This window comes from Quercus robur, chromosome 1 (genome assembly GCF_932294415.1).
Source record: "Quercus robur chromosome 1, dhQueRobu3.1, whole genome shotgun sequence".
Lineage (NCBI taxonomy): Eukaryota > Viridiplantae > Streptophyta > Magnoliopsida > Fagales > Fagaceae > Quercus > Quercus robur.
Window position 1 is genome coordinate 1336 of NC_065534.1, and position 63665 is coordinate 65000.

Consider the following 63665-nt stretch of genomic DNA (forward strand, 5'->3'; position numbering starts at 1 on the left):
TTAACACAAATTTTTAATTTTTTCGATGGAAATCAAGAGAGCTATTGTCGTTTGAATCAGTCCCACCGTGTTACCCGAAATACAGATTCCAATTATCTGCCGATTTTGCTTGGAAATATTTTTCGTATATCGCAAGATCAATAATCTTGCAATCAAATTTTGGGTAAAAAAAACGTTTGGGGCAAGTTACTCACGAGCAGTAATAGCTTAGAAAATGTGATGAAAAGTGACCTTCGGTCACCATTTTGACAATAACTTTTGAACAGTATGGAATTGTTAGACGCGGCCAGAACATTTTTGGAAGTACACATTTGGTGCTTGAATTTGGACACAAATTTTGAATTTTTTTTTATGGAAATCAAGAGAGTTATTGTCGTTTGAATATGTCCCAACGAGTTACCTGAAATACTGATTCCAATTATGTGCCGACAGAGGGGCGTAAAAATGGAAGTCTAACTATTCGCTCACGAATTTGGCTTGGAAATATTTTTCCTCTATCATGAGATCAATCGTCTTGAAATCAAATTTTAGGTAAAAAATACCTTTGTGGCTAGTTATTAACGAGCCTTAATCGCTTTGAAAATGTGTTGAAAAGTGACCTTCGGAAACCGTTTCGACAATAACTTTTGAAAGGTAATGAATTTTTAGACGAGGCCTAAACGTTTTAGGATTTACACATTCGGAGCTTGAATTTGATGAAAAATTTTGTATTTCATTGATGTAAATCATGAGAGTTATCGTTGTTTGAATGTATCCCAATGAGTTACCCCGAATACGGATTCCACTTATGTGCCGATTGGGGGGGCGTAAAAATGGAAGTTTAACGATTCGCACACGAATTTGGCTTAGAGATATTTTTCCTATAACGCGAGATCAATAGTCTTGAAATCAAATTTTGGGTAAAAAATACGTTAGTGGCTAGTTATTCACAAGCCTTAATAACTTTAAAACACGTTTAAAAAAGATCATCGGTCACCATTTCGGCAATAACTTTTAAACGGTTTGGAATTTTCAGACACGGCCTAAACGTTTTAGAAAGTAAACATTCCAAGCTTGAATTGGAACACAAATTTTGTATTTTTACGCTACAAATCAAGAGAGTTATTGTCGTTCAAATAAGTCCCACCAAGTTTTCAGAAATACAAATTCCAATTATGTAACGATTTGCTCACGAATTTGGCTTGGAAATATTTTTCCTATATCCCAAGATCGATAATCTTGAAAGCAAATTTTGGGTTAAAAATATGTTGGTGGCTAGTTATTCACAAGCCTTAATCGCTTAGAAAATGTGTGAAAAAGTGACCTACGGTCACCATTTTCACAATAACTTTTGAACGGTAAGAAATTTTTAGACGTGGCCTAAATGTTTTAGGAAGTACACATTTAGTGCTTGAATTTGAACACAAATTTTGAATTTTTTTTTATGGAAATCAAGGGATTTATTGTCGTTTGAATCATTCCCACCATGTTACCCGAAATACAGATTCCAATTATGTGCCGATGGAGGGGCATAAAAATGGAAGTCTAACGATTCACACACGAATTTGGCTTGGTAATATTTTTCCTATATCACAAGATCAATAATCTTGAAATCATATATTGGGTTAAAAAAAACGTTAATGGCTAGTTATTCATGAGACATAATTACTTAGAAAATGTGTGGAAAAGTGACTTTCGGTCACTGTTTCGACAATAACTATTGAATGGAAAGGAATTTTTAGACGTTGCCTGAATATTTTAGAAAGTACAAATTCAGAGCTTGAATTTGAAGACAAATTTTGTATTTTTTTCGATGGAATTCAAGAGAGTCATTATCATTTAAATCAGTCCCACCAAGTTAGCCGAAATATGGATTCCAATTACGTTCCGATGGAGGGGCATAAAAATGGAAGTCTAACGATTCGCAAACAAATTTGGCTTGAAAACGTTTTTCCTATATCGCGGGATCAATAATCATGAAATCAAATTTTGGGCAAAAAAAACATTAATGGCTAGTTATTCACAAGACGTAATTGCTTAGAAAATGTGTTGAAAAGTTACCTTCGATCACCGTTTCGACAATAAATTTTGAACGGTAAGGAAATTTTGAACGGGGCCTGTATGTTTTAGAAAGCACACATTCGAAGCTTGAATTTGAAAACAAATTTTATATTTTTTCGATGGAAATCAATAGAGTTATTATCATTTGAATCAATCCCACCGAGTTACCCAAAATACGAATTCCAGTTATGTGCCGATGGAGGGGCATAAAAATGGATGTCTAACAATTCGCACATGAATTTGGCTTCGAAATATTTTTCCTATATCGCGAGATCAACAATCTTCAAATCAAACTTTTGGTAAAAAAATACGTTAATGGCTAGTTATTAACGAGCCGTAATCGCTTAGAAAATGTGTAGAAATGTGACCTTCGATCACCGTTTCGAAAGTAACTTTTGAACAGTAAGGAATTTTTTGACGCGGCCTGAACGTTTTTGGAAGTACACATTCCAGGCTTAAATTTGAACACAAATTTTGTATTTTTTCAATGGAAATTAAGAGGGTTATTATCATTTGAATCAGTCCCACCAAGTTACCCGAAATACGGAATCCAATTATGTGCCGATGGAGGGGCATAAAAATGGAAATCTAATGATTCGCACATGAATTTGGCTTGGAAATCTTTTTCCTATATCGCGAGATCAATAATGTTGAAATCAAATTTTGGGTAAAATATAAAGTTAGTGACTAGTTATTCACGATACGTAATCGCTTAGAAAATTTGTGGAAAAGTGACCTTCGGTCACCGTTTCTACAATAACTATGAACGATAAGGAATTTTTAGATGCAGCAAATGTTTTAGAAAGTACACATTCGAAGCTTGAATCTGAACTCAAATTTTAAATTTTTTCAATGGAAATCTAAAGTGTTATTGTCATTTGAATCAGTCCACCGAGTTACTTGAAATACGAATTCCAATTATGTGCCGATGGAGGGTGTAAAAATGGAAGTCTAATGATTCGCACACGAATTTGGCTTGGAAATATTTTTCCTATATCGCGAGATCAATAATCTTGAAATCAAAATTTGGGTAAAAAAAACGTTAGTGGCTAGTTATTCACGAGACGAAATCGCTTAGAAAATGTGTGCAAATGTGACCATCGGTCACCGCTTCGACAATAACAATTGAACGGTTAGAAATATTTAGACGAGGCCTGAATGTTTTAGAAGTACAAATTTGAAGCTTGAATTTGAAGACAAATTTTATATATTTTCGATGGACATCAAGAGAGTTATTATCATTTGAATTAGATCCCCTGAGTTACCCGAAATACGGATTCCAATTATGAGCCGATCGAGGGGCGTAAAAATGGAAGTCTAACGATTTGCACACGAATTTGGCTTGGAAATATTTTTCCTATATCACGAGATTAATAATCTCGAAGTCAAATATTGGGTTAAAAAAACGTTAGTGGCAAGTTATTCATGAGACATAATCGCTTATAAAATGTGTTGAAAAGTGACCTTCAGTCACCGTTTCGACAATAACTTTTGAGCGGTAAGAAATTTTTAAACGCGGCCTGAATGTTTTATAAAATACATATTCAGAGCTTGAATTTGTAGTCTAACGAATCGCACACGAATTTGGCTTCAAAAAATTTTTCCTATATCGCAAGATCAATAATTTTGAAATTAAATTTTGGGTAAAAAAAACATTAGTGGCTAGTTATTCACAAGATGTAATCGCATAGAAAATGTGTTGAAAAGTGACTTTCGGTCACTGTTTCGACAATAACGTTTGAACGATAAGGAATTTTTAAACGCGACCTGACTTACATTTAGATTAGTCGGGGTGAGTTCACTCAGCTCTGGCACTTTCAAGTGGGCTAAAAAAGAGCCCCAAAGGAAGCGAAATAGGAAGAAAGGTTACGTGAAACTTAAGCCTTTCCCTATGGTCAAGCAGTTTCACACCTTTGGAGGGAGCGTATGGAAAAACATCTCGTAATGTATTTAACCAGAAAATCGATTATGCTCCTGCGGAAGTATCTACTCGTTTCGGAATCTTAGGTGTCAAAGTGTGGATTTCATATAGTAAAAAAAAAAAAGGGACGTGCTATATCCGAAACGTATGAAATTTAGTAAATATCGTAAAGGCAGATGTCGTAGGGGTTGCAAACCGAACGGTACACAACTTGGTTTTGGAAGATATGGCACTAAAAGTTGTAGAGCTGGTTGTCTTTCATATTGAGCCATTGAAGCTACGCGTCAAAAGCAGATCAGGAAGCCCCCGCCCGCTATGCTCTTTATCAACAACGCATTCATTCATTGAATAATCAAGCGGAGGTGGCGTTTAGAAAGTACAAATTCAAAGATTGAATTTGAAGAAAAATTTGTATTTTTTCGATGGAAATCTAGAGAGTTATTGTCGTTTGAATATGTCCCTCCGAGTTTCAAGAAATACGGAATCCAATTATGTGCCGATCGAGGGGGCATAAAAATGAAAGTCTAACGATTCGCACATTAATTTGGCATGGTAATATTTTTCCAATATCTACAGATCAATAATCTTGAAATCAAATTTTGGGTTAAAAAAAAACGTTAGTGGCTAGTTATTCACGAGACGTAATCACTTAGAAAATGTGTGGAAAAGTGACTTTCGGTCACCGTTTCGACAATAACTATTGAATGGTAAGGAATTTTTAGACGCTGCCTGAATATTTTAGAAAGTACAAATTCAAAGCTTGAATTTGAAGACAAATTTTGTATTTTTTTGGTGGAAATAAAGAGAGTCATTATCATTTAAATAAATCCCACATAGTTACCCAAAATACGAATTCCAATTATGTGCCAATGGAGGGGCGAAAAAAATGGAAGTCTAACGATTTGCACACAAATTTGGCTTGGAAACATTTTTCCTATATCATGAGATCAATAATCTAGAAATAAATTTTTGGGTAAAAAAAATGTTAGTGGCTAGTTATTCACAAGACGTAATCGCTTAGAAAATGTGTTGAAAAGTGACCTTTGGTCTCCGTTTCGACAATAACTTTTGAACGGTAAGGAATTTTTAAACGAGGCCTGAATGTTTTGGAAAGCACACATTCGGAGCTTGAATTTGAACACAAATTTTATATTTTTTCGACGGAAATCAAAAGAGTTATTATCATTTGAATCAGTTCCACCGAGTTACCCGAAATACGGATTTCAATTATGTGCCGATGGAGGGCGTAAAAATGGAAGTCTAACGATTCGCACACGAATTTGGCTTGGAAATATTTTTCCTATATCGCGAGATCAATAATCTTGAAATCAAAATTTGGGTAAAAAAAACGTTAGTGGCTACTTATTCGCGAGACGTAATCGCTTGGAAAATGTGTGCAAATGTGACCATCGGTCACCGTTTCGACAATAACTATTGAATGGTTAGAAATATTTAGACGGGGCCTGAATGTTTTAGAAGTACAAATTTGAAACTTGAATTTGAAGACAAATTTTATATATTTTCGATGGACATCAAGAGAGTTATTATCATTTGAATCAGATCCCCTGAGTTACCCGAAATACGGATTCCAATCATGTGCCGATCAAGGGGCGTAAAAATGGAAGTCTAACGATTCGCACACGAATTTGGCTTGAAAATATTTTTCCTATATCACGAGATTAATAATCTCAAAGTCAAATATTGGGTTAAAAAAACGTTAGTGGCAAGTTATTCATGAGACGTAATCGCTTATAAATTGTGTTGAAAAGTGACCTTCGGTCACTGTTTCGACAATAAATTTTGAATGGTAAGAAATTTTTAAACATGGCCTGAATGTTTTATAAAGTACTTATTCAGAGCTTGAATTTGAACATAGATTTTGTATTTTTTCGTTGGAAATCAAGAGAGTTATTATCATTTGATTCGGTCCCACTGAGTTACCGAAATACGAATTCCAATTATGTGCCGATGGAGGGGCATAAAAATTGTAGTCTAATGAATCGCACATGAATTTGGTTTCAAAAAATTTTTCCTATATCGCAAGATCAATAATTTTGAAATTAAATTTTGGGTAAAAAAAACGTTAGTGGCTAGTTATTCACGAGATGTAATCACATAGAAAATGTGTTGAAAAGTGACTTTCGGTTACCGTTTCGACAATAAATTTTGAACGATAAGGAATTTTTAAACGTAACCAGATGTTTTAGAAAGTACAAATTCGGAGCTTGAATTTGAAGAGAAATTTGTATTTTTTCGATGGAAATCTGGAGAGTTATTGTCGTTTGAATATGTCCCTCCGAGTTTCAAGAAATACAGAATCCAATTATGTGTCGATCAAGGAGGCATAAAAATGAAAGTCTAACGATTCGCACATGAATTTGGCATGGTAATATTTTTCCAATATCTACAGATCAATAATCTTGAAATCAAATTTTGGGTAAAAAAAAACGTTAGTGGCTAGTTATTCATGAGACGTAATCGCTTAGAAAATGTGTGGAAAAGTGACCTTCGGTCACTGTTTTGACAATAACTATTGAACGTTAAGTAATTTTCAGACGCAACCTGAATGTTTTAGAAAGTACAAATTTAGAGCTTGAATTTGAATACAAAATTTGTATTTTTTAATGGAAATCAACAGAGTTATTATCATTTGAATCCGTCCCACCGAGTTACCCGTAATACGGATTCCAATTGTGTGTCAATGGAAGGGCATTAAAATGGAAATCTAACGATTCGCACATGAATTTGGCTTGAAAATATTTTTCCAATCCTCCAAAAAACCATAGGAGCAGTTTCCCAAGAACCATCACTTTATGCTGGCACTATCTTGGATAACTTGAAAGTAGGAACTATAAATGCGGATGACCAACAAATCCAGAAAGCACCAGTGATGGCAAATGCACACTCTTTTATATCGCAACTTCCAAATCAGTACCTTACAAGGGTCAGCTGACAAATCCTATCCACTCACCTCAACATTTTTTCAGGCATGGTAACGACTAACAAAACCACAAGTAGCATCACAATTATTATCCAATCTAACACAGAAATGGTCATTACAACGGATGCAAGTATTGAAATGGGGAAAAATCTATTGCACACAGTGTATTTGGGCGGTGTGTATTTGCACACAATAAACATTGCCCATTGAAATTAACCCCTGTCAAACCAAGAATTTAATTACTACAACAACAACAATTGAAAGAAAAATATTGACAAGGGCAAAAATTAAAATGACAACCAAAACAATGTCAGAACACTTGAAAAATCATATGATGCATAAGATTTTTAGTTCATGTCTCCTAACAAATGGGTTGGGAAAATTACATTTTACCATCCTAATTTAGGATGATAAAGTATAATTTGCCCAATGAGTCACTTCAAAGATTTTTCTCAATACTAGTATGGGCTGCACATGCATGGCACGTGTTAACGTGCTAGCCAATACAATGATTGCAATTAAAAAATTGCAATTAAGGTTAGAATTAGAATTTATTTATAATTATTTGATTATTGAATTGTTAGAAACGGTACTATTAAATGTTTCAAAATATTATGATCCATTACCAAATCTACGGTTACCTTCAACATAGCCACCAATAATTCAGCCCTGTCTCCGTCACTATCACACACTAAAAAGAATTGAACCTTGGTGTGCTTGGCGTTGAGCTCCTTAGTAAAATTCGTATTCAATATTTTAAATCAACTCAATTTTTCAAGAACAAACTACAAAATTATAATAATAATAATTTATTCTCACGGTACACTATTTAAACCCCAAATAAGTTACAAAATTTCAAACTTTTCTTTGTTCTGTAAGAATATAAATTTCTCAGCTATCAATCAAATCTCATAAACTAAAAATCAATGATCCAATGTAATCGCAAATAAAGCTAACTGCAAAGAAAGCTCATGTATTTTTTTGACAGAAATAAGGAGAGGGAAAAAAAAAAACAAAAACATCTGGTTTACTTGTTACAAACATATATTATGAACGGTGAAAGTCGTGAAAGTGGTATTACATGTATTCATACAGGGTAGGTTATCTCGAACCCCGTGAGCTTAGATGTTTAGATCCTCATTCACAATTACATCGTTTGGGCCATTGGCAGCATCAGCTAGTGGGATATCGTTCTAGCCATAGCTAATATAGCAAGTGGGATTTTGTTCTTGTGGCCATTGCCAACAACAGCAAGTTGTCTTGCAGTCCAAATGGACCAAATCCTTCTGCATATGCGTATCAACCATCAGAGTAGAACACGAAAGCTAACAAGGGACCGTACTACTTCATCAATGAGGTCTAGTACCGACCCAACTTGCTAAAATATTCTGAAACAAAAAGGATTGTTAAAATAACAATAAAATTTACGGAGCGGCAATCAGGGGCTGTGGGGAGGAAGAAGTTGAATACTCTCACCCATTATGTGCCATTGAGATTATCTCTAGCCTCTTGACCAACATTTGCACTTTACTCAGGATTTGTGATACACTTTTCCTGCGTACACACTTTTCTTGCCTACATAGACATTTGGTCAGGATTAGTCTAAAATACTCGCACTTTGAAAGTTGCAAATTGGAATTTAATATTATTAACAACCCTATATAACCTGGACAATGTATTGATGATGCTGAAAAAATCATCAATAAGCTACACAGTCCCCGTACGCCCAAAACGGAACCTGCACAGTAAAAAAAAAAAAAAAGACCTAACAGAGAGCACCGGTGTGGTGCCAACCAAATACCCTCCGAAGGTCAAGTCAGAATTATTCTCACAACTCTAGAGTGCTAGAGAGGATAAATTATGCGTACTTTGGTTCATAAGGGTGCTTGGGTTTTTATAGTAGTAGGAGTTGACCCCTTTTCCTTAGAGTAGAAGTCTTTTCCTTATAGGAGTCTTCTTGGGCGTATTTTGCAAGATCCTTTCCATATAAGAATCCCTCTTAGGTTTCTCAAAACGTGGAGGACAAGTCATTTCCTTACACATGCAAACGTGATTAGCAAGCATTCTTTGACTAACGCCGTCAGCTTACACTATGCCTTCAGCCTTAATCCCGTCAGCTTCGAGATTCCTTCAGCTTTATGACCTTGTCAGCTTCTTGACCCCATCAGCCTTAGGGTGTGCCTTTCCGGTGCTTCTCCCTACAACTCTATTCCGTCGACAGCCCTCATTATATGAGGGCTGACGGCTCAATCGTTTCCCGTCACCTATTAACCGTCGGCTTGTCTTTTATGATTAATCTCTTTTATCCTTATCAGTTGCCCCCTACTCCATATCTCCGTCACTTTACATACTGACGGGTTATGGAGTTAACATTCTTGTTGATTGTTATATTCTTTAAGGAGGCGGGAAAGTTATTTACGTGGAACTCCTCGAGCCACCGTGCATTTAATGTTTTGAACAAATGGCACGTTCTCATTGGCTTAGCTTCTAACGAGGGCGTCGCTTCGTCTTCTGTGCACTTCCACTCTATATATAAGTGGCTCCTCCTCCCCATTCCCCCTATTTCACCCTTGTTGATCTTTGAAAGAGAGAGACCGTCGCCCTGAATTTCGTCATCTCATTCCTTACTTCTGCCAGCTCGTCCATTGCTGCCCTTGAAGCCATTTTTCTGAGGAAGTCAACCTACCAGTAAGTTCTATTTATTCTTCTCTTTCATTTTTGCTTATGCCTGAATAATTCTTTAGTGACGACGTCAGCTTAGGTACTTAGATTGGATCCGTCACTTGTAGGTAGTCAGATGTCAAGTGACGCGTCGTGTGGGGAGTCGTCAATCCGCAAAGGAGTGGGCTACGACGAGGCCTTTGGTTTTGGTGATGAGTCAGAGGACTTCTCGCCTTCGTCAAAGAGAGAAACGTCGGCCCGAAGGGACCTCAGAGGGTCCAGGAGATAACTGTCCTTTCATTCTTCCTGAGGATTGGGCCATCAACAAGTTTTTACCTAGGATGAGTGATAAGGATTTGAGAAAGTTGCGCGCTCGTTACCAAATTCCAGACCATATCCCAATCCGTCTCCCTAGAGAGAATGAGAGATGTTACTCAGGGAGAATCGCTGACATTGGCATGTATGATGCCATGTTCGCTACGGGTCTGAGATTGTTGTTGACGGCCCTGCACCATCAGCTGGCTGACTTCCTAGGCCTGTCCGTCACTCAAATCGCCCCGAATGCCTGGAGGACTTTCATTGGTGCTGAAATCCTGTGGGGGTGCCTTAGTGGAGGAAACCGTCAGCTTACCATGGAAGAATTCTTTTACTGCTACAGGCCCCATCACATCGCCTCGTCTAAGGGGAAATACCATTTTAATGCTCGGGAGAAAAGTTTGAGGCTGGTATCAGATATGCCAGATTCCAATAGGAACTGGAAAAGTAGATATTTTTTTGTTGAGGGGACGGATTGGGTTTACCGTCAGGAGGAATGGGCGACGATGCCCCATGGTTATTTTGACAACACTTGGGCTTTTGTCAGGGATTCAGGTTACTCTCGTCAGCCATCTTACTTTTGTTTTGAAGTGACGCTACTAACCTTCTTTCTCTTTTTTTTTCTTCAGCTAATACCCGTCCCCACATAACCGACGAGCAGGAGGAGTTCATCTGTCGGGTTCTCGAGATTCCTTTGGAGGAACGAAAGTGTAGGGATTTAATCACCCTCAATACTATTCACTTATACTACGGGGGTCCAAAACCGTCAGCTGAAGCTCAGAAATTGGACAACTTTTCCCGCCGACGTGAGTACTCCTTATTACCTCCATCAGTCTACTCCTCCGTCTCTTGTTCTAATTGTTAGTTTTTTCTTCCTTTTTTTTTTTTTTTTTTTTTTTTTTTTTTTTTTTTTTTGTAGAGATGGAATCTGCTAAACAGAGGGTGAGGGCTGCCGCAACCAGTCAAAAGGAGAAGAAGAGGGCAAAGGAGGTAGGGGGGAGACCTCGTCAACCCCTAAGTCCATCACTAAGCTGGCAAAGAGGAAGCCCGACAGGAGTGATGGCCGTCCATCTAAAAAGGCCGCCGTCACTCCTGGGGATGGTGCCATAAAGGAAAAATCACCTCTCAAGCCAAGCCATGGTGCGGGCAAGGGGGTAATGACGTCTATGTTTTTTTCTCAGGCCTTGGTGCGTGTCAAAGCCCTTCAGGATCGTTGCGACGCCAAAGAGGGAGTCGTCACCCAGGTCCGAAAGCATAAGTCAAATCTGATGAATGAACAGGGGTAGTACAAGGATGTCGTCTACACGCTAAACTAAGAGCTAAAGGGCGTTAGGGAGAAGCTGATGGAGGCTAACTGTCAGAATGAAAGGTTCCAGGTTGAGGTGACGGATCTAGGCCAAAGGGTGCAGACGGCTGGGACTGACGCGGTTCGAGATTTTAAAGCGTCGCAATCGTTCATTGACTCTTGTGCCGAGTATTATGGCACTAGGTTTGACGATTGCCTTAAGCAAGTCGCGTCGGCATTCCCAGAGCTGGACTTGTCTGGAATTACAATGGATGATGGAAATGACGGCTCCCCTGTGCCTAGTCTTGCTCCGGAGGATGACGGTGTCGTTGTACTAGCCTAGCTTGCTGCCAACCCTCCTCCTAGTTCCAACACTCCAGCTGTGGTTGTAGACATTGAAAATGAAAATGCTAACGGGAATCCTGCTAACGCTCCTACTCCTTAGTTCTTTTTATTTGTATTTAACCTTGTATTTCAATTACTTTGCAAACAATCGTTTAATGTGTATTTCAATTACTTTCCAAACAATCGTTTAAGTGCCCATTTGGTTTTTGGGCCTTTGTTTGTATACAGTTGCATTTGATACGTGGCATGTTATTCTCGTCATTTTCGTATATATTTTTTTTTGTTAACCAATAATCGTGCCAGGCGAAGTTCTAGTAAGCATTCCCGTCTATTTTGGGAACTCCGTTAGTTTTATGAACTGGTTTGGAAACCCCGTCGGTATGGTCTTTGTGTGACTTACGAGCCTGTCCATCTTATCCTTTTGGGTTGGATAGTCTCGTTAGTTTTACGGGCTTCCCCCTTTGGTTTACGACCTTGTTCGTCATTTTTTAAGGTCCATCGGCTTGGTAGCTTTATTTACGTAATGGTTCCGTCGGTTTTTGGTAGCCCATCGGTTTTACAGCCTCGCCCATCAATTGCCATCACTTACAATTTCTACTTCAATGTGACTGGAAGTTAGAAATTTCTACTTCAATGTGACCGTCAGTTTTTTAACTTCTAGTCATTTTATGGACTTAATATAAGCCCGTTGGTTCTACCATGGCCTCATCCGTTTGGTGAGACCGTCAGTTTTTTTTAGCTTCCGTCCGTACTTGTGGACTTGATGAGCTTGATATTTTTGTAGGCCCGTTGGTTTTAGAACCATGTTCATATGATGATAGTCTCATCTATTTGGTAAGACCGTCAACTTTTTGAGCTTTAGTCTGCCATGGACTTGATGAGCTTGTCATCTTTTGTAAGCCCGTTGGTTTTAGAGCCTTGTCCACGTTATGATAGTCTTATCTTATTTAATGAGACCGTCAGCTTTTTAGCTTCAGTCCACGTGTTATGAACTTTGTTGTTTACTTTTGTTCACTTTTGTGAACTTAGTCGTCTACTTTTGTGAACTTTCAACTGTAAATAGATACTTCAACAATCTTTTGAATAAACTCCTCTTGTTGCCATGCATTTGTAAATAAAAGTAGTTCTAAAACCAAATCCTGCCCTTTGGGCTTAAAATGAAAAAAAAAAAAGTATTGTTGCAAAAACTAAAGTAAATGATAAAACTGAGGAGTAAGACTAAAATTTGCTGAAATGTAAATAAAAAGGTTGGTCTTCATGTTGCTGCTTCTACTGGTAATATTTTCGTAAGTGCTCAGTGTTCCATGGATGTGGCAGCTTCTGTCCGTCTAAGGTCTCCAGGTGATAAGTGCCTTTCTTCTGCCATGACGTAACTCGGTAAGGTCCTTCCCAATTGGGGCCGAGCTTCCCTTAGGTAGGGTCTCTAGCGGCGCCTATGACCTTTTTGAGAACGAGATCTCCGACTTGGAAGTCTCTATGTCGGACTCGAGAGTTGTAGTAGTTGGCCATACGGTCCTGGTACCTAGCGAGCCTTTGTTCTGCTGCTGCCCTGATCTCGTCCACTAGGTCAAGCTGTAGTCGCATTGCCTCATCGTTCTTGTTCTTGTCATGGTTGTGCACCCTGTAGCTCGTGAGCCCAACTTCGGCCAGGATGACTACTTCGCTCCCATACGTTAGTCAGAATGGTGTCTCTCCTGTGGGTGTCCTTGCCGTAGTCCTATATGCCCATAATATGCTCGGCAATTCTTCGGGCCATATACCTTTTGCCCCCTCGAGCCGAGTCTTGATAATCTTGAGCAAGGATCGGTTTGTGACTTCAACCTAGCCATTAGCCTGAGGGTGGGCAGGGGAGGAGTAGTGGTTCTTTATTCCTAACTGCGAGCAAAAATCCCAGAAGGAGTCGTTGTCGAATTGCCTCCCACTGTCCGATACAAAGACTCTAGGAATGCTAAACCTGCATATGATGCATCTCCAGACAAAACTTCATACGTTCTTCTTCGTAATGGTGGCCAGAGCTTCAACTTCCACCCACTTTGTAAAGTAGTCAATACCTACTACCAAGAATTTCAACTGCCGTACCGCTGTAGGGAATGGTCTCATAATATCTAATCCCCACTTAGCGAACAACCATGGGGCCGTAATCGGGGTCAGCTCTTCGATTGGTTGTCTGATAATGTTGCTGAATCTTTGGCATTTGTCACAGGTCTTAACGTAAGCCTCGGCATCCTTCTACATGGTAGGCCAATAGTACCCTGCGCGCACAAGCTTGTGCACCAATGACCATGACCCTAAATGGTTTCTGCAGATTCCTTCGTGTACCTCCCTCATGACGTAGTCTGCCTCTTCCGTATCCAAGCATCTCAGATATGGACGGGAGAAGCCTCTTTTGTACAAGACGTCTTTTATCAAGACGAACCTTGCCGCCTGGACCTTCAGCGTTCTTGCAGCCTCTTTTCCGTCTAGCAAGACCCCGTTCTTTAAGTATGAAGTTATCGGTGCGGTCCAGCTACTGTCAGAGCCTATTTCCTGTACGTTGCTGGAATCTATCAATGGAGAAAGCTGAACAAAAGAGAGTACATTACCAGGGATGATCATATGTTCCACTGAAGCGGCCTTTGCAAGGCGATCGGCTCGCTCGTTTTCTCCTCTGGGGATTTGGATGATTTTGCCCTTTAGGTCATCTACTCTTGCCCTTACTTGATCAAGATACCTCGTCATCCTTTCGCCCTTGCACTCGTAGTCCCCATTTACTTGGTTAGTAATGACCTGAGAGTCGCAGTAAACGACTACCCTCGCGGCTCCTGCTGCTTTGGCAAGGTCGAGACCTGCTACTAACGCTTCATACTCTGATTCATTGTTGGTAGCGACGAAGTCGAGACGGACCATACATTCAACTGTATCTCCTTCGGGCGATAGTAATACGATGCCGGCCCCTCCAGCTTGTCTGTTGGATGATCCATCCGTATATATGCTCCAATGAGGGGACTCTTCAGTCTTTGTCATGAGTGAATTCTGCTATAAAGTCTGCAATGATCTGTCCTTTGATGGCAGTTCGTGGGCAGTACTGGATATCAAATTCGCTCAACTCTGTAGCCCATAACACCAGTCGACCCGCCGCTTCAGGATTGTTCATCGCCTGTCGTAAGGGCTTGTCGGTCAGGACGTTCACCGTATGAGCTTGAAAGTACGGCTTGAGCTTGCGAGCTACCGTAACTAATGCAAAGGCAAGTTTCTCCATAGGTGGGTATCTTTCTTCGGCACTGTGAAGCGCTCTGCTCACGTAGTACATGGGCTTTTGTACTCTTTCTTCTTCTCTAAGCAAGGCAGCGCTGACTACTGCAGGGGAGACGGCTAGATAGAGAAAAAATCACCAATAAGCTACATAGTCCCCATACGCCAAAAACAGCACCTGCACAGTAAAAAAAATGAAGACCTAACAGAGAGCACCGGTGTGGTGCCGGCCAAATACCCTCCAAAGGTCAAGTCAGAACTATTCTCACAACTCTAGAGTGCTAGAGAGGGTAAATTATGCGTACCTTGGTTCGTGAGGGTGCTTGGGTTTTTATAGTAGTAGGGGTTATCTCATTTTCCTTGGAGTAGAAGTCTTTTCCTTATAGGAATCTTCTTGGGCGTATTTTGCGGGATCCTTTCCATATAGGAATCCCTCTTAGGTTTCTCAAAACGTGGAGGGCAAGTCATTTTCTTACACACGCAAACGTGATTAGCAAGCATTCTTTGACCAATGCCGTCAGCTTACACTATGCCTTCAGCCTTAATCCCATCAGCTTCAGGATTCCTTCAGCTTTATGACCTTGTCAGCTTCTTGACCCCGTCAACCTTAAGGTGTGCCTTTCCGGTGCTTCTCCCTACAACTCTATTCTGTCGACAGCTCTCATTATATGAGGGCTGACGGCTCAGTCGTTTCCCATCACCTATTAACCGTCAGCTTGTCTTTTGTGATTAACCTCTTTTATCCTTATCATGTATGCTATTAATTTTTTAGTTTACCTCATTATCAACCAATATAAGCCTTTGATACTTGCTGGGACTTTGCACCGATGTACGTGCCATTGTTATTTCCGCAACACAAACTTTCACTTTCCAATCTTTGGTTCCGGGAGTAATGTTCTTCACGGAATTGTAAATTTAACGCAAATCAGATACAATCCGAAGACTAATGCATCCAACAAACTGTTAAGAAAGAGACAAGAATTTTTTTTTTGGAAGAGTTTATGAAATGTACTTACATGGGTAAGAATCACGCACCTTTCTCTTCGGCTTCTTCTTTTCCTTCTTTCTTCTCTTTCTCTATCAATTTGCTCATGGCTGATTTTTTTTTTTTTTTTTTTTCTTTCTTTCTTGTTTCTTATCTCTAACCTTATCTCAATCCCTTGGATCCCGCGTTTGTGTTTATCAACAGAAATAACTCTCTTGTGTTTGTTTTATTATTTACTCATAGATGCTCTCTGTCCTCTCCAGCATTCTTCTTCTCCCTCAAACGCATGTCATGTGTTCGTGTCCATCAACAGAGCAGTTGGCTGACCAAAAAAGCTAACAAAGAGATAAGATAAAATAAAATAGGGGCAAAAGACAAAACAAACCCTCAAATGCAATCAGCCTACTTGTATATTAAGGGTAAAAAGGTTATTGAAATTATTAAACAAACAACTAACAAAGAGCAAGAAGGTGCCGGACAAAGCACTGTTTACAGGGTCATAAAAAGACAAAGCAAACCCTCAAATGCATTAGGCCTACTTGTATTTTAAAGGTAAAAAGGTTATTGCAATATTTGAGAAACAATAAACAAAGAGAAGCAAGGTGCTCAACAAAAACACTATTCACAAGCTCATTCACACTTATTATACAGGTAATAGAATTATTCAGCATGTGTGTGTACGAGTCTAGAGGACTACACACTCAAGGATTAGTCAAGTCCTCCTAGAGCCCCTAACACCCACGACAATGGAAAAAAAAATTAATTTATATATATAAAATAAGGAATGGAATCAAAGAGGCATAATCTAAAAAGGAAAAATCATATTTGAGCACCGATCAATATTTTGGGTGTATCTCTTTCCTCAAAAATCCAATTCACTCAAGGCTGGATGAGATGGAACTGTGACTTAGTGCCCATTTAGTTCAACATTTTTGAGCCAAAATGCACGATTGCGATTTAAAATAAATTTTTTTTTTTTGGCATATGGCAAGACTTCCAAATCATGCTTTTTGAAATAACAATCAACCCCAAAAGCACGTTTTGGTAATGGACCATCTAAGATGGAATATGAAAAGCTTGCATTGTTACCGTTGCTAGTTCTACGTATTATTCCTAAATTACCCTTTTTTTTATTTTGAAATCCCAATTTTACCCAGATCTCCCAAAAACAATCTCTAAAAAAAATGTATCATCTCAACTTCAAAGTTCAGACTACTTCTGGCTTCTAGCTTCTTCTTTTTCTTCTTCTTCTTCTTTTTCTCCTCCTCCTCCTCTTTTGGGTGAAGAAGCAAAGCTGAAGAATAGAGACATTGGTGGGTGGAGGAAAGAAAAGATATTTGATGGGAATTGAGAAGAAACAGGTGGGTGAGAAAAAAAAGAGAAAGAAAAAATAGAAACAAAAATAAAAAGTGGGTTCAGTGGGATATGTGGGATACATGTAAGGAGATTTATAAAAATTACAATTACAATTGTGTTAGGACACAACAAATTATCACAATAGTTGAGGTGTTAAATATTTCATATGTCAAAATAAATTTTAATTAATTAATAAAATGTTATACTAGGATTGATCACAACTAAAAACAAAGAGTATTGTGAAAAAATTGTGACATTTTATTATGTCCCTAAATTTTTCAAATTAGTGTTATTTTTATTTAGAAAAAAAAAAAAGTGCTATTCACATAATACTTTCATAAAAATTTCATAAAAAAGATTTCGTAACAAGTTGTTATTAGTTTTCATCTGAACCTACTACTGACATTATTATTTTTTTATCTACCATTAACAATTTGTCACATAGACTTTATTGTGAGTTTTTTTGTGAAAATGTTGTGTTGTGGGCACAATGGAAATGAAGTCGCCACCTAGTTATATGGTCTAGGAACTTAAATATAGCGTCCTTTCAAGGAAAGTCCTTTGATCTTACTACCGGAATTTGGGTTCGGAGTTTAGGTACGCTCTTGGGAAGGTGTTAAGCACCCAAGATCACCCAACCCTAAGGTTGGCCTCCAATCATTGTGTCTTATACCTTAACCTCATTAAAAACATTCTCGACACTTGCATCTATAGTCACACACACACTAACATACATCTATGCATACAATCATGGCATCTTTCATCCCAAAACACATATACTTATCAATCTAAAACAAAAGAGAGCTAAACACAAAAGAAACCCTAACATTCATATAACATGTGAAAACCTATCATACATCTACGACAAGGCAGAAAGCATATCGTTATGGCAAGGCAAACATGCTACAAACCCTAATCATACATCTAAGCATGTTCCATCATATCATCAAAGGGAAACCCTAACACAAATGCATGGACATTGCTAATGCATGACTTAACCTTTACTTACCTCTCAGTAGCACAACATTTATGGGATCAACGCATGAACATGTGAATGAATGACATAATACTATGAAACCCTAATCTAAACCCTAATTTACACATGTGATAACAAACAAACATATTAAAAGGTAAAAAAATAGTTATGAGGCTTAAAACATATGAAAAAGAGGCTACGCAGAACAAACATGTGAGTGCAGAAACAAAACAAACAAAAAATTAAGGTTTCTAGGTAACCGCATCATGCACACTAGAACAGGTCTGTATACGCATGAGTTCAGCCTATGTGCACAGGCTAGATCATGCGTATGTAAATCCTTACCCAGAAAACCTAATTTACACAAAAACGGAGCAAAAGCCAAACAAATAGAAAGCATAAATCTAGCAACCTACCATGCTTAAAAACATGAAGAAAACCTAAAACTAACCTAGAGAAACATATATAAACATAAACTAAACACAGAAACAAGATTAAGGAGAAGATTAAAGGCAGAAAAGAAAAAGGAAAGTTCAAAAAAATACCTTAAAGCAAAAGCTCCTAGGCTTGTTTTTTGATTGTTCCTCTCAGTCAAATCTATCACAATTCAATAAAATAGTGATTAGCAATCTTAAACTCAAAGGATTGGGGCCGGAAAAGGTCTCAATCAAATAAAAATGACTTGAGGGTGTTTTGTAAAAAACTCCCTTTTGATTCACTATTTTCTAGTGAATCTTAGGTTTTTCCTGTGAGATTTCTATGTGTTTTGAAAATGTACCATGTAAGGCTTTATATAGTGGAAAAAATGGGGTTTGGAACGACTCCCAGACGATGTGGGATTCATTCCAAACCTCAACCATTATTTTCTTATGCTTCTGAAACCCTAGCTGTGTATGTAGGAATATGTCTGTGTACGCGTGCTTTGGCTTGTGTACACAAGCCGCGACCCACATGCGGCGGAGGCTGAGGACTACTTTGGTCATTTTATTTTCAAAAATAGATTTTTTGCTTATTTAAAATGTTCTATTTTCCATTTTAACACTCATTGAGTCAATTTAGGATCTGATTAGGCTCCAAACTGGCCTTAGGCCTTAGAGTTCAAGCATCATTGGGGAATGGGGCCCAAGTCGTAAGGGGTACAAAATGTGGTGTCTACATGTGTGTATAACTTTTGTGGTGGGTCAAAATTAGTTAAGCCAAACTTCAACCTCACACAATTTAGTTATAGAGATGGGATGTCAATCAACCTTAGTTACCCTTTTTTAAACAAGTTAATCAGGTGATATTGGAATGTGTGCCCGGTATATATGTAAGTTTGGGAAAACTGAATAATACAAGTCTTGGATTGATTCAATTATGCTCCTCGGTTTTAATCCGAGGTGAAGGTTTACACTTGTTCTTGGATTGATTCAATTATGCTCTTCCTTGCAATTCTTGATCCCCTTCTTCGTAGAGATCTCTTTCTCTTATATAGTCATCTAGGTTATATCCTGGCCTTCCGCTTGGAGGGTCAAGGCTTATTTCCTTTTATAATTGTTTCATCAAAGCCTTAGTAGAAGGTTTCTCTATTAGGTTATGAGCTGTGATGATACTATTCAAGGGTCATTCCACCATTAATGCGGCCAACTAAGTGAGTGTAGAACATTGAATGTGGAGGTGATGCATGCTTTATCTATACCCTTCCTTCCTCCGCTTGATGACAAACTTCCCTTCGTCTCCTCGGTTTCGTGTCTGGTGGTCTTCATAACTAATCCTCTACTTTAATAGGGATGTATTAGCATCCTCTGCTTCCTCGGGCATTCCAATCTTCTCGGGTTTTGTGTGGTTGCCTTAATCACATTTGCTCTAAGGGCTTCCTAACAATACTTCCTAAGGTGCCTCTACTGCCTTTATCTTCTCTCATTCATTCTTGTCCTTGGTTTCCCATCCTCCCACATCTTTCATTAAAGGAAAAAATTATTAGAAAAAAGTCATTACTATTAATAATAACTAGTATGTAACCCATGTAGAATGGTCAATTGTAGTGGTGCTATTGATGTTACTTTAGGTTATTAAATATAGAGGACATCAGTTTGACCAAGACATTTGAAGCTACTAAAATGGTTTTTCTTTGCAATTTTCATGATATTAATTATGTCAAGTTTCTCACAGTTACATTTATGAATAATTACAATTAGATATATAGATATTTTGGTCAACTATACACATTTGTTTCAAGTTTTTATTAGAGAATATACTCTATCCATCATGAGAAAAAGCCAAATTATGTACCTTTTGTTTTGATAATGCATATTTTGACAATATGCTACTGCTTTCATAGCAATCAAGGAAAAGAATACCAACAACCATTAAACAACATCTACTTTATAGGAGGAATCCCTTAATGGGTGCAATAAAATTAAAAAATATTTATTTGTTTAAGATTGAAATTGAAACCACAGTTTTTCCCAATAATATGTCTATGCATGCATATAAAAATAAAAAATAAAAAATAAAAAAAACAAACTCATTTTTTTGCACATGCATATTCAGTATGCACCTTAACCTGACGTGAAGTACCATTTGCCAATTGCCAAGGGACCTTAATAAGACAAAATAGCATTAGGTTGAACCTGATATGGATAAAAGAGATTGATTACAAAAGATAAGCCGACGGTTTATTGGTGACGGAATCTACTGAACAGTCAGCCCCCATTTAATGATTGACGGGGCGTAGGAGTTTTAGGGAGAGTCACCAGAGGCATCCAAAGGCTGACGGGATCATAAAATTGAAGGGAGACTGAAGCTGACAGGATGAAGACTAAAGGCATAATGTAAGCTGACGGTACTAGTCAAAAAATACTTGCTAACCATGTTTGCGTGTATAAGGAAATGACTTGCTCTCCACATTTTGAGAAACCTAAGAGGGATTCCTATATGGAAAGGATCTCGCAAAATATGCCCAAGAAGACTCCTATAAGGAAAAGACTTCCTACTCCAAGGAAAAGAGGTCAACCCCTACTACTATAAAAACCTAAGCACCCTCACGAACCAAGGTACGCATAATTTACCCTCTCTAGCACTCTAGAGTTGTGAGAATAGTTTTGACTTGACCTTCAGAGGGTATTTGGCTAGCACCACACCGGTGCTCTCTGCTAGGTCCTTTCTTTTTGCTGTGCAGGAGCTATTTGGAGCGCGCAAGGACTGTGTGGCTTACTGGTGATATTTTCGGCATCATCAATTGGCACCGTCTGTGGGGATTCGTGTAGTGTAAAGTCATATTACTGCTTCCCGAACAAAAGTTGCATAGTGCTCACCCGCTCAATGGCAACTGCTAACGACATTCAAGAAGAGGAACCACCCACAATCGCCCTCGAAAAGCAAGTTAAGACTCTCGCCGCGGCCGTGGAACGCCTCACCAGACAAAATCGCGACCTGGAAAAGCAGCTGCGCTAGAAAAGCGCAGCATCGGACAACCAAGGAGCTGATCAAGAAGGAACCAGTGCTGACAGAAGAAACCAAGAGGGACCCCAGGCCAGTAATGCCCCAAGCAAACCGGAGCGACAGAACGTGAGCCTTCCCTCCCTCGCAGATACGGCTCCGCCACCTATTATCGCAGAGATGCAGGCGATGAAGGAACAAATGGAGGTTATGATGAAAGCTCTCAAGGGGCGAGTGTCTAGTGATCTTGATGACCTTGTCAACCGAACTGACTCACCGTTCACCGCCCCCGTCAACTCCTTCCCCCTGCCGAGTAAGTTCCGCATGCCACAGATAGACAGTTATGACAGGGTCAGGGACCTTCTAGACTATCTAGAGAACTTTAAGATCCTGATGCACCTTCAAGGAGTAGCAGACGCAATCATGTGTAGGGCCTTCCCTACAACGTTGAAGGGTGCGGCGAGAATTTGGTTCAGCCGGTTGACACCGAACTCCATCACCACCTTCAAAGAACTTAGCGCTCAATTTACCGCGCATTTCATCGGAGGCCATCGGTACAAGAAGTCTACGGCTTGCTTGATGAGTATGAAGCAGCGAGAGGATGAAACATTAAGAGCCTACATATCCCGCTTCAATAAGGAGGCACTCTCGATCGAGGAAGCCGACGATAAGATACTTGTCGCGCAGCATTCACGAATGGACTGAAGAAGGGTAAGTTTTTGTTCTCCCTGTATAAAAACGGCCCAAAGACCATGTCAGAAGTACTTTACTGGGCCACAAAGTATATGAACGCCGAAGACGCGCTTTTGGCCTGAGAAGAGAGGACAAAGAAAAGAGAGAGGAAGGAAGACACTCGGCAGGACCAAGGCCGAAAGAAAGCAAGAATAGGAGATCGAAGGGATGAGAGGCGCCCTAAGCCCCTGGGGGGAAGATTCATGAGCTTCACTCCATTGACCGCCCCAATAGATCAAGTCCTTATACAAATCAAGGAGGAGGAGGCTCTGACGTTCCCTGAAATGCTGAAGAGTGATCTCAACAAACGTTCTAGGAATAAGTATTGCCGCTTCCACCGTGACCATGGTCACGATACGGCTGATTGCTATGACCTAAAGCAGCAGATCTAGGCCCTTATCAAACAAGGAAACTGTAGAAATTTGTTAGCAAGGAGAAAATGGATCCACCCCCACAAGACCAACACCCCCGACGGGATAATTAACGACCGAGGCCCCCGATAGGGGACATAAGGATGATCGTAGGGGGAACGGCTACCGCCGGGTCATCCAAAAAGGCCCGCAAAACCTACCTTCAGATGGTACAAAATGTTCAGCTGACGAGGGCCGTGTCGAAGATAGCACGAAGAGAAGGCCCCATAATCGGGTTCTCAGAAGAGGATGCACGACACCTTCACCATCCGCATGACGATGCCCTCATCGTCAGCTTACGGGTAGAAGACTACAACATGCACCAGGTGTTGGTCGACAACGGCAACTCAGCAGATATTTTATACTACCGGGCGTTCCAGCAAATAAGGATCGACAGGGAGCGATTGATTCCAACAAATGCCCCGCTTGTAGGCTTCGGAGGGAGTCAGGTATTCCCCCTGGGCGCGGTAACATTATCCGTAATGGTAGGCAATTACCCCCAGCAGATAACCAAGGACGTAACATTCTTGGTGGTCAATTGCTCATCTGCCTACAACGCTATTCTCAGACGACCCACGCTCAATTTGTGGAAGGTGGTAACTTCAATTTACCACCTAATGATTAAGTTCCCTACCGACTACGGAGTAGGGGAGCTGCGCGAAAGTCAAATGGCCGCGCGCGAATGCTACGTAGCCATGATGGAGATGGAGGATCAGGTTCAGGCCTTGAATATAGAAGAGCACCGGACAGTGACGGAGCCAGTAGAGAAGCTAGAAGAGATACTCCTTGATAGTTCCGATCCTGGCCGAACGACCAAAATTGGAACACTCGCTAACCCTGCAATCTGTCAAAAGCTCATAACCTTCCTCAAAGGCAATCGAGACGTATTCACCTGGAGTCATGAAGATATGCCAGGAATAAACCCTTTAGTCATGGTGCACAGGTTGAATGTATCGCCCGCCTTTCCACCTGTCCGACAGAAGAAGAGAGTGTTCGCCCCCGAACGAGATCGGGCCATAGCAGAAGAAGTCTACAAACTACAGGAAGCAAGCTTCATTAGGGAAGTATACTATCCCGATTGGCTAGCGAACATAGTAATGGTCAAAAAAGCTAGCGGAAAGTGGTGGATGTGTGTGGACTTCACCAACCTTAACAAAGCTTACCCCAAAGATAGCTATCCCCTCCCAAGGGTCGACGTCCTAGTAGACTCAACGGCCCGACACCAGTTGCTGAGCTTCATGGACGCTTTCTCGGGGTACAACCAAATCTAAATGCACGAAGCTGGTCAGGAGAAAACTTCATTCGTGACCAGTCAAGGCCTCTTCTATTTCAAAGTGATGCCCTTCGGCCTAAAGAACGCGGGCACAACGTACCAAAGACTTATGAACAAAATGTTCACGCAGCAAATTGGGAGGAATGTCCAGGTCTACGTTGATGACATGCTAGTAAAATTCCGAAGGGAGGAAGACCATCTGGAAGATCTCAAAGAAACATTCAACACCCTTCGTTCTTACAACATGAAGCTCAATCCAGGAAAATGCGCCTTCGGAGTGACGGCGGGAAAATTCCTAGGATTTATGGTGTCCCAAAGGGGAATCGAGGCAAACCCGGACAAGATCCGGGCCATTATGGAGACGGTGCCACCAAGAAATGTGAAGGAGGTGCAAAGTCTCAACGGAAAAATAGCAGCACTAAATAGGTCAAGGGCGACGGACAAATGTTTGCCCTTCTTCCGCACGCTGAAGAGATCTTTCGAGTGGATTGCCAAATGCCAGCAAGCATTCGAGGAGTCGAAGGCTTATCTCTCCTCCCCACCACTACTGAGCCCGTCACAGCAAGGAGAAGAGCTTTTTCTCTATCTAGCCGTCTCCCCCGTAGCCATCAGCACTGCCTTAGACAGAGAAGAAGAAAAAGTACAAAAACCTGTATACTACGCGAGCCGAGTGCTTCGCGGCGCCGAAGAAAGATACCCGCCTATGGAGAAACTTGCCTTTGCGTTGGTTACGGCGGCCCGCAAGCTCAAACCATACTTTCAAGCCCATACGGTGAATGTCCTAACTGACAAGCCCTTGTGAAGGGCAATGAGCAATCCTGAGGCTGTGGGTCGACTGGCGTTATGGGCTATAGAGTTGAGTGAATTTGATATCCAGTACCACCCATGAACCACCATCAAAGGACAGATCGTCGCAGACTTCATAGTAGAATTCACTCATGACGAAGACAAGGGGGCAGAGGAGTCCCCTCATTGGAGCATATATACGGATGGGTCATCAAACAAACAAGCCAGAGGGGCAGGCATTATGTTACTATCGCCCGAAGGAGATACAGTTGAATGTATGGCCCGTCTCGACTTCCCCGCTACCAACAATGAATCAGAGTACGATGCATTAATAGTAGGACTCGACCTCACCAAAGCAGCAGGAGCCGCGAGGGTAGTCATATACTGCGACTCTCAGGTCATTAGTAACCAAATAAATGGAGACTACGAGTGTAAGGGCGAAAGGATGAAGAGGTGCCTTGATTAAGTAAGGGCAAGAGTAGATGAACTTGAAGCCAAAATCGTCTAAATCCCCAGAGAAGAAAACGAGCAAGCCAATCGCCTCACAAAGGCCGCTTCAGTAGAGCATATGGTCATCCCTGGTAATGTACTCTCTTTTGTTCAACTTTCGCCACTAATAGATTCCAGCAATTTGCAGGACATAGGCTCTGACAGTAGCTAGACCACGCCGTTAATTTCATACTTGAAAAACGGGGTGGTTCCAGACGAAAAGGAGGCTGCAAGAAAGCTAAAGGTCCAGGCGGCAAGGTTCGTCTTAATAAAAGATGTCCTGTACAAAAGAGGCTTCTCCCGTCCATATTTGAGATGCTTGGGTACGGAAGAAGCAGACTACGTCATGAGGGAGGTACACGAAGGAATCTGCGAAACCATTCAGGGTTAAGGTCATTGGTGCACAAGCTTGTGCGAGCAGGGTACTATTGGCCCACCATGCAGAAGGACGCTAAGGCTTATGTCAAGACCTGTGACAAGTGCCAAAGATTTAGCAATATTATTAGATAACCAACCGAAGAGCTGACCTCGATGACAGCCCTATGGCCGTTCGCACAATAGGGGTTAGATATTATGGGACCATTCCCTACAGCAGTACGACAACTGAAGTTCCTGGTAGTGGGCATTGACTACTTTACAAAGTGGGTGGAAGCTGAAGTTTTGGCCACCATTACGGAGAAGAATATACGAAACTTTGTCTGGAGATGCATCATATGCAAGTTTGGCATTCCTAGAGTCTTTGTCTCGGACAACGGAAGGCAATTCGACAACGACTCCTTTCGGGATTTTTGCTCACAGTTAGGAATAAAGAACCACTACTGCTCCCCCGCCCACCCTCAAGCTAATGGCCAAGTCGAAGTCACGAACCGATCCTTACTCAAGATTATCAAGACTCGGCTCGAGGGGGCAAAGGGTATATGGCCTGAAGAATTGCCAAGCATACTATGGGCATATAGGACGACGGCAAGGACACCTACAGGAGAGACACCGTTCTGACTAACGTACGGAAGCGAAGCAGTCATCCCGGCCGAAGTTGGATTCACGAGCTACAGGGTGCACAACCATGACAAGAACAAAAACGATAAGGCAATGCGACTACAACTCGACCTAGTGGACGAGATCAGGGCGACGGCAGAACAAAGGCTCGCTAGGTACCAGGACCGCATGGCCAAACACTACAACTCTCGGGTCCGACACAGAAACTTCCAAGTTGGAGATCTCGTTTTTAGAAAGGTCATGAGCGCCGCTAGGGACCCTACCCAAGGGAAGCTCGACACCAATTGGGAAGGACCTTACCGAGTTACGTCATGGTAGAGGAAAGGTACTTACCACCTGGAGACGTTAGACGGACAGAAGCTGCCGCACCCATGGAACACCGAACACCTACGAAAGTATTACCAGTAGAAGTGGCATCATGAAGACCAACCTTTTTTATTTACATTTCAGCAAATTTTAGTCTTACTCCTCAGCTCTATCGTTTACTTTAGTTTTTTGCAACAATACCTATTTTTCATTTTAAGCCCAAAAGGCAGGATTTGGTTTTAGAACTATTGTTATTTACAAATGCATGGCAATAAGAGGAGTAAATTCAAAAATTGCTGAAGTATCTATTTTAGAAATCTACAGTTTAAAGTTCACAAAAGTGGACGACTAAGTTCACAAAAGTGAACAAAACAACTAAGTCCATAACGCATGGACTAAAAAGCTGACGGTCGATAAGGCTATCATCATATGGACAAGATCCTAAAATCAACAGGCCTACAAAAGATGGCAGGCTCATCAAGCCCATGACAGACTAAAGCTAAAAAGCTAAGGGTCCCACCTAATAGATGAGGCTATCATTATATGGACAAGGTTCTAAAACCAACGGGCCTACAAAAGATGACAAGCTCATCAAGCCCATGACAAACTAAAGCTAAAAGGCTGACAGTTTCACCAAACGGATGGGGCCATTATAGAACCAACAGGCTTATATTAAGCCCATAACATGACTGAAAATTAGAAAATTGACGGCCTCATTAAGGTAAGTAAAGTAATAAAAATGGTGACAATTGACGGGCAAAGCTGCAAAGCTGATGGGCCAAAAGTGACGGAACCATCACTTGGATAGTGCAACCAAGCTGACGGACCTTGAAAAATGATTAACAAGGTCGAAAATCCAAGGGGAAAACCCGTGAAACTGACGAGATAAGAAGGACACACTCATAAGTCGCAAAAAAGGCTATACCAACGGAGTCTCCCAACCAGTTCAAAAAAATTGACGGGGATCCCAAAACAGACGGGAATGTTTACCAGGGCTTCGTCTGGCTCAATCACTGGTTAAAAAATACAAAAGTGACGGGAATAACATGCCATGTAATAAATACAGCGGTCTACAAACAAAACCCCGAGAAAACCAAACAGACACTTAAACAATTGTTTGCAAAATAATTAAAATACAACGATTGTAAAATAATTGTTTGCAAAATGATTGAAATGCAAGGTTAAAATACAAATAAAGAGAACTAAGGAGCAGGAGCGTCAGCAGGATTCCCGTCAGTTTGCTGATTTTCAACGTCTACAATCGCAGCTGGAGTATTGGAAGCAGGAGTAGGAGGGTTTGCAGCAGGCTAGGCTAGGACAACGACACCGTCAGACTCCAGAGTAGGATTAGGCAGAGAAGAGCCGTCATCTCCATCATCCATTGTAATTCCAGACAGGTCCAGCTCTAGGAATGCTGACGCGACCTGCTTAAGGCAATCGTCAAACCCAATGCCATAATACTTGGCACAAGAGTCAATGAACGATTACGTCGCATTAAAGTCTCGAACCGCGTCAGCCCCAACTGTCTGCACCCTTTGGCCTAGATCTGTCACCTCCTCCTTAAGCTTGTCATTCTAACAGTTTGCCTCCACTAGCTTCTCCTTGACTTCCTTCAACTCTTGGTTCAGCATACGGACAGCATCCTTGTACTGCCCTTATACATTCATCAGATTTGTATCATGCTTCCGGACCCGAGTGACGACTCCCTCCTTCACGACGCAACGGTCTTGAAAGGCCTTGACGCGTACCAAGGCCTAAGAAAAGAACACAGCCATCAGTCAAATTTTATCAAAGCAAAATAAAATCAGTTCGACTAAAAGGTAGCAAGCATACCCTGGTGAGATCAAAAAGGGCTGACGCCCCTAAGTCCTCCATCCCCAACAGATCACAAGGTTTTATGTCCGTCGGTTTAATGGAGGACCTAACCTCCCCGACGGCATAGTCCTTCTGGGTCAAAAGGCGACAGGGGCCCTCGTTAACGGGACCCGAGGAGGTCATTACCTCTTTGCCCACATCATGGCTTGGCTTGAGAGGTGATTTTTCCTTTTCAGCACCATCCCCAAAAGTGACGGCGGCCTTTTTAGACGGACGGTTGTCACTCCCGTTGGGCTTCCTCTTTGCCTGATTAGTGACGGCCTTAGGGGTTGACGAGGTCTACCCCCTGCCTCCTTTGCCCTCTTCTCCTCCTTCTGACGGGCTGTGGTAGCCCTTATCCTATGTTTAGCAGATTCCATCTCTACAATACAAAATTAAAAAAAAAAAAAAAAAAAAAAAAACTAACAATTAGAACAAGAGACGGAGGAGTAGACTGACGGAGGTGATAAGGAGTACTTACATTGGCGGGAAAAATGGTCCAATTTCCGGGCTTCAGCTGACGGTTTTGGACCCCCGCAGTATAAGTGAATAGTGTCGAGGGTGATTAAATCCCTACACTTTCGTTCCTCCAAAGGAATCTCGAGAACTCGACGGATGAACTCCTCCTGCTCGTCGGTTATGTGGGGACGGGTATTAGCTGGGAAAAAAGAGAGGGGAGAAAGAAGGTTAGTAGCGTCACTTCAAAACAAAAGAAAGATGGCTGACGAGAGTAACCTAAGTCCCTGACAAAAGCCCAAGTGTTGTCAAAATAACCATGGGGTATCGTCGCCCATTCCTCCCGACGGCAAACCCAATCCGTCCCTTCAACAAAAAAATATCTACTTTTCCAGTTCCTATTGGAATCTGGCATTTCTGATACCAGCCTCAAACTTTTCTCCCGGACATTAAAATGGTATGTCCCCTTAGACGAGGCGATGTGATGGGGCCTGTAGCAGTAAAAGAATTCGTCTAAGGTAAGTTGACGGTTTCCTCCACTAAGATGGCCCCCCAAGATTTCAGCTCCTATAAAAGTCCTCCAGGCATTTAGAGCAATTTAAGTGACGGACAGGCCCAGGAAGTCAGCCAGCTGACGGTGTAGGGCCGTCAACGGTAATCTCAGGCCTGCAGCAAACATGGCATCATACATGCCAACGTCAACGGTTCTCCCTGAGTAATAACTCTCATTCTCTCTAGGGAGATGAATTAGGATATGGTATGGGATTTGGTAACGAGTGCGCAACTCTCTAAAAACCTTATCACTCATCTTAGGTAAAAATTTGTTGACGGCCCAATCCTCAGGGAGAATGAAAGGACGATTATCTCCTGGACCCTCTGAGGTCCCTCCGCTGGATCCCTCATCTCCATCACTATCATCTCCGTCAACATTTATATCATCCCCGTCACTTCCGTCCTCTCCTCTTCCCTCTTCTGCTTCACCCTTATCCCCCTCAGTATAACTCTCATCACCGTCAGGAGATCGGGCCGACGTCTCTCTCTCTGATGAAGGCGAGAAGTCCTCTGACTCATCACCAGAACCAAAGGCCTAATCGTAGCCCACTCCTTCGCGGACTGACGACTCCTCACACGACACGTCACTTGACATCTGACTACCTACAAGTGACGGATCCAATCTAAGTACCTAAGCTGACGTCCTCACTAATGAATTATTCAGGCATAAGCGAAAATTAAAGAGAAAAGGAGATAGAACTTACTGGAAAAATGACCTTCTGAAGAAGAACGGCTTCAAGGATAAGCTGACGGAAGTAAAGGATGAGTTGACGAAAATAAGGGCGACGGTCTCGCTCTCTCGAAGATCAGCAAGGATAAAATAAGGAAAATGAGGAGGAGGTGCCACTTATATATGGAATAGAAGGGCGCGGAAGACGAAGCGACGCCCTCGTCAGAAGCAAAGCCAATGAGAACACGTCACCTGTCCAAAGCATTAAATGCACGGTGGCTCGAAGAGACCCATGTAAATAATTTTCCCGCCTCCTTAACGTTTTTGTTGATTGTTATATTCTTTAACTCCATAACCCGTCAGTATGAAAAATGACGGAGATATAAAGTAGGGGGCAACTGATATGGATAAAAGAGATTGATTACAAAAGATAAGCCAACGGTTTATTGGTGATGGAATCTACTAAACCGTCAACCCCCGTTTAATGGTTGATGGCACGCAGGAGTTATAAGGAGAGTCACCAGAGGCATCCAAAGGCTGACGGGATCATAAAGCTGAAGGAAGACTGAAGCTGATGGGATGAAGACTGAAGGCATAATGTAAGCTGACAGTACTAGTCAAAGAATGCTTGCTAACCACATTTGCGTGTATAAGGAAATGACTTGCCCTCCACGTTTTGAGAAACCTAAGAGGGATTCCTATATGGAAAGGATCCCGCAAAATACGCCCAAGAAGACTCCTATAAGGAAAAGATTTCCTACTCCAAGGAAAAGGGGTCAACCCCTACTTCTATAAAAACCCAAGCACCCTCACGAACCAAGGTACGCATGATTTACCCTCTCTAGCACTCTAGAGTTGTGAGAATAGTTCTGACTTGACCTTCGCAGGATATTTGGCCAGTACCACACCGATGCTCTCTGCTAAGTCCTTTTTTTTTGCTATCCAGGAGCTATTTGGAGCACGCGAGGACCGTGTGGCTTACTGGTGATATTTTCGGCATCATCAGAACCCTTGAATCAGCTAAAGATCACAAATATCTTTTCTACAACCTACTTCACTAAAACGGATGAAACAAAATTTAGAAACAAAAAGAACCAAGTATACAAACCAAAGCAAAAACTAAACTTTAAAGTTACATTTATTTGGATCTAATAGATGAGAAATACCACCCAATAAAAATCATAGATGCGATCATGCAAATTGCATCCAATAGCAATAAAAAAGTCTTGATTAGTTGATTAGTTGATCATAGATGTATTGAGTTAGATGCTTCATCACGTTTCTTGAAATTTTCCATGTCATAACTCCTTAGTAAGTATGGAAACTACTTGGAAGAGGCTATAGCAATACATCAAACATATCTTATCAACATGTGGGATAAAAAAAGATAAATCCAAATGATCCTCTTATCATAGAATTTAGTGCATTGATCGTTGGAGTACTTAACAATCATTAACAATAACTGCAAGCTAAAAACTTGGAGTTTTAAAAGTAGGAAAGAAAAAGAAATGTAGACAACATTTAAAGTAATAGGTCTTACAAGAATTAGTCAATTATTACAAAAGGAATGAACCACGCACACCTAAACTAAACCTCCAGTTCTCTTAAATCCAACTTTGTTCCTTCAAAAAACCAAAAAGTCATAAACCCAAGTCAAATATATAAGGTCCATTACCACATCTCAAAATATTACAATAAAAGTGGTAACTAAAAGCATTATAATAATAAATAATTAAGAAAAGGAACCTACATGATGTTGGGATTGTTCTATAGTCAATTAATCGACCTGGAGTACACTTGGTCATAATCTATTCATTCATTCTTATTCAGTCCACTTTAGTTCTATTTGGTCCATTCAGTCCACCTTGTTCCTATTCAGTCCATTTGGTCTAAGTCGGTCCATTTGAGTCCACTTTGATATATTTTTGTTCATTTACATAATGGGAAAAGAAATGTGGAATATCAAATTGTTTTGGTTGCAAACTAAGTAGGTGAGCACAATTTATGAAGTAGTAATTCAAGGGGCCTATCTAATTGAGGGGGTTTTTTTTTTTTTTTCTTCATTTGATATATGGATTAAAAGTAGACAGAATGGTGCTTTAGTGAATAGAACTGAAGTAGACAAAATGGACCAAATAAAACCAATGTGGATCAAATAGAACCAAGGTGAACAAAATGGACTGAATAGGATCAAAGTAGATCGAATAGCCCAAATAGTACTGAAGTGGACCAAAGTGGATAGAATTGACTGAATAGGACCAATGTGGGCTAAAAGAACCAAAGTGGACAAAATGGACCAAATAGGACCAAAGTGGACCAAATAGAACCAAAGTAGACAGAATGGACAAAATAGGACCAATGTGGACCAAATAGAACTTTAATGAACAAAATGGACTAAATAGGATCAAATATGACCAAATTGGACCAAAGATGACAGAATGAACTGAATAGAACCAATGTGGACCGAATAAGAATTTTGAATAGTTACAATATTTATTGCATTTTTAGGGCTTATATTTCTAATTACCAATGTCTATTTTCTTTGTATTTTTATTAACTCAAAACTAAAGAGTTTAGTCGAAATATAATAAAATTTCATACTTTTCAATCCAAAAATTTAGGGAAAAATGAATTTTTGAGCTAAATTTGAAAAGACAACCTATAAAAAGAATTAATTTAAAGCCCAATTAGTCTAAAATGAACTTAAGTGGACTTAAAGAAAAATTTATATATTATATTACAGTACAAAATAATTATTTATTCCCACGCATCGCAAAGATCTATAATTAGTTTATGCAATTACTATAATGAAGACTTGTTTGTAATATAATTATGTTTATTTATTAAAATAAATTCAAATTTGCATATGAATTGAAGGATATGCAATGCGGACCTTGTTTGTGATAATTTGTCCACAAACTACTTAACGTGTACAATTTTTTAATATTGGTGTTAACACAACAAAAATTTACAAAATAAATTACACATAGGCACAAAAATTTCATTACTGACAACGAGGATTATAATTTGTATAAACTGCACATAAGTGCAGAATTTTTTCTATTAAAAACAAAATGAGGATCATAATCTGCTCATGATAACATCTCACACAAATCACTAGTACCTCATTACCAAACCAATTAGCATATAAACAACCATTAGAGCACTTAACCAAAGTTTAAAAAACATGATTCTAAACTAGAAAAATTGCTTGACGTTGTGGACCACCCGTTCCCTCCACATGCAACACTTCTATGAGTTGAGGGATTTCTTGCACCATCAATTTTTGTGGTTGGAGCTTGCAATACTTGATCTTCTCGACCTAATACAATACTTGTACAAGACATCTACATGAAAACAATTACACAACACATGAACTATATCATGCATTTCTAATATTTTTGAAAGAAATAATCAAGAAAAAAAGAGAAGAAATACAAATGAAAAACATCAATGAATCATAAAGCAAGCTTAGCATTAGATGTACTAAATTATCCTATTGTGCATTTAAATTATAGCTAAAACCTCTAGTGTATTTCTACCAAACCTGAAAAATTTTACATAACCAAATAAAATGCTTTAATCAAATCTCAATTTATCGTCATCAACCACAACCCATTAGTCAAAGGTGTAAAAAATATCAGGGCAAATTTCATAGTCTCTACTCTCTTATCTTCATTCCACCTTGCTTAACTAATGTTCTATTGAGTGTGTGCGCATATATGGGAAGCCAGTATGCTAGCGTATTAAGTGGTTTTCACAGTTCTAACATTCTATTCCTTTAGCCATACACATAGGCAAGGTTCTTCATTTGGACAAATTCAGTCTTTTGGTAACTTTTTATCCAGAAATTTCATTTGATAAGGTTCTTCTATTGCCTATTTCCACTTTCTATCTAGAAATTTTTGTATATAGTTCATCCAAATGGCACAAACGAGTATGTTTACAAGAATTGTTTTGGTTATTCAGATATTTTATTGATGAACAAACACATTACATCTAGCAGAGTAAAGCAACTTTGAAACTCACAGTCCTTCAAGGACAACCTAACAAAGATTGCTAGCTTACATAACAACAAGATTAAATATACAAAACCAAGTCATTTAAAGCCAAACTAGATTAGAGAAAAGGCTTAGCATAGACTCCGGGATCTGCCAGCAACAACCCCACCAAATTAAACGGAAAGAACATATCACATAATCATTGGGACAATTTATCAAACAGTTGGAATGCACAAATAATGAACCTAAGTTGAGAACTCAATTTTCAAATGGAATCCTAAAGACCCAACACAAAATTAATTAAATCTACATCATTTGATCAATATCTAGTGATAGTCATCTCAAAAATCCATGAGTATCAAAGGAACTAAAAAACAAACCAAAAAAAAGTGGAAAGAATTTTACACAGCCAAAACTTCCATGGACTGAAACTTCTTAAAATTTCATCTTCAAAGACAAAAATAAAGAAAAAGGTGGACTCACCCTATTCATTGCATGAAAAGATATGTGATTATTTGGATCTTGGAGCAAATAAACCCCAACCCCGACAGAAAGTCGCACATAGCAAAGAGTTCTTGCATTAGAAAGGAAAAATAAGAGGAACAATACTTGCATTAGAAAGAACGAGGAAAAAAAAAAAAAACAGAGCCTGAAGATACAGGTGGCAAGACGACAGCCGGATGAAGAACTCAACGCCGCTCCACAGTGGCTCTAGTTCTACAGCCTCTCTCTCTCTCCTCTTCGCTAGTTAGACCTAGGTCTCTCCTCTCTCTTCTTTCTATGTGTTATATTTAGTTTTTAAAGTTCTCCTCTTTGCTAGTTAGACCTAGGTCTCTCCTCTCTCTTCTTTCTATGTGTGATATTTAGTTTTTAAAGTTCACATGCTTCTCATGTGCTCTTATTCCATTAGTGTTTTAACATGAAATTAATTGGAGTATTGATTTGGCAGGTGTATATAGTTTAGGAAGTAAATTGGCCAATAAAAAAGTTTAGACGGTGTCTTGGCCACTAGTCCAAAGTTCGGGGGTGTATGAGCATTCTTCCGAAAAATTAATGAATGCCTCCTATCACAAAAGTTTGCTACAGTGACATGCTGAACAAATTTACAATAAGCCGTTCAACTATAATTTTCTTTTGGTGTTCAAGTAATAACTTTGTTATATTTTTCATCATTAAAATAGAAAAGGCATGCAATGAGGTTAATAACATGATGAAATGGATAAATAGTACCTAAAAGAAGCACAAAAGTGGAACACATTCCTTTAGAATTCAAGAAAGATACTATCTATTCTCTTAAGCAGCTCCATCTCCCCCTCACTGGCAATTCCAGGATCAATGTAACACAACTGAAACAAAAACAGAATATCATGCCCACTGTTAAATTATAGTAAGACCAAGGACAAAAGCTTACTAAAGATATATAACCTGGTATTGTGGCTTCTTCAGTGTGTGAACCCCTCTTTTTATAAGCTTTTGCCACCCATCATTCTCTTTAAGAGATGTTTTTAGAGCTGCTGTTCTCTATAATAACGTGATGCAAGACTAAGAAAACTATGACATTAATGGCATATACTACAAGTTCTAGAAGGTACGGCAAGAACATTCAGAAATTAAATTGAACATACATATAAATAGCTAAATAAGTACATGAAAAAAAATATTATTGAGTTCCTGCAACAGGTCCAAAGAATATATATATTAAATGGAATTTAAAATCATCCTAAACCACCCCAAAGAAAATCCTTTTGTATTTTCTCAAAGCAATTTGCAATGCTAATAGGAATGGGAAATAAAGAGAGTAAATATCTTGGGAAACTTGAGAGAGTGCTCTCAAACTGATTCTTTTTTTTGATTGATAAGTTACACACGCATCTAGTGGGTTTCGAACCCGCAACCTCACCCTCCACCTAACACTTATAAGGGGAGAAGGTACCCCTTGAGCCAGAGCTCATTGGCAATTGCTCTCAAAGAGAAATGTTTGGAATCCATATTATGCAAGGAGACATTGCTTTTGCTAATTCGAATTGAAGAGTGATATAAAATCGGTCTATTTCCGGTGGCATATCCATAGTTAGTGCATTCGTCATATCCATAGTTAGCGTATTCATCATAGTTAGAAGCTCTAGCTCAGTATCAAGGTCACGGTCAATATCGTCACTACCATCAATAAGAAAACCATTAGGCTTCTCCCTCCCTTTGATAAATAAAGTTTCTCCACCTAGCTAATCTTCATTCCATCTTCTCCAAAATCGAGTCCCATATCGATTTTGATAAATGTCCAATGGCAAGCCCAAATATTTCCTGGGCAATAAACAGATCTTGCAAACAAGATCCTTCTCCAAATACATCTTTTTGTTTTTTATTTTTTTAATAAGTAAATACTTCATTGAACAAACCAGAGTTAAAACCATGTAATGTATACAAGAAGTTCCTCTCTTTTTTTTTCTTTTCTTTTTTTTAAGCTTTGATAACTAAATTTTGGCCCCTAAGGATTGTGTTTCTTCAATCAAGAGGAAATAAATTTCAAATGCAAGTCTATTGGGCTGGTTTTTATTGTATTTCAATCAGTCACTAATATTCAATATAAAGATCCTAAATAGTTAGGAATTCTGTATGTTGTTAGTCTATATTATTTAATAAATAATGCCAAAAAAAAAAAAAAAAAAAAAAAAAAAACCAACAACAACAACAACAGAATCTGCTAAGATAGCTCACAGATAGATAATTACATGAGCAGGGTCCAAAATTAAGAGACTGAATTGCTGCGTCCCATTCTGTTGATGTTTAACTTGAACTCCAACGACTGTTCTTGAATGTCCATCATGTTGGAAATACAAGGGTCTGCTTAAAAAATTGAAAAGTCAGAATGCCATCAGAAATGAGTCATTTTCTATGATAAGTAAGTTGTGCGAATGAAATCCCTCCATGCATTTCCGTGCACGAGCAGGATAATCAACATTCCATCCTCAGGCTATAAAAACTAATTAATTTATCACTTACGGTTTCTCGCTGACAGCAACACGATGGTGACAAGATTTGCTTAAGCTCTCATCAGAAAAGTAATTCCACACCCAATGAACAAGAACTTCCGAACCCTTGTTTTTTCTGGCACATTTATTCAGAACATTATCACCACTTCCACCCCCTAAATTACTACCAAGCTGCATACTAGAATATCTAGAATTTTCATCCCCTCTGGAACCTGCTAGGGGAGCATCATAATGCCTCCCAAGAATGTATTTATCCATCGGTCCGTAAACCTGAACTACTTTCCTCTTGCCTCTGTCATTTATTTTTGATACCTGTGCCCCAAGACTTGAACCAGGAACAGAAAGACAAAGCGATTCAAGTTCTTTTGGACCAAAATCGACTATTCTTGCGCGAAGCCCAAAAGAACGGAATAGAGCAGCACATTCAGTAGCTCCAATCCAATTTCTTGAACCATAAATTTTACGATTGAAATGTTCAGAGCCAAGTGCATCAAAACCCCTTTCCCAAGCAATCTCAAGCCATCTCTGAAGCGATGCTATATCGGGAACAAATCCTGAACCACCAAACAAAACCTCTCTTGCTTCTTGTCTTCGCATAAGCAAGTGAGAGCTAAGCATTTGAATGTTACGCCACCCACAACCCCACCCAACATCCTCAGATTCAATGCTATGAAAATGATCGACATAACCTGACAAAATACTTGTCGAATTTCCTGCTTCTAATTCCAAACAGTTTTTCAACAAAGCCATCAAACCAGTTTCAACTTGGTAAAAAGGGCTCCTAATCTGCAAACCAATCAAGCAAGCAATCTTTTCATCAATATGTGATTCTCCACAACCCCTAACAGCATCATCACAGCTCGACTCACATGACATGTCATCCATCACTAGATTATTCTGCAGAACCATAAATAAGAGCAAAAGAAGTCAATAGATTAGGCAGCATGATAAACAATGAAACAAGACAAGTGGTGAGTGTAAAGAGGAAAAGCAAATGATGGTGTTCCCATTTTATATGTGCATGTAGGAAATATAAACTCTATGAGAGGGTGTTCCCATTTTAATTATATATAGAAATAAATATAAATTATTTGAGAGAGGGGTCTGGGGAGAGAAGAAAAAAACTGTTAGGAACCCGGAGGTTCCTAAAGAGGATGGATGGGAATTGTAGGGAAAGGGGAGAGAATTGCATGGGTTTTGACTAAATTCGAGGTAGTCACCCTCCAAAGAATTGTTAAGAAAGAAAGGAATGGACTAAACAGCAATTGGGCTATTCTTCATTCAATGCCTAATGATGAATTAGATTAGAATTGGATCAAATTTGTGTCCATTTTGAAGACCTGAATGCCTAGTTTTCAAAAGTTTAGATCAAATTTGTTACAATGTAAAATATATGAGCAAAAGATCATCAACTCATTGTCTTTGAACAAGTTATGAACCAAACTCAAGAGTTAAAACCCTAACACAATTCAATTGATACAACCCAAATTTGAAATGTTTTGGCACAAGGATTTACCAACACGTCTATGAACCTTAACAATCTTCCCCTTTGATAATTTCATGAAAAACATTAGAATACAACTCAATTATATAAAAATGACCCTATCAAATGGAATGCTCCTGTTACAGTGAATTTTTCTCAAAATCCCCTAAATCTAGACTTGCAAAAAATTTGATCTTCACAGTCTTTTATGGTATGTGATGAACAAGTTTGCAAAATAACATGAACAAACATACCAAGAGTGGTATTGTCCACAGAAAACTTACAAAGTAAAAAATAGTAATTACTCTTCCCTCGATGTGAAACTTCAACTCTCTCCCCCTTAATGTCACAAGTTAACAAAGGGTGAATGGAAGTGAACAATTAATCATATGAACAGGCAATGCAAGAAAGTAGGAGTATATACATGCATAAAAAGAATAGGTTCATCCAAAAAATAAAACTATTCAATTCAAATGATCCTAATTAATTACAATATCAAACATTGTGTTCAATCTTTCCTATCATTGTTCCAATAAGGAAAATTGTTTAAATACAAAGCTCCATTGGAATTTTTAAAAGAATTTTTTTTCCCTATGAAGAAGACCATTTGATTTTAAAAACACTCATTGAAATGATTAAGGTAAAAAAAAAAAAAAAAAGACTCTGAAAACAATGAGAGTTCACAACAAATATAAATAGTTTCTCCATCATTATACGCACACTCAACACCATGTGACCCATGTACATGTGAATGTAGGCAGTTTGGACATAATTATCCTGGACAACGTATTAGACAAATTACGATATAAAAATTCAAGCATGCAAAGTACTTCCAAATGTTAAATTGTATTGTGAACTCAAATCAACCTTAAAAGTAGAGAATATATATATAGTTAAACTACTAATACCTCCTCCTTATTCTCAACCTCATTATATTTTCTTCAATTTTGTGCATTTCTTAAAAAACTTATTATAGGATACTTCAAGTCCATCCTCCATGATCTTGTGTGCACCCACATTAAACTCATCATAACTCCTTATAGAAGCTGTAAAATCTAAGTAGTTTCCATCAAAATTAGGGGAAACACTAGGGACTAGGAGTTATTTATCAACAAGAAGCTCAAAGTATCACACTCAAAAACTAATTACTATATGTGTGAACCTAAGCTCAGAGTTAATAATTTAATAGATATCACAACCCCAATAATAATCACCACAATCGAAAGCAATATAAATAGATAAAAAGAACAGAAGGATTTTAAGTGGCAAAGTGGAAAAGTATTCAAAAGAAAAACCACTCTTGAGATAAGCAACCCGTAGGAAATTTCATCATAAAAGAAACAATTAAATTTCTGTAAATTCACTCAAGAGAGGGTCAAGAAAACTCTTGGAGACAACACAGTTATGCTAACTTGGAATGACCATATCTTACTCATTCAGAATCCAATCTAATCAAATTAGTGTTCATTTTGAAGAAAAGATATAGGGTCATAAAAAAAATTTAGTGAGGATGCAAAAGAAAAGATATAGGGTCTAATTCATCTTCTTTGAGCAAATGAAAACCTGAGCATCCGTGAGACGATTGTGAATCAGAGTCAAGTCTAACACAATTGTATGGATACAACCAAAAATTGATATGTTTTTGCAGTGGGCATTTGGCAACAGATCTATGATCTATAGAGTTGAATAAAGAAAAGTAGTGTAAGAAGGTGAGAGTTGTAGTCATGGGTTTTTTGTATGTGGAACGGGGAAAAAAAAAAAAAGACTTACAGAGTGAGAATGAGGTGAAAAAGGGGCAAGAGCAATCTGCTGGGCCAAGTCCCTGTCCGTAGCGAGTCTTTTTTGCTTTCGCTGCTCATCTTCCAATTCAAAGTGACTGTTAGCATGCCTGCTGCCAATGCATTAACCAAACTAATTAACGGAAAACTACAACAACAATAACAAATTATCTCAATTTGCGTTTGTCTCTCAGAAACAAAAACAATACCTTTCCAGTTCTGCCCAAGGAACTGTTACATCACAAAAGGGGCACGGAGCTGTCATTGACAATGATATCAAAATTAAGAGAGAGAGAGAGAGAGAGAGAGAGGCAGAGTTTTGATTTTAGTTATAGATGAATTCGGTTCAATTTTTTTATTATTATTTTTTTTTTATTTTGTGTTCCTCCGGCCGTTTGGATTGCATTACACTGTACACATACATATTTTAGTGACTTTTTTTTTAATATATATATATATATATATATTAATCATCACATGTTTATCATTTTTTTATTTATTTCGTAATTCACTAGGAAAAAGAGATTTGAGTTGGTAATCCATCTTTACAAAGTCAAGGGGATGAATATGAATATAACCAGACTTATCACAAGCACTTTACATGTGCAATAATACTTTTTTTTTTTATTTATTTTTTTGGTTTAATGTTATAATGTTTAAAAATGATATATAAATAACCGTTTGTATTTTTTTATCTTAAGAAAGAGGTAAGGTAATGTGCCAACGTAGAATAATGTTTAAAAATTAGATAGTGATAGTGTCCTAAGTTTTAGCTAAATGGAAAAAATTATATGTCCATAATATTTTTACAACATTTTTACGACAAATCCTAAGTGGTAGGTTGTTACTAGTTGTTATTGTTGGGACAAAAAAATAATCTTTGTATAAAAATATTGTAAACATAACATCTCTCATTTAGCTAAAAGATATAGGTATTTTAAAGAGTTTAAGAATTTGTATGATGGTATTTTAATATGCAACATATTGAAACCCAAACGAAGAATCTATACTAAGGGCTTCTCTTGTTTGGACCGGATTTTTTTTTTAATTCCAAAATACCCTTATTTCCCTAGGTTTAAATAGAGACAAAACTAAAGGATAATTTGGTAAAACTACATCTTTTAACTCTTGCAAAATCATTGCTCATAAAATAGGATCACTCCCTCTTGGTTTTCAAATTCAAACTATACTTCAAATTTTTTTCATTTTTACAATTTAAAAAAAAAAAATCCTAAATTTTAGGATTTTAGAATCCTATGCTATGAAAGCCTACTACTAGCACGGTTTTTCAAAAAAAAAAAAAAAATTTAAAGCACACGTTTTAGTATATTAGTATTTTTTTTTTTTTGTGCCTAAAAGTTAGTCTATTAGTTTTTTTTTTTTTTTTTTTTGGGATAAAAACTCACAAACTTTATTTAATCAAAGTAGAAGGTAAATCTTGAATAAGAGCTTGTTCTAAAAAATAAGGACACTCTTCAATCCAAGCAAAATAGTCGCTAATGCCTACAGCAAACTTAGCTAACAAATGAGCAGGCAGATTCCCACTCCTACAAACATGAGAGAAATATACATTCCTTAATTCATTTGAACCAGCCTGTATCCCATATATTAAAGATGCCACCGAGGAGGGTGCTGAAGTCTTTTCACATAGAGCATTGACTATTGTCAAAGAATCACCTTCTAACACAAAGTCCAGTATGCCTACTTCCTTTGCAAACGTTATACCTGTTTCAAAAGCCTTTGCTTCCACTTCTATAGCACCTAAAGGAGCATTAAATTTCTTACTCAAACCTGCAATAAAGTTCCCCTCATGGTCTCTAATAACAACCCCAACACTAGCTTCTTTTTGCTTCCCAAAGACAGCCCCATCAACGTTTACCTTATAGAAAGGCAATTGCGGAGGAGACCATTTTGAATCTAGTGATTGAGGATGCTTCAGTGGGAGTATTAAGGCAGCCCAATATTCTTCCATGTAGTGTTGACACCTCAGAAACAACTCTCTTCCATTTTTCCTCATCCCACCATGTCTCACCTCATTTCTATGAGTCCATAGAGTCCAAACCAGTGAAACTGCCATAGCAGAATCTTCACTAGACCAATATGCCTTCATCAAAACAAAACAAAGAAAATCCATGAAGCTTCAAAAGTGTGTTGGAACCAAAATCCGAAAGTTCTTGAATGAAGCCCATGTTTCACGAGCTCTTTGGCACTCCCAAAACAGATGAATAAAGGTTTCTGCAGTAGCCCCACACTCCTCACAAACATCATCCATTAGTACATGTCTAAGTCTCAGATTTGCCTTTGTTGGTAGGATATCACGTGCAGCCTTCCAAGCAAAATGTCTAATTTTCTGAGGGACCTGCATTTTCCAAAGTTTCCTCCAAAACATACGCATATTTGCCCCATCTGAAACAGAAGCATTATTAGCATCCTTATCCAACTCCATGTTGGATAATTTTTGTATAGAAATGGAGTAAATAAAGATGTGGAAAACAATACGGGTATTCTCTACAATGACACTGTAACCCAATTGAAAGGGATGTAGCGCAGCTTGGTAGCGCGTTTGTTTTGGGTACAAAATGTCACGGGTTCAAATCCTGTCATCCCTACCTATTCTATTACTTATCTTATGAGCAGGAATCGTAACGAGGGATCAATTGAAATCGATTAAATTGGGCATCCATAACATGATCAATCTTTCATTTGACTCTATTCTACTATAGAATAGGATACGCATGCAAAAATATAATATATTAGAGTTACTTACAAAATATTTAGTGTGATAATAAAGCGCTCTTAGTTCAGTTCGGTAGAACGCGGGTCTCCAAAACCCGATGTCGTAGGTTCAAATCCTACAAAGCGTGATCCCATTCTTGTTATTCTTAGGTCGAAAATTACACTGAAATGAAATAATTGAACAGCAATTTCAATTTGACCCCTGCCCTATGTATTAAAATTAATAAAGCAAGTAGGGGTCAATCAAAAAAAGAGCTATTAATTAATTAAAGGTCCAACTGATCACCGCGTCTGTATTGTAAATATGCGGTTACAAATAATCCAGCCAAAGTAATAGGAATTAGACCTAAGACAATTCCAAATAGAAAAACTTCAATCATTTCGATTTGTTTGAAAGAGGAAAAGGAGAGGTAATATCTATTCTTAACTATTAATTCATATTGCCCATGAATCTCAATGACCAAAAATTGGAAATTGACACGGTAAGAAACTTAAGAAACTATAGAATATATGGAATAACACAGAAAGATTTCGTTTTTTTATGAATCGTTTGTTCAATTAATTTCAAATAAGTCGTATCTTGTTCAACCCGATAAATAGAGCTGAGGCTATAGTTAAAACCGCTAGTAGAAAACCGAAATAACTAGTTATAGTAAGCATAAAGATGCTAAATGAAATATGGTCTTTTTATACATATGTTTAGAAAGCACTTCCCTAAATTCAAATTTTTGAAAGATACAAACAAGAATAAGCAAAAAGACCAATTCCACTTATTCTTTCAATTGAAAGTTTTTGATTCATCAATCCTTCTAAACAGTAATAAAAAAAAATGGGAGTGACATAGGTAAGAAATTAATTCATCATCTGTGATATCTGAGCATCCCCTAATTCCCAATCAACAGATTCATCTTAAAAACTAATATTCTTATACTAATATTATATATTATTATTATAATTAATAATCAAAATTAGAAATAATAAAAAACTCTGTTGTGTAACTTCATTCAAAAAATGAAATTGAATCGCTTTAAAATTGGAAAATCATTTCTATTTTGATTTTGATCTTTTTTTTTATTATTGTATCGAATACATTGTGTATTTTCGAACAAAGAATGACCCTATATTATACTAGAATCTCCCTTTTTTTACTTTAACTTTACTTTATTACTTTCCCTTTTCTTTTTTACTTTAATTTGATTTGACCTCATTAGATTCAGTAGTAGGTTCATTCTCATAATATCTCTAATGAGAAGAAAAAGAGTTTCGCATGATCTAATCGTGCGAAACTTATACATTTTTTCTTTACATATCTTAAATTAGAGAGCCCCCCCGCCCTTTTATAATTATAATTCGATCAAGAACGGCCTTTTGGTTCTAATACAACAATGCGTGCATCGCGAATATTGATTATTTTCTTCTTTGTTCTCTTTCTTTTGTCGAAGACTATCGGCTAGTCTTACTTCTTACTGGACAACTAACCAATTCCTTAAAAATGAAAAAAAAGGGGGGGGGGGGGGAGGTTCCAACAAAAAACATCTTCTACAAACACAAAAAGAAAGAATATTTTTATATTTTGGATCTAATTGAATTGTAGGTGTAGGAGAATGGAATATGATAATCCCACTCGCGAATTATTTGAAAGCAACCCGTTGTATTCACATTTTATCTGATCTTTAGTTTCTAATCCAAAGCCGATAATGGAGAGAACCCTTATACTACTACAGGAATTTGAAAATTTTTTTATTGAATAGTATAGAATACTACATCGACAGGCAACAATAAAAGAAAAAAGAAAGTCTCTAGCACTCCATTTAGATACTAATTGTGAAATTGCGTTGCTGTGTCAGAAGAAGGATAGCTATACTGATTCGGTATACTCTAAAGACACCCTTGGTACCCTATTGACGATCTCACAAAGATTAAATTTCAGTGAATTCCCATTTACTGATCTCATCTTTTACGGAATCGATCCCCTTTTTGACTGTACAAGAATACGTGGAGCTCGGCATGTCTGGAAGTACAGGAGAACGTTCTTTTGCTGATATTATTACCAGTATTCGATACTGGGTCATTCATAGCATTACTATACCTTCCCTTTTCATTGCGGGTTGGTTATTCGTCAGCACGGGTTTAGCTTACGATGTATTTGGAAGCCCTCGTCCAAACGAGTATTTTACAGAGAGTCCACAAGGAATTCCATTAATAACTGGCCGTTTTGATCCTTTGGAACAACTCGATGAATTTAGTAGATCTTTTTAGGAGGCCCCAATGACCATAGATAGAACCTATCCCATTTTTACAGTGCGATGGTTGGCTGTTCACGGATTAGCTGTACCTACCGTTTCTTTTTTGGGGTCAATATCAGCAATGCAGTTCATACAACGATAAACCTAATTCAAATTATAAATCTATGACACAATCAAACCCGAACGAACAAAGTGTTGAATTGAATCGTACCAGTCTCTACTGGGGTTTATTACTCATTTTTACACTTGCTGTTTTATTTTCCAATTATTTCTTCAATTAAGAGAAGCAAAGAGAATAGTAAACAACAGAATAATAGAAATTCTCTTATCCCATTCGGAAGGATATCATATCATAATTATCTATGACTGTTTATGTCTATAGCATGACCACTTGATGAAATTTGGAGGTACGCGGGACAAATGGCCGATACTACTGGAAGGATTCCTCTTTGGATAATAGGCACTGTAACGGGTACTCTTGTGATTGGTTTAATCGGTATTTTCTTTTATGGTTCATATTCCGGATTGGGTTCATCCCTGTAGTAATCGGATGCATTGAGTTATAGACATGAAAGCGTAAGAACTCAACGGGATCTCCCTCGAATCAGATAAATAAAGAGGGGTTAGGTCCTGTTGAGTTCTTAATGATCAGAATCTTTTATTCGTATAAATGAAAAAAATAAATCACCCTTTTACGATGTTTGAAAAAACCCCATTTCATTTCTTTCTGATGATGTTTTTGAAAAAACTAACTTCATTGATTGATGCAGAACATCTGTTCCTTGATAGTATTTGTCGATACTTTAAAATTTTAAAGAAAGAAGGAATCGCTCCATTAAATCCCATCCCTCTTTTGCGGACACAATCAAACTATAACAATAATATATATTTCTATTGATCAGATATCATGAAAATTTTTTCTATACTAATAAAACCTTACTCTATTTTTTTTTTTTTTTAGTATTTGTATTTAATAAAAATTTCCATTGAATTATAAATTCATTAAAGGGTTCTCAGAACCCTGGAAAAATTTGAAACTAAAAATAGGATCTTTGACAAATGGGATCAAAACCTAAAATCATTAGTATTTCGACACAAGACCTTATTATTTCGATACAAGATACAAGAAAGGTCCAACTCCATGTTGGAAAATATGGCTAAATAAACAAGTTTTGATTCAACAATACAAACCCTAATAATTAGCAATGACAAAAATAAATAGATAGAGTTAGAAAGATTTTACAAACTATAGAATCACGTAAATAACAGGGGAGATATGGCTGGAGAAGAGGAAGAAGAAAATGTTGAAAGAGGCCCAAGAATGATGTAACAAACCCAAACACAAACCCAAGCCAACACCTAGCCCATTGTGATCCAATTTACCACCTAAGATGTGCAAAGCCTTATAAACTCATAACAAGATTCATTCCTAACCAATGTGGGACACAAACATACATTAAGTGTTTGAAACACACGCATACTCCAACACTCCATAGCTACTTTATAGGCACTTTTTACTGAAAATACCCCATTAGATGTCTCTGCCCAGATTAGCTTATCATCAGGAAACCTATTGCTCAAGGGAAGTCCACAAATATTTTCAGCCTCAAAAGGAAGGAAGATACGTTTAAACAAATCCACATTCCGACAGTTATTATCATAATCAATCAAATGACTAACCATAGATACCTGAGGAGACAGAGTTCTAGGAGATATCACTCTATATGAAGAAAAATTAGGAACCCATGGGTCAACCCAAATTCTAATCCTTTGCCCATTCCCAACATGCCATCTCATGCCTTTATTGACAATTTTTTGTGCAGTAAAAATACTCCTCCAAACGTATTAAGGTTTCACTACAAAAAACTAGGCCTATAGGCCCATTTTGGCTATAACAGCGTTTGCTATAGTGGCGTTTATTGTACCGCAACTACAGGTCTGTCTTATAGTGGCGTTCCCAAACGCTATTATAGACCAATTTTTTAAAAAAAAAAAGGCTATAGCAGCGTTTAGGGTAGACCTATAGTGGCATTTGTTAAACGCCACTATTGTACCATTACTATAGACCAAATTTTTATTTTAAAAAAAGGCTATAGCAGCGTTTAGAACGCCACTATAGGGCAGACGACTCACCCTATAATGGCGTTCTACAAACGCCAAAAATTAATTTTTGGTAATCAAAGTTTTTTTTTTTTGAATTAAAATTGTAATTACATTAAAAGATACAAAACAAAAATACATAAATAAAACAAAATACAAACACTATAGTTAACCCAACAAATTCAAAATGAAACACAAACCCACCTAAAAAAATTCAAAATCAAATACAACATGCTCACACCCAAAAATAAAAAATAATAAAAATAGCAATTCAAACGAACCCATTCAGCCGCCAAAGACCATCTTGCAAAAAGAACTCATCAAATAGATTTTGAATTTTTCACTACTTTCTTGGTTCTATTAACAAAGATTAATCAATAATAAAAAGCCAAAGAATTCACAAAAATTAATCAAAAATCTCAGAGACCCACTAAGCAAAGTTGACAGTAGACAAGGAATAGACCAAAACTATTATCAAAAAAGGTATAGACCAAAACAATCATTAAATCCTTTTTAAAAAAAATACTTACTTGCAACTATACAACCAATGGCATCAAACACAATAGCATTCTATCTTCAATCACAAATCCCATAATAGTAGCACCATTTACAAATTTGAACAAAATTAACTAGTTGCAACACCATCTTCAAATCCAAAACCCACTAACATTAACACCACCACAAATAAAATAGGGGAAATAAAATCAAATAGGAGAGAAAGAGAAAAGAATAAATCCAGGTGTGTAGTGAAAGAAGAGTGAAAGAAGGAAAAAAAAGAAACAGAAAAGAAGAGAAAGAAAGAAAGAAGTCTGAAGAAGTGGAGATAAGGGAGAAAAAGAAAGAAAAGAAAGAAGAAGTCTGAAGAAGTGGAGATAAGGGAGAAAAAGAAGGAAAAAAAAAAAAAAAAGTCTGAAGAAGAAGCTACGTGGAGACAAGGTATTGATAAGGTGAGTGGGGGTATGTGGGGTTAGGTGGATTTTGAATTTTGAATTTTTTTTTTTTTTTGATTAGTTTTGAATCTTCTAATATATATATATATATATATATATATATATGAAAATGATATGTTTATAATATTTTCACAATATTTTTATAACAAATTAAGTGGCAGGTTGTTATTAGTTGTTATTATTGAGGCAAAAAAGTAATCTTAGTGTTAAGTTCAATAACAACTAACCACTTACGATTTGTTGTGAAAATGTTGAGGACGTAGAATCTCTCACCACTTATGATTTGTTGTAAAAATGTTGTAAAAATGTTGTGGACATAACACCTCTCATATATATATATATATATATATTTAAATAGAGAAATGATATATTCACAACATTTTTACAACAAATTTTAAGTTGTAGGTTGTTACTGTTTGGTTAAAAAAGTAATCTTAGTATTAATTTTAAATTTGAACAAATAACAACTAACCACTTATGATTTTTTATGTAAAATATTGTAAAAATGTTATGGACGTAGCATCTTTCATTTAAATATAAATATATAAAATATAAACATTTTAATATATATTATTCAAATATTCTGGAATATGTTGTAGAATTTGTTTACGCCTGCTGAACAAATTTCCCTTTATTTTTTTGGAATATTAATATGCACTTTTGGATCTATAGTGGCGTTTACCAAACGCCACTATAGGTCCCCCATTTTAATTCTTTTTGCCAGATTCATTTTCCTATAGTAGTTTTTTTTTTTTTTTTTTTTGGTGTTGGGCTATAGTGGCGTTTCGCAAATGCCACTATAGGTCCTACTCTTACAAGCGTCTATAATGGCGTTTGACAAATGCCACTATAGGTCTTTTTCCCCTAGCTCTAATTAAAAAAAAAAAAAAAAAAAAAAAAAACCCTATTGAAATTTTTTTTTTTTTTTAAACTAAAATAAAATGTGTCTATAGTGGCAAATGCCACTATAGGGCCTTGTGAGACCAGGACCTATAGTGGTGTTTGACAAACGCTACTATAGATCCATTTTTTGAAAACACCATTATAGGACTCCTTGAACGCAGCTATAGATATGCCTATAGCAGCGTTTATAGAAAACACCACTATAGGGTACCAATAGTGGCATTTTTTACAAACGCCACTGTAGGTCTAGTTTTTTGTAGTGTTTGTTTCCTAGTGAGGCTTGGATAAATTCACAATCCTTAAAATACCGAGCTTTGATGATCTTGTATACAAGTGAATTCTGACCCAACTAAAGCCGTCAGCCTTGTTTTGCCAAGAGAGCAAGGTTAAAAGGTTTTAAAAATTTGAACCCCAATCCACCACATGAATTGGGTACACATAGTTTCTCCCAACTCATCCATGCCATTTTCTTTTTATCCTGCTTTTGTCCCCACCAGAAATTCCAAATCATACTTGTCAGTTCATCACAGAGGGCATTAGGGATTTTAAAAAAAACTCATAGTATACGTAGGGATTGCTTGTGCAACAGCCTTAATCAAAACTTCTTTCCTTGCCTTTAACAACAATTTTTCCTTCCACCTTGTCAACTTCTTAGCCAATTTTTCCTTCACCGCATTAAAAATATTTCTTTTATTCCTTCCAACTAAAGAAGGAAGACCAAGATATTTTTCATGCTGCTTAATAATCTGGGCACCAAATCTTGACTTAATTTCCTCTTTAATAGATCTATCAGTATTGTTGCTAAAAAACTATGATGTTTTTGCCCTATTCAATTGTTGGCTTGAGGCATCTTCATACATTTTTAACACACGCTGCAATGAATCACAATCATTCAAGGTTGCTTTACAAAAGATCAAACTATCATCAACAAAGAATAAGTGAGAGAGAGTTAGAGCCCCACGACAAATAGTCACTGTGATGCCCCAATTTGATTGATTGTGTGATGTGTGTGGGTATGTGATGAGTCCCACATCGGGTATTTATTGGGTAGATCTGGGCTTTATTAACAATTGCAAGGGGCCTCAATTGTGACTAGTCCTTTTGAGGTATAGCGCAGATGTGGCTAGCGTTTTTCCTTGGGTCGTTACATATGGTATCAGAGCAGGCCCGGTAATCCCATGTGGGCTCAGAGACACTCCCCACAAAGTGGGCCCTAACGAGGACGTTAGGGATTTAAGTGGGGGAGATTGTGATGCCCCAATTTGATTGATTGTGTGATGTGTGTGGGTGTGTGATGATTCCCACATCGGGTATTTACTGGGTAGATCTGGGCTTTATTAATAACTACAAGGAGCCTCAATTGTGACTAGTCCTTTCGAGGTATAGCGCAGATGTGGCTAGCGCTTTTCCTGGGGTCGTTACATAGATGTGGTTAGCGATTTTCCTTGGGTCGTTACCTATGGTATCAGAGCTGGTCCGGTAATCCCGTGTGGGCTCAAAGACACTACCCCACAAAGTGGGCCCTAACGAGGACGTTAGGGATTTAAGTGGGGGAGATTGTGATGCCCCAATTTGATTGATTGTGTGATGTGTGTGGGTGTGTGATGAGTCCCACATCGGGTATTTATTGGGTAGATCTGGGCTTTATTAACAACTATAAGGAGCCTCAATTATGACTAGTCATTTTGAGGTATAGCGTAGATGTGGCTAGCGCTTTTCCTTGGGTCGTTACATATGGTATCATAGCCGGCTCGGTAACCCCGTCTGGGCTCAGAGACACTACCCCACAAAGTGGGCCCTAACGAGGACGTTAGAGATTTAAGTGGGGGAGATTGTGATACCCCAATTTGATTGATTGTGTGATATGTGTGGGTGTGTGATGAGTCCAACATCGGGTATTTACTGGGTTGAACTGAGCTTTATTAACAACTACAAGGAGTTTCAATTGTGACTAGTCATTTTGAGGTATAGCGCAGATGTGGCTAGCGCTTTTCCTTGGGTCGTTACATATGGTATCAGAGCCGGCCTAGTAATCCTGTGTAGGCTCAGAGACACTACCCCACAAAGTGGGCCCTAACGAAGACGTTAGAGATTTAAGTGGGGGAGATTGTGATACCCCAATTTGATTGATTGTGTGATGTGTGTGGGTATGTGATGAGTCCCACATCAAGTATTTATTGGGTAGATCTAGGCTTTATTAACAATTGCAAGGAGCCTCAATTGTGACTAGTCCTTTTGAGGTATAGCGCAGATATGGCTAGCACTTTTCCTTGGGTCGTTACATATGGTATCAGAACCGGCCCGGTAATCTCGTGTGGGTCCAAAGACACTACCCCACAAAGTGGGCCCTAACAAGGACGTTAGGGATTTAAGTGGGGGAGATTGTGATGCCCCAATTTGATTGATTGTGTGATGTGTGGGTGTGTGATGAGTCTCACATTGGGTATTTATTAGGTTGAACTGGGTTTTATTAACAATTACATGGAGCCTCAATTGTGACTAGTCCTTTTGAGGTATAGCGCAGATGTGGCTAGCGCTTTTCCTTGGGTCGTTACAGTCACCCCATCCATAAAACCATCATGTACAGATTTTTTAATTAAAGCAGATAGACCCTCAGCACATATTAAAAAAAGATATGGGGACAACGGATCACCTTGTCTAAAACCTCTCGAAGGACATATATCACCTCTAGGCCTCCCATTAATAGAGATAGAATAAGATACAGAAGAAATATACAGCATCATCAATTCCCTCCACCTGGAATTAAATCCCAGTTTCTCCATAATCTTATCTAAACAAATTCATTCAACCCTATCATATGCTTTACTTATATCCAATTTTAAAGTCATTTCTCCAACTTTTCCTCCCTTCTTTTAATTAATATGATGCATAGTCTCAAAAGCAACTAAAACATTATCAGTAATTAACCTTCCATGCACAAAAGCACTTTGGGTATTACTAATAATTTTTGGTAAAACTTTCTTAAGTCTGTTAGCCAAATCTTTGGAGGCTAGTTTATACATCACATTACAAAGACTAATAGGGTGGAAATCTGTAACTTTTTTCAGATTTTTAATCTTTGGGACCAAAACAATATGAGTTTCATTGAACTTTGGTGGGACAATACTATGATTAAGAAAATCCAAGACAGTTTTAGTGACAACATTCCCAATAATAGGCCAAAAATGTTGAAAAAATAGAGGAGGCATACCGTCAGGTCCTGGAGATTTAAGGGGATACATTTGCTTCAGTGCTTTAAAAGCCTTTACACCTTGAAACTCACTTGTCAAGCTACTATTCATTTTTGGGGAAACCTTAGGTACCACTGCTCCTATTAACTCAACAAATTCTGTGGGTTGTGATGATTGGAAAAGATCAGCGTAGTATTTGAGAATGATGCCTTCCACAACACTTGCATCTTCCTACCAAATTTCATTATGATCAAGCAGCCCTTCAATGACATTTTTCTGAAACTGAGTAGAAGCTTTTGGATGAAAGTAACCCATGTTCCGATCTCCCCCCTGAAACCAATTCAACCGAGACCGCTAGTGCCATATACTATCTTCCTTATCCAACCAGCAATTTAATTCAACATGAGTGTCCCTCATTGCCATGATATTTTCAATAGTAGCAAGTTGAAGCTCCAACCACTTGAATTGTTTTTTCAATTTAGCTATATTTTTGCCAACATGACCAAAGACATTTTTATTCCACAATTCAAGCTTGGTACGATAGCTATCCGTACGATGCAGAATCAGAAATTCAGGTCCCATACTTAAGCCTTCTTCCCATGCAGAAGTAACCACCTGTTGACACCCTATTTTGCAACCCGTATTTAACCTCACATGAAGGGTAAAAGGGTAATTTCACATTGGAAATATGCATCTTGATTCTGGTCATTAGATCCTTAATCTCATTTTACTAAAATTATCTTGATGTTGTAACAATCAAATCGACTGGTCAAGAGCCCTAATCGGACCATTAGATTGAAAGTTATCATCAAATCAAGTTTTAATGGCTGAGATGCACTATCACAAATTGAGTCCGACTATATGTGATTATGAACAATTGATTTCAATTGGTTATAAGTATAATCAATTTAAAATTGATGATGTGTCATAATTTGATTGGTTAGGACTATAGGGTTACACACACTTAATTAACTAGATAGTTAAACATTAATTATTCAATGAGTAATTTGTGTAATTGTCTTTTAATTAGAGTAAATTTTGAACCAATTAAGTTTGAAATGGGAGTGATTGGAGTCATTTAATGTTAATTGGGAGCTGATTTGGGACCTATTAATGTTAATTGTGCTGAAACCATTTTCTAACAAATGACCTCTGCTCACCTTTTCATCGACATCTCTCAGAATATTTTGAATCTGTGAAGGAGGTTAATTTTCCCAGAAACTAGACATTCGAGGCTTCAATTTGAGTACAATAATGAGACAATTCCGATCAGAATTAAGGCAGATATGATTTTTCAAAGTTGGCTCTACAAGCTGTTACAGCAGCTACGGGAAAACCGAACATTGCTTGCTCTTCACTCTCATCAATCTCCACATTTAATGCATCAGATTTCCCCAAAGGCTAAAATGAGGTATAGGTTCATGATTCTTTGTCAACCCTCATTAAATGGTCTTCCATTCATATTTCCTCCACCACTACTATATAAACCCCCCCTCTCCTTCATTCCAAAGACACAAAAAATCCCCCTCTCTTCTCTTCTCTTGAATTCTAGTGAAGTTGAGTAGTCTTGTCATATCTTGGTCTTCCTGAGACTCAAGGTATTGAGTGAGACCCACTCTTCCTCTTCTAGCTCTTCTTTTCCTCCACCCTTAGGACCTCTATCAAGAATCCCCTCCTCCATTATATGGATCTTGCATGAAAGTATAATCCCATTTCCTAACTGTTTGTTTATATTGTCATGATGAGAATTTAAGATTAAAGCATGATAATTCCCTTGAATATGTTTGAATGTTCTTAATTGTTCTTATGTGTTCTTCACATGTTCTTAGTTGTTCATCACATGTTCATGCATATCACTAGATTTAATCTTAAATCTACATCAAAAATATGAAAAACATATTTGTTTAGTAATTCTTTCAAATCCTTGAATCTAGGTTATCACTATCCACACACATTCACTAAAGTTTATTTTTCAATCCAAATGACATGCTTAATAAATTGAATTAGGGTTTATCACATCCACACACATTAAATTCAACATACAAATTGATTAACATATTGGATGATGTGATATGAATGTTAGCCACCATAGTCTAGAAGACCGGTTTCACCGGGCAAGGTGGGTGCCTAACACCTTCCCACCTTGTAACATAGCCTCCAAGTTTAGATCAAGGGTTAGTAGATCAAATGCTTATCCATGTAATTTTCGATTTTTAGATTGTAACTAGGAAACAAAGCCATGTACTTTATCTTAGATTGTATCTAAGACCAAAGCCATGTAATTTTCCTATGATCAATGTAAATTTAATTTCAAATTAATAAAATGAGGAATTTTTCAATTATGGTTTTCTTATTTTTCCAATAATTAAATAAGTGGTGACTCCATTGTAAAACCTTTAATCTAAAGGGAAAAATATAACTAGTCAAACCTCCATTTTGAGAGGCAATAACATGACTCCACCCATTCATGTGGATTTGGCCCAACACATCTATAAAAAACAGGCCGGGGGCGCGGTCTCTCACAGTGGCGACTCCACTGGAGATATTGAGGGCTAAGCTTTAATTAGTTTATGGTGGTCAACCATGTCATTGTTTGTTTATTACTTTTTGTAAATAATATGTCTAATATGTCATTATATTGCATGTCATGCATCATTTACTTGAATGAAATTCATTTTATTTGTGTGCTAGCCCGAAAGCCCGGTAGTATTAGCCGTGGATTGTGGTCTTCCTGAGACTCACATACCCAACGGTGAACCTACCACCCTCCGCGACAAGGATCATCATGGTAATGCCATGGTGGTTCATAGGGACAAACTGTATCGTTCGGACCAATGCGGCACTCCTGGCGTCACAAGTTGGGAGGTATGACATCCTAACTTGTGGGGACCTTTAACCTACCTTCTACCCATGTTGTAATGATCCATAGAACCTACCTTTAGGTCGTTCCATGTTAATTGCATTGCATTATGCATGTGCTTGCCCGTTGTTTGAACCATGATGAGCCCAAGTCCAACGCTTAAGCCCATCATAATTGTTTGAACCTTGTATGCTATGAATGAACTCAAGCCCAAAGGCTAGTGATTGAACTCTACTTGGTATGGAAACCGAAAATTGTTTCTTGAATCAAAGTACCTCACCCCGATAATGGCACCGTGGCCCTTTGTACAATGGGGACTAGACATTTTGGGTCCCTTCCCTCTGGCCACAAGGTAGATGAAGTTTCTAGTGGTGGGCATCGATTATTTCACCAAATGGGTGGAAGCTGAATCGTTAGCAAATATCACACAACAGAATGTTAAAAACTTCATATGGAAGAACATTGTGTGCAGATTTGGAGTGTCCAAGGTATTGATGTCTGATAACGGACGACAATTTGATAATGCACTCTTCAGAGACTTCTGCGTACACTTTGGAATTCAAAATCATTATTCCTCACCTACACACCCCCAAGCCAATGGCCAAGCTGAAGTTGCAAACCGATCCTTGTTGAAAATCATCAAGACTCGGCTTGAGGGGGCAAAGGGAGTATGACCAGATGAGTTACCAGATGTTCTATGGGCGTATAGGACCACAGTGAGAACCCCTACGAGGGAAACTCCTTTCAAGCTAGCCTATGGAAGCGAAGCAGTCACACCTGCAGAAGTACATATGGCCAATCACAGGGTGATGATGTATCAAGACAAGGATAATGAGAAGCAACTCCGTTTGAACCTCGATCTGATAGACGAGGTAAGGGCAGATGCAGAGCATAGGGCAACAAAGTACAAGAACCTCATGGCTAGGCAGTATGACGTAATGGTGAAGCCAAGACATTTGAACATAGGAGATCTTGTCCTGAGAAGGGTCTCTTTGACAACCAAAAACCCAGCTCATGGGAAATTGGGCCCAAATTGGGAAGGACCCTATAGAGTTATCAACTGTAAAAGACAAGAATCCTACTACTTGGAGGCCCTAGACGGGAGAAAATTGGAACATCCTTGGAATGTGGAGCACCTAAGGAGGTACTATCAGTAAAAGTAAGCCTGGACGAAGCATTACTATGGACGGGCTTGGATCTTGTCCGTCTACTTACGTTCTACCAATGTTCGATGTTGTTTGTGTTTGATGCTACTTATGTTTGATGCTGTTTGTGTTTGATACTACTTTATTATTTATTATGTTCTGTCATGATCATGGACGAAGTTATAGAGTTTGTACTTATTAAATAAAAAGGCGTTAGTATGCATGTGCCTTATCTATAAACGATAGTTATGTTATGTACAAAATGTTGGGTGAATTTCAAATCTCCATGCTATTTTCGTTCAAGCTAACCCACAAGGGGGTTAAAAGATTCAAGACAAATAAATTCTCTAGACACAGAGAAGTAATGTCTAAAATTTTCCTGAGTAAAACAAGGAAAAAACTTAGGCATACTCGTCCAACTCATGGACGAGGAAAAGCCTTATAAAGCATTTCCATCCAATATAAAGACGAGAATCAAAAGCCAACTAAAACAATCCAACCTTTGGACGAGTAAGAAGTTGGGCAAAATAAACAGGACAGTATGTAAAATCAGCTTGCAAGTCTTGAGACGAATAAAGCTGAATAAAAATACTACCTGGAAAGACGAGTTACATTAACAAAATGTAAATAAAAAAAAATATATATATTTTGCCATGGACAAGCCAAAGCTGGAGTTGATATAGATAACAACATTCGTCCATGCAGAGAAAATAAACTTTCATTCATTAATTAAAGGGTGGACATCCTACGTCCAAAAACCCTTGTTAAGTCAAAATAAACTGAAATGATTGTTTAAGACCCCGTCCTAAAACCGTGGACGAGGCTAATGTATTTGGGTTACATGAAAAGGTCCAAAAACCAAGGACCTAATAATAAAATAAAAAAAAGCAAGCAAGCAAAAGAAAATTACAATCACTTAAATATTCAAATCTCGTCCTTAAACAAAAGGCACATTATTATTGGGATCGTCCTGGGGCAGCTGAGTGGAAGCATCATCCTCAATGTTGACGTCCTCGGAGCCAGTCTGAACAAGAGAGCTAGTGGCTGCAACCAAGTTGAGTTTGATGGAGCTAAAGTCAATCTCAGGGAAGTTGTCTGCAATGTCCATTCGAAAATCCTCAAAGCCTGTTGCATAATTACGGTCCATAAAGTCCGTAAATTCTTTGGACGCCTTGAATTCAGCCACAACATCTTCTTTGGCTTGGGAGAGAAGAGTACTCAACTCGTCATTCTTTTTCTGAAAATGATCAAGACGAGTATCTTTCTCCACTATATCAGCTTTCAGCTCCTCGATCGAATTTTGATGCTCAGTTGCTTCTTCCTTAGCTTTAGCAGCTACCTCAGCCTATTTTTTATAGTCGTCATTCACCTCTTGAATCCTCGTCTCTAACAAAATCCTCATCTTATCTAGTCCTGTGGCCTGCCTAGACGCCGCGATAAATTTTGACATGGCCTAATATATATATATATATATATAAAAGGAAGGTGCAAAAAGGATGGTTAGACAAAGAAAAATTGTTTAAACAAAGACGAAGTACAGATACATACCTTAAAGAGGTCGTGAACACCAGAATGTTCAAACTCCTTTAAGGACATGTCATAACAAGTGTTTATGTCCTCGTCCAAAATAGCCATTTGAAAGCGCTCCCAAGCTAAATCTTCATTTTCAATGATATTTGTAGGAGTCTTCTCATGAGACTGGGACAAGGCAGACACAGTTGTCTTAGACAGAGGAGTCATAGACGTATTGGTCACAATTGGTGTGGACGAGTCCACATCAAAAATTTGGATGGACGGTTGGGACGAAGGGAGGCTAGACTTAACTACTTGGGGTGATCCATGTTTGGCCTTTTTGCCTCGACGACTGGGTAGGCTTCCTAAATCAAAGTTCTTTGGTAAGGCTTTCCTTTTGTCCCCAGTCGACGGACGAGTTTGAGGCTGAACTTCAGGATGGCTCCCCTCACCCACAACTTCTTTTCCTTTGTTTTCCTTCATTGTTGATAGTCCTAAAACAAATAATAGTTACAACAATAAGTAAAATAGTAGATAGGTTAGAAGTACACAACATAGCATATTCAAATAGCCAATAAGTAGGAACCTACTTCTACGAACAGTAACTTTGTAAGCAATAGCCTCGTTTGACGACTCAGGACCAAGCCCCCACTTGGCAAGGCGTCGAAGGGTAACTAGAGAATGGAAACTCCTATCGACATGTAGAAGAGCCCTGTGGACGCGGTCACGGAAAAACTTGCTTAAAGACAGACGTTTAACAGCTGTGAAACGTTAAGTGAAAAAAAGTTAGAAGTACAAACAAGAAATGAAATAAAGAAGAGAAAAGTAAAAAGGGGAGGGACATACCTTCAGGACGAAGGTTCCCTAAGTCCCCAGTATAAGGAGCAAAAGGATCCCTACCAACGTCCACAAGGTTCCCTGCCCAAAAACCAGAGACGAAGATAAACTCCATCTTCCAATTCCTGTCAGAAGAAGCTAGGGATTTGATTAACCTACAATCATTACCCCTAGCTGTGAACTGGTAGAAACCATTGGATTGATTTATTTCGGAGGGTTTATAACAATAAAAAAACTCGTCCACAATAATAGGATGATCCCCACCAAACACTTCCCTCCACAAAATTTGCATAGAAATAACTAATCTCCATGCATTAGGATTAAACTGACATACACCTAAACCTAGTCTAATTAACAACTCTCTAGCGAATGCGTTTAATGGCAGCCTAAGACCACCTAAGAAATACGCCTCATAGACGCCTATTCCAAAACGAGGGTTACAGCACCATTCTCCACGGACGGGCAACCTAGGGTTAAACTCGTCCGGGATTTGATACCAGATTTTAAGATTTTTAAGTCTCTGTTCACTCATCATGGAATGAATGCCAACTGCACAACTATAGACGGTCTCCACCTCGTCTATCAAATCAGAGGGAAGGACATTAGACGGGGAACCGACTTGAGAACCAGAAGCCTTTCTAAGTTGTTCCTGGATAACTTCTAAAGGGAACCCAGGCGCACCTGAAGTGTATCCCTCGTCCGTAGAACTCCCCTCACTACTATAAGTACTACCACTAGAACCACTATAACTGGTATCATCGTGATACTCGTCTATATCTTTCTCTATACTATTGCTAGACAAAGAAAGAACCATCTCAGACATTTTGGAAACTTAAAACCTAAAGACGAGAAAGAGGAGAATACCTAGCTCTAGACGGAAGAGGACTCAAGACGCAGAGGGACTTCTAGACGAGGAATGTCAGGAAGGAAATTTCAGGAAGTGTAAAAGGGTAGGTGAGGAATTCTACTATTTATAGATAGCCCAACAAGGCATTTGAAACGACGTGACCAACCAGGGTAGAACACGTGGCTTACCCTCGAAGAAATAAATCGACGAGACTGGTCACCAGTAAAATTAGGGCACGTGGCATAACCAACCATGGATATTAAATATACACGTCCAAAGAAATAGTGCCAAACTACACATTCCGTTTGACGACCCATGTGGACGAGGGGGCAACTGATGGTGTTATAAAATGCAACTCCCAATCTCGTCCATATGGCTCGTCCTAAGAAAATCAAGGAAGGCATGCAGTTTATTCGTCCAAAGTAATCTTGTCTGTCCAGAAAATTGGTCGGACGAGATTACGACGTCTTAAACATACTTCGACTATTTTCGTTTTCTTGTCAAGGCTACAAATTCCTCACCCAATGAACGGTTTTCGAGGAAAAACCCCCAAAAGGTATGACTTCCTTGTTAGTTATGGAAGTTATATGCGAATCCTCCGAACCTTACAACGATTGGGAAGATAACTACCTCTGACAGGCACTATATAAGGTTTCTTCTACCGAAAGGTGATTCATTCAGACATTTTTATTTGAGAAATCACTCCCTTTTTACAGAGAATTCCAAGTTCACTAACTTCATCATCGGAGGACTTTTGGCCGGTCCCCTCTGACTCAGTATTTGTTTTCAGGATCAAGCCCTAAGATCATCAGCGCCCGAGACTCATCAACCTACTGATTTCCAAGGAATTATCACAGAGCAATCTCAGGAGACAACAAATTGAAAGGGAGGTTATGAATTTGGACCCAAAACAGAGACTTTGCAAACTCTAATTGCTTCATAGGTGTCTTCCCATCATACCTTTGAAAGACCACAAGATGCCTATCATAAGACCAAGGTTCCCCCAAGAACACCTTTTCTAGATCCGATTCAACTTCAAAACTAAACAGGAGATAATTGTCACTAGCATCTCGAATATTAAAACTTTGACTTGTACGCCAGAGAGGCCTAAACGTTTTAGCAACAGCATCAATATTAATGTTTCTTCTGGTAAGAAATTTTGCCGCCAGCACAAACTCTTGAATTTGTTTATTTTTTGAAAGCACAACATGCTTTCCCTCTTTTTGCGAGAGAGAAAGCTTATTCCATTTGAGTGTAAGATCTTCCATAACATAATCTAAACTGTTTCCCAAACCCCTAGCAAAAAAACCCCAAGCCTTGCCAGTAAACTTGTTACTGCAAGGGACAATCTTCTTCCCTTGAGAGAAGAAACCAATACTACGGCAGTGAAAGGTTACACAGCCGAGAACAGACATACAAATCCTGTTTTTCATAACATACCACAACCGCCTTTAATTGAAGGGTCTAACGTTGTTTTGTTTAGCTGTATATTTTTTTTGTGCCTATTATTTAGGAGCAGTTTTCTCCATGACTTTATAATTTTATCTTTAAAGATAACTTCCCACAAGTATCATTTTTCTTTTTCAAAATTGACATATAATTGATTACAGAATCCTCATATGAACTGTTGGCAATTTTTCTTTCCTTCACATTTTATTTTGTATTTTGCAACTATATTCTAACCCAATTGATTCTCTATTTTCTATATAGCGATGAGATGGTGAAGTTGAAGTAAATGCAAAGGAATTTAAGAACCAGACAATTCATTGAGAGAATCCTCATATGAACGGTTGGTATTTTTTTTCTTTCTCATTTTACGTTGTTGAATTATGTTTCGCCTTTCGATCTGACATTTACTAACACAGAAAATTGTTATCCTCTGAACCTTAGGGGCTACAATTCCAAAGAAAAAAAATTTCACCGTGGGAGAACAGAAACACCATTTTCTTCTGGGTCCAACGACAGGCAGCTCCAAAGAAACCAATATGTGCCAATTTTGCTAAGCCTCCATTTGTGAGTCTTATAATTTCCTACATTTTCTTTGGTTCCTAGCCCAAATTTTATATTTATTTTTTGGTAAACAAATTTTATATTTACACATCACAGTGCCAATGTTCTAATTTGTTATTGGTGAGGAAATTGTAGAAAATAACCTTCAAGTGAGTTCTCACTACAAAACGCGGGGGCCTTGGGCCGCGTTTTTTAATCCGCGGCCAGAAAAAACGCGGCCCAAGGTGAGGCTAAAGCCCCGTTTTTAAAAATGTGGCCCAAGGCGAACCTTAAGGCCGCGTTTTATACGCGGGGCCATAGACAGGATCTGAGGCCGCGTTTTTTTGAGATAAAAACGCGGCCCAAGGGTGTGCAGATTTTATTTTTTCTCAAACTCTGTTTTTTTTTTTTTTTTTTTTTTCTTCTTTTACTGTGGCCGCATTTTTAAAATGCGGCCCAAGGTTGAGCCTAAAGCCCCGTTTAAGAAAACGCGGCTTCACAGATCCTTAAGGTCGCGTTTTGTACGCGGGGCCATAGTGAGGTTCTGAGGCCGCGTTTTTTTGAGATAAAAACGCGGCTTAAGGACTGGTTCTGAAGCCGCGTGTTTAAAACGCGGCTCTAGTTTGGTTCTGAGGCCGCGTTTTCTTAAACAGAAAATGCGGCTTAAGGACTAGTTCTGAAGCCGCGGGTCATAAACGCGGCTCTAGTTCAGGATGGAGCCACGTTTTTGAAACGGGGCTTCAGATTTCCCCTATAGCCGCATGTGAAAAATGCGGCTTTAGGGGAAGTATAAATATTAATAATAAACTCTCTCCAACCCATCAGCTACCCTCCATCCGATCTGAAGCGTCCATCTCTGAAGCCCTCATCACCTCCATCTAAACGCTCCATCCGATCTGACCCCTCATCACCTCCATCTCTACGCTCCATCCGATCTGACCCTCATCACCTCCGTCCGATCTGACCCCTCATCTCTGAAGCCCTCATCCGATCTGACCCTCCATCTCCGACTTCAACCCTCACCCTTCATCCGATCTCAACCCTCACCCTCCATCCGATCTCAACCTCTTTCTCCGTCAGTTGAGATTACTCTCCAGTGAAGGTTAGGATCAAGATAAAACCCTAAATTTCACCCACTTTTTTTAAAATTTTTTTTCTTTCTTCAGAGAAACCCTAATTTTTTTTCTTTCTTCAGATAAATCCTTCCATAAAAAACTCCGCCGACGCCGACGCCGAGAGACCAGCCCAGCGCCGACAGCCCAGCGCCGACGCCGAGAGACCAGCCCAGCGCCGCCGAGCCCATCGCCGACAAGGCTGGTTCACAAGGCTTTCGGTGGTAAAAAGCGTATGTACTCTCTCTCTCTCTCAAGTTATTCATCACATAAGCGATGAGCAAATGATTCTATCATTTTTGTCATCCTCTTAATTAGTCTCTATAGATTGATTGGCAAGATTGATAATTTCTTAGGGAAGAACTTTTGGGGTCGGGTCTGAGAACTAATACTCTGGAATTTTTTAGATTAGTCGTTGATATAGCATTTTTTTTTTTTTTTTTTTGAGAAACTTGATATATCATGTTGAAAGTTGAAAAAAAATCTTGTTTTCTGTCAGCAGTCACTCTTTTACCTATCATGTTTGAATATTTTGACAAAAACAATAATCCCGTATGACGGCAGGGAATGACAACAAATTAAAGACTATAAAAACTAAAATAAAAGCTATAAAATGTTGAGAACCGATTTAAAAATAAAGCTAAAATCCTTGATGTTAAATTTTATTGTGTGATGTGTTGTGCTATAAAAGCTATAAAAGCAGAAAACTATTAGATTGTGTGATGTGTTGTGCTAATTTCACTATTAGCACAACACATGTGATGTGTGATGTGTTCTGTGATGTGTGTGTTGTGCTATAAAAGCTATTAGATTGTGTGATGTGATGTGTGTGTTGTGCTATAAAAGCTATAAAAGCAGAAAACTATTAGATTGTGTGATGTGTTGTGCTATAAAAGCTATAAAAGCAGAAAACTATTAGATTGTGTGATGTGTTGTGCTATAAAAGCTATAAAAGCAGAAAGCTATCGTGTGATGTGTTGTGCTA

The 63665-nt window shown here is 38.4% G+C and overlaps 1 protein-coding gene and 2 non-coding genes across 9 annotated transcripts; 2 read left to right on the forward strand and 1 right to left on the reverse strand.

Moving 5' to 3' along the window:
* Positions 1 to 32999: 32999 nt before the first annotated feature.
* Positions 33000 to 40568, reverse strand: LOC126714439 (uncharacterized). Of its 7 annotated transcripts, none has more exons than XR_007651606.1 (8): positions 40462 to 40539; positions 40245 to 40365; positions 37002 to 37888; positions 36731 to 36842; positions 35427 to 35522; positions 34828 to 35347; positions 34485 to 34755; positions 33000 to 33347 (listed from the first exon to the last, which is right to left on the reverse strand). XR_007651606.1 is itself a non-coding variant. In XM_050414612.1 (8 exons), exons 2-7 carry the CDS (start codon positions 40358 to 40360, stop codon positions 35264 to 35266), a joined length of 1350 nt encoding a protein of 449 aa, XP_050270569.1. In that variant the 5' UTR covers positions 40361 to 40362; positions 40462 to 40568; the 3' UTR covers positions 33000 to 33347; positions 35232 to 35263. The 7 variants fall into 7 exon arrangements, 5 of the variants coding, with proteins under 5 accessions (XP_050270569.1, XP_050270585.1, XP_050270578.1 ...); XM_050414612.1 differs by lacking the exon at positions 34485 to 34755 and adding an exon at positions 38759 to 38813 and having other exon boundaries at positions 35232 to 35347; positions 40245 to 40362; positions 40462 to 40568; XM_050414628.1 differs by lacking the exon at positions 34485 to 34755 and adding an exon at positions 38759 to 38813 and having other exon boundaries at positions 35232 to 35347; positions 40245 to 40333; positions 40462 to 40548.
* A 2219-nt stretch (positions 40569 to 42787) lies between these two features.
* Positions 42788 to 42861, forward strand: TRNAP-UGG (transfer RNA proline (anticodon UGG)). Its single transcript has one exon. It is a non-coding gene; the product is annotated as a tRNA-Pro (tRNA).
* A 181-nt stretch (positions 42862 to 43042) lies between these two features.
* On the forward strand, positions 43043 to 43116 carry TRNAW-CCA (transfer RNA tryptophan (anticodon CCA)). The gene has a single exon. It is a non-coding gene; the product is annotated as a tRNA-Trp (tRNA).
* The last annotated feature ends 20549 nt before the right edge of the window (positions 43117 to 63665 follow it).

Coding starts and splice junctions, on each gene's coding strand:
- LOC126714439 (XM_050414593.1), bottom strand. CDS start 40,517: ATGACAGCTCCGTGCCCCTTTTGTGATGTAACAGTTCCTTGGGCAGAA. Junction 35,523..36,730: donor TAATTTTGGACCCTGCTCAT/GTAATTATCTAT, acceptor ACGTTATTATAG/AGAACAGCAGCTCTAAAAAC. Junction 35,348..35,426: donor TGAAGAAGCCACAATACCAG/GTTATATATCTT, acceptor TTTTTGTTTCAG/TTGTGTTACATTGATCCTGG.